This window comes from Zea mays, chromosome 1 (assembly GCF_902167145.1).
Source record: "Zea mays cultivar B73 chromosome 1, Zm-B73-REFERENCE-NAM-5.0, whole genome shotgun sequence".
NCBI lineage: Eukaryota > Viridiplantae > Streptophyta > Magnoliopsida > Poales > Poaceae > Zea > Zea mays.
This window is the reverse complement of record NC_050096.1, coordinates 191,413,377-191,485,465: the sequence shown is the minus strand read 5'-3', so window position 1 is coordinate 191,485,465 and position 72,089 is coordinate 191,413,377. Positions and strand designations below refer to the sequence as shown.

General features: G+C 48.8%; 1 protein-coding gene across 1 annotated transcript; it reads right to left on the bottom strand.

The window, feature by feature from the left end:
* Nucleotides 1-44,853: 44,853 nt before the first annotated feature.
* LOC103641945 (Zinc finger protein WIP2) lies at nt 44,854-47,818 on the bottom strand. The gene is made up of 2 exons (XM_008665248.4): nt 46,976-47,818; nt 44,854-45,747 (listed from the first exon to the last, which is right to left on the bottom strand). The coding sequence occupies exons 1-2, from the start codon at nt 47,747-47,749 to the stop codon at nt 45,250-45,252; spliced, it is 1,272 nt and encodes a 423-aa protein (XP_008663470.1). The 5' UTR covers nt 47,750-47,818; the 3' UTR covers nt 44,854-45,249.
* Between the last annotated feature and the right edge of the window lie 24,271 nt (nt 47,819-72,089).

Genomic DNA, 72,089 nt, shown 5'->3' with positions numbered 1-72,089 from the left:
TAGTATGCCAGGTCGAGTAGTTGCTTTATTTAATTAGGATCTCGGTAGAAGACGAGTGATTTTTCTAGCACTCGCGCGAGATCAGGAATTGGTTGTACCCACTTTCATACTATAATGATACTAGTTTGTGGACAACAATCCATGGGGATTGGTTGTCTACGAGATGGGAAATTGGAATAAGGATTAACGTGCGGATACCTGTGTCAAGCGTTTGAACGTACTAAACACATACCGAGAAATATGGTAAATCGGTAAGCCTAGTACTTGAGTGAACCTGCCCGCAGACTTTACCCCTCACGCGACCTGAGACGTGGTCTCCCATTCCGGTTATGGTGGGTACAAGTGCGGTCACTGCACGACGGCAGTCGGGGTCAGTGAGGCATTGTACACCAAGGCGGTGAGCCCTGATCTGTTGCCAGGGGATCGATGGGGACAGTTGATGTGTGTGGGGACGGAGTGCCTCGCCACGTCGTGTGTTTAGGTTTACCTTGCAAGGATAAAAACTCGATTCGAATCGTCTGCTTCTCGTAGCTAATGAGACTGCTTGATCCATTGTACTGCATTGAGTAACAAGTGGAAATATGATGAGTTGATATAAGATGTTGATTGCTAATAATGTTTGCTACTATGTATGAGTAGATAATACACATTTAGCCTTAAGAGAGTCACACTTAAATTGGCAAAGTTAAAACTTGACTTAGAAACTCAGCTAGTGCTTTTGGCAACCAAACCCCACAGCCAAACAGCTGCATGTCTAGAGGTAGAGGAGTAGACTCCTCACACCGAGTAAGTCTAGCTGAGTATTAGTATACTCAGCCCTGCTTGTGGCATAATTTTACAGGTTCTCTGGAGGACATGGTTGCTGGAGTGACTTGGCCGTCCATCTTGCCACCGGGTTGGACTGTCTAGTGGGACCCCACCTCGGCTGAGGAGGAGCATGAGGAGTGATGGGACAGGCTTCCCCTTCTCTCTGTTTATTTACCGTTAGTTTTTAATCCACTGCACTTCGAACAATGATGACTACTTTTGCAAAACTCCGATGGTGATGTAATAATTTTAATACTCATACATGCATGGTTTTATGCTTTATTGTATTTGCTCTATGACTCACCATCGAGTGAGATTGTGGTACTTGATCCTGTCAGTGGCCGTGTCGGACTAGATCCGAGGGATTGACGGGTTATTCCCATTTAAGTGTGGTCTAGCCTCTAGGGCGGGGCTTAGGCACTTAAGTTGGAATAATTCGGGCAGTTCCGCCACAGCTGGTATTGGAGCTTGTACCACCACAGAGGAATCAATAAATTATAAATACCATCCTTTTCCAAAGTAAAACTTGATAGAAACAATGTTGGATAGATGGTAGGACGAGCAGGATAGACCTAGGACGTGAAGCCTTAGGATGATAGAGGGGTAGTTAGGTGGCTAAGTGATTAGGCCCTACATGCCACTTTAAAGGATGGGAGTTCTTCCCTATTCCCTTTTACATTGTTGTGAGGTCGTTCAGGACGAGCATGCATGCATTCTTTAATCAAATGGAAAATTAGTAAGGACTTAAATTATGACCAACTAAGTTCCCCCGTACCATTTTGTTCTAATTAGAGAGAAGCTGAGTCTTATTTTTCTTATTCTTTTTATAATTATTTTCTTTTACTTACGCTTAACCGTACACAGATGACTTCCCACGGATCCTCAGACGACGGGAATGCACTGTCCCACACTGACGGGCTTGCACGAGAGGGCTTTCCCCGCATTTTGTGGGAGGTACTTCAGGGGGCCGGATACACGACGCCTCCTCAGTACGCGGTGCAGCAGTTCGAGAAGCACCGAGTGCCCCACTGTAGGGTGAGGATGACCCTGGAGCCTCATCCCCTACAGCCAGGCTGGCGTTCATTGGACTCTGAGTCCTTTGGATACCGGGCTGAGGACACGATCGAGGCGATCGCTCTGCACGGGTTGACCACTTTCTGCAGATTCCATCCTTTGGAGCTGTCTACCCACCCCATTGGCTTGTTCCCCGCCGAAAGGGAGGACGACCCAATGTGGAAGGATCGGGTGGAGCATGCCAAGGACATCTGGGCCATCTACCCAGGTCAGACTGCGCACTTGACTGTACGGTGCATGAATGCTCTGTACCGTCTGCAAGTGATGCGCGGTGAGGCGATGTCCCATCTGATGGCATTGTTGGAGGCGACAAAGATCACCTTGGACAACAGAGAGGAGCTCGTGGTTGATTTGTCCACTAAGATGGTGGAAAAGGACTTGCAGGTGGAGCAGCTATCCAATGAGATCCAAGAGCTGGAGGAATTAGTGGGTACCAGGGAGAACACCATCGAGGTTCTCGAGGATTAGCTTATTAACACTCAGCAGCAGCTTGCTGAGGCTAATGAGCACCTGGATATGCATCACCAGGAGATCCAGGACATGGAGGCCAACGAGGACGTCGACATTGAGGGAGGAGAGGAGCCTGCCTCCAGCGTGGACACTGCTGGCTCCGGGAGACCACCTTCCCCCGAGTCGAGTGTTGCCTCGTTCGCTCACTAGGTGTCAGGGATAGAGTTAGAAGTCGGTGATGGTAGGACTCCTCGCAGCTAGCTTAGCTTTTGCACCCTTGGGGTACTAGGCTAGATAGAGTTGAGTCTTTTTGGGACCATTGATGTAACCGTGATAAACTCTTTTGGAAGCATGGTTGATGATGTTGTTAGTTTTAAATTTGGAAGGAAAGTTTATGCCTTTTGAAATCCTTTTTAGTTTATGTCGGAATCTATCAATTTGCTTTTGACTCTTTCGCCGCGATTAAACCTTGAACTTGGAGATATGGTGTTAAGTATATATGTGATTTTTCAGATGGCCGGGAGACAGCGTCGTGGCCAGAATGAGCGCGTTCCTCCACCGCCGCCACCGCCTCCCACTCTGCAGGAGCTAATGGCTCAGCAGAATGAGATCTTGAGGCAGCTAGCTCAGCGTCAGCCACCACCTTAGCATAATGGTGGTGGAGACCATCAGCGTCACCCCGCGTCAGCTACCTACCAGGAGTTCCTCAGTACCCAGCCTCCCTTGTTCACAAGGGCAGAGGACCCACTTGATGCAGATGTGTGGTTAAGAGTAGTGGAATCCAAATTCCCGCTACTCCATGGAGCTTGTTCAGAGGTCACTAAAGTCAGGTTCGCCACCCAGCAGCTTCGCGGACCCGCAAGGACTTGGTGGGACCATTTTCTTGCCATGCAGCCAGAGGATCGAGAGGTGGAATGGAGAGAGTTCAAGGCAGCTTTCCGGGGACACCACATACCAGCCGGGATTATGGACCGAAAGCTCAATGAGTTTCTGGCACTCACTCAGGGCAACAAGACAGTGTTGCAGTATGCTCAGGCTTTTAATGACCTGTGCTAGTATGCTGGGTATCATGCAGATACGGACGAGAAGAAGAGAGACAGGTTCAGGAGGGGGCTCAGCACTAAGCTCCGTGACTGTCTCAACACCGTCAGGGCCAACAGTTACAATGAGTTGGTCAACATGGCTATCTCCCAGGAGGACTGCATTACAGCTCGACAGGCAGAAAAGAAGAGGAAGACCCCTGTGGCAGGACCCTCAGCTCAGCCACAGCGCTTCAGGATTGTGTCCGACACTCAGAACAGGGGACCCCAGCAGCAGCAAGGAAGATGGGTGATCCGACCACAGCAGCAGCAGCAGCAGGCACCCAACCGCACCCAGTTTCCAGCTCAGAGGAACAATCAGCAGCAACAGCAGTATCGCCAGGCAAATGACAACAGGTGTTTCACATGCGGCAACACCGGACACTATGCCAAGAATTGCCCCAGGAACCAGTAGAGGCAGGGGCAGAATGTTAATCAGAATCAAGGCAAGAGGCAGAAGGTGCAAGTGAGGCAGGGCAGGCTGAACTTCACCACCATGGCTGATATTCCAGAGGGAGCACCCGTCATGACTGGTATCTTTACAGTTTTGAATTATCCTGCTATTATTCTTTTTGATTCTGGTGCATCGCATAGTTTTATCAGTGCCAAATTTAGTGCCAAGTGTTAGTTGCCTTTTCACCACACCAATGGGGGTATAACAATTTCAACACCAGGGGGTTGCCACCTATCAAGTCAACAGACATGTGCCCATAAAATTTGGTAGTCTTGTAATTAAAACCACCCTCCTCATTTTGGGTTTGGATAGCGTGGATATTATATTGGGAACTGACTGGTTAACCAGGCACCAAGCAGTTATTGATATTGCAGCTAGGGCCATTGAGGTGCACTCACCAACTTGTGGTGAAACTACACTATTTTTGCCCGACCAGGGATGTACCCGTTCTTGTGCCTTCGTTATGATAGAGTCCCCAGTGGAAAAGATCCCAGTGGTCTGTGACTACCCAGATGTGTTTCCGGACGAATTGCCAGGGATGCCACCTGACCGAGACATTGAGTTCGCAATCAAGTTGCAACCCGGGACTGCTCCTATCTCCAGGAGACCCTATAGGATGCCTCCCGCGGAATTGGCAGAACTGAAAAAGCAATTGCAAGAGTTGCTGGACAAGGGGTTCATTCGCACCATGGGGATGCCCAGCTTTGTTCGTGAAGAAAAAGGATGAGAGTTTGAGAATGTGTGTTGATTACCGCCCTCTCAATGTGGTGACCATCAAGAACAAATACCCACTGCCCCGTATTGATGTTCTGTTTGATCAGTTAGTGGGAGCCAAAGTGTTCTCCAAGATAGATCTTCACTCAGGTTACCACCAGATCAAGATCCGAACCAGTGATATTCCCAAGACGGCCTTCTCGACCAGATATGGGCTTTATGAGTTTTTGGTGATGTCTTTTGGGCTGACCAATGCCCCGGCTTATTTCATGTACCTGGTGAACTCAGTATTCATGCCAGAGTTGGATAAATTCGTGGTCGTTTTCATTGATGATATTCTGGTTTATTCCAAGAATGAAGCCGAACATACCAAACATTTGCATACCGTACTTCAGAGACTGCGTGACCACCAGCTGTATGCCAAGTTGTCTAAATGTGAATTCTGGCTGAAGGAGATTAAATTCTTGGGTCACACAATTTCTCAGGATGGGATATCAGTTGATCCTGAGAAGGTAAAGAGGTGATGAATTGGAAACCCCCGACTACAGCGAAGCAAATTCGAAGTTTTCTGGGATTGGCAGGGTATTATTGGCGATTTATTCCGGATTTCTCCAGGATTGCCAAACCAATGACTGAACTGTTGAAGAAGGGAGTCAAGTATGATTGGAGCCAAAAGTGCGAAGATGCCTTTCATACTTTGAGGCAGCATTTGACAACAGCCCCAATGCTGGCTCAACCTGATAACACCAAGCCATTTGAGGTTTATTGTGATGCTTCTGGTACGGGATTGGGATGTGTCTTAATGCAAGATAACAGAGTCATCGCTTATGCTTCCCGAGCACTCAGACCCCATGAGCAGAACTACCCTACACATGATCTGGAATTGGCCGCTGTGGTTCATGCTCTTAAGATATGGAGACACTACTTGATGGGAGCTCACTGTAACATCTACACTGATCACAAGAGTCTCAAATACATCTTCACTCAGGCAGATCTGAACATGAGGCAGAGGAGATGGTTGGAGTTAATCAAGGACTATGATTTGGAAGTGCATTACCATCCGGGCAAGGCCAATGTTGTGGCAGATGCCTTGAGCAGAAAAGCTCAGTGCAATTGTATGAGCATGGATGCAAGAGTTACCACCCTGTGCGATGAGCTGTGCAAGCTGAACCTGGAAGTTGTTCCTTCAGGTGCCTTAAGTTATATCTCGGTGGAACCCACATTACAAGAGCAAATAGTCAGGGCACAGATTGAAGATAATGGTGTTCAGATGATCAAGGAAATGATCAAGCAAAAGGCAGAAAAATACAAGTGCTTCCGTCAGGACAGCAAGGGAATTCTATGGTTTGGAGATCGATTGGTTGTTCCCAAGGACCCTGAGCTCAGAAAGAAGATATTGGATGAAGCTCACCTTTCCAAATTCTCCATGCACCCTGGTAGCAACAAGATGTACCATGATCTCAGATCTTTATATTGGTGGACCAGAATGAAGAGAGAAATTGCCAAGTATATATCCGAGTGTGACACCTGCCAGAGAATTAAAGCCAGTCATTTGAAGGCAGCAGGCCCTTTGCAACCCCTTCCCATACCATTTTGGAAATGTGAGGACATTTGCATGGACTTCATAGTGGGATTGCCCAATACCTCCAGGCACCATGATTCCATTTGGGTTATTGTGGACAGGTTGACCAAGACTGCTCATTTCCTACCAGTGCATACCACCCACAAGATAGAGAAGTATGCAGAAATGTATGTTGATCAAATAGTGCGATTGCATGGTATTCCAAAGACCATTGTATCTGACAGAGGAGCACTGCTTGTGGCACGCTTTTGGGAGCAGCTGCAAGAATCACTTGGGACCCATGTCATACGAAGCTAAGCATACCATCCCTAAACCGATGGACAGACAGAAAGGGTAAACCAGATTTTGGAAGATATGTTAAGGGCATGTGTACTGCACTACGGAAAAGATTAGGACAAGTGTCTTTCCTTGGCTGAGTTTTCCTATAATAACAGCTATCAGTCCGGTCTAAAGATGGCACCTTTTGAAGCTTTATATGGGAGAAGATGCAGAACCCCGCTGAATTGGTCCCAAGCAGGAGAGAGAGAAATTTTTGGGCCAGATTTGGTGCTTGAGGCAGAGGAAAAGGTCAGGGTTATTACAAAGAACTTAGAAGCTGCTCAGGCCAGGCAAAAGAGCTATCATGACAAGAGGCGGAAGCCTCTACAGTTCGAGGTGGGGGATCATGTTTATCTTAAGGTATCACCCACCAAGGGTGTCCAGAGATTTGGGATCAAGGGCAAGTTAGCTCCTCGCTACATTGGACCCTATGAGATCAAAGCAAGTTGTGGACCTGTAGCCTACCAATTGGAATTGCCACCTCACATGTCAGCAGTTCACAATGTATTTCACGTATCTCAGCTGCGGAAATGTGTCCGCCTACCCACTGAAGCGCTACCTGAACCAGATCTTGAGATAGAACCAGACTTATCTTATCAGGAGTACCCAGCCAAGGTATTGGATCAGAAGGAGAGATCAACACGGGCAAGGTCGATCTGAATGTATAAGGTTCAGTGGAGTCACCATTCAGCAGAAGAAGCTACATGGGAGACTGAGGATTTTCTACGCTCTCGCTTCCCCGACTTTGTACCCAAAGGAGTCGGTACGTAACCCAAAACCCGCACCCTCACCTGCCCTTTGAATGAAATTATAAGAAAAACTTAGATAGCAAGGATAGTCTAAGTTGTGGAATTAACTTAAAAAGGGCTTCCTTCTGAAGTTGCAAAGAGAATGACATTCGAAGAGCAGTTAACAAGAGAAACTTAAGTATAAGAAAGAGTAGCACACCAGCGTGCCTCGTAGCACCCTCTACAGGACTCTGCCTAAAATCTCGGGACGAGATTCCTTTAAGGGGGGAGGGTTGTAACACCTCAGGTGTTACCATGGCTAGAGCACACCTTGGTACTAAGGACTGTGATCACATGTGGTAAAAACTTAAGGTGAACATAAGAACCTTGGAGACCATGTGTTAACCAAGATTTCTAATGACCTAAGAAGTATCACTCAAACCTTTGTGCACTTACTACCTTGGGCAAGAGGAGGGAGAAACCCTAGACCTCTCTTGAACCCTATCCCCCAAAGCCATGGTTAAGAGGGGAGAGAGAGTGAGAAAATGTGCAAACCATGAGTAATCCTTAACCAAACTTTAAGTAACCTTATAACCAGCAATTGTGGGAAGGAAATATTGCAAAAAGACCCCTGGAGAAACCCCAAATCCATTCCTTAAGTGGAGAGAGAGCTAGAGCTCTCTAATTCTCTCTAAGTTAAAAACTATACCTACACTAAAGATCAACCGTGTTCACCTCGAAGCTGGCACCAAAACCACCTAAGTTCTATACCAAAAATGTGGCATACCACCTAGGGCACCCACTAGAAAAAGCTGAGCCCGAGACCTTGACGTTTGACATGCCTTGGCATGGTTTTTGTCGCGAGGTGGGCAGAGTGACATACCAGATTTGGCGACCGAAGATCTCCCTACCTAGGCCATATCTGCCATGGCAACTCATGGATGAGAGACAGCCCTAGGTGCCAGGAAAAGACTCGCGCCGGATTTTTGCCAAGATTCGCACGTTTGCGACTTGGGTGAGCTGGGGAACACGGGCAGAAGAGAAGCTCCACGTGTTCGACGCGCTCTGTGTGCGCCAGAGCACGCCCGCGCGTGCCCCGCTTCGCGCCAACAGCCAGCCGACGCCATGGCCCGCGCCCGCGCCTATAAAGCCCACTCAGGCGTCGACCACACTCTTCCGCACACGCTCAAACCTCACCGGAGCTCATCTCACCGTCGTTTGCCCGTGCACGGCGTGTCCGCGGCCACCCGAGCCTCTGCCGCCGTAGACCGGCCAGCCCAGCCTTTCCCGACCCTGTCCAACCCTCGGAGACGAGTGAGCACACCTCAGTGAAGCTCCCCGAGCGAGGAATCGAAGCCTGCTTCGTCGGAGAGGCCAGTCCACGGTCGCCGGAGTTCACAACCCCACCGGAGTGCATGGACCGGGTAATCCACTGAACCAATTTTCGATTCCTTGTGCACACAGTCTCTATTTCACCCTGTGAAGCTCATCGTGCCCTTGGATTGAACCAGATCGCCGTGATTTGGCCGGCACACCCGCCGCCGACGAGGACACCCGCCTGCGCACGTGGGCCGAGCGATTCCGGCCATCCCTGCTGTCGAGTCGTACATCGCTGTGACCGCTAGAGCCTCCTCGAGCCAACCCCGCCCCTCGCCGGACCTATCTCGCCGCCGGTAAGCCGCGCCACCCTTTTCTATCTTGCGGGTACTGTTTAAACCTAGGGAGGGACCGCGGGGGAGAAGGAGAGAAGTCTGGGGGTTTTGTGAAATGTCAGTGACTCAAATGAATAATAGCGCAGGGGTATAACTGAGAGAGTTAGTTTGGTAATACCCCAGGGTCCTCGGTGTAAACTGCTTTTCCAGGAAACCTTTATTAAATCTGTTTTTAAATTTGAACAGAAACTTTAATAATTCATAACTTCTGTTTATTTCATCCAAATTTGGTCAAACCAATTTTGTCAGACTTTAAATAATGTAAACTGCTTAGGAAAAATATAAAACCCTTATGTACTATAGAAAACTATAAGGTTCTAATTTACTTTTTATTTTGACCAAAAGCTAAATAATAGGGATAAAAATAGTTGCACTATTTGACTAGGGTTAGAAAAATTTGGAGAAGTTTATATCCACCTACTGACCTGTTTAAAAATGCTAAACCTCTCTGTCGAACCCATTAAGTTAGTTTTTGCCATTTAATTTACAATATGCTTAAGGTTAAGAAAAATAGAAAAGGTGATTTAAATAATGAACCAGAGGGCACCTCTATTTTTGTTAGAGTACTTATTCAATGTAGTTTACTGGAAAAATCTATTATACCCTAGTTTAGTATGAAATAAGTAGGATCCCTTTTATTTTAAGAAAACAAGGAAAACTTAGAAAAACCCTACAAAAATAACCCCAAGGTGAAAACACCCCAACCCTTGGGATAATTAGTATTTTGTTATTAAGAGCTTAGGAAAAATATGAAATCTGCTGTTTGACATTTTTCAAATAACAATGTAGTAGAAAGTGCCTTTTTGGCATTTAACTTTAGAAAATCTCAACTAAATGACCGTCCCTTAACTTTCTGTGATTTTTGGCACAGAAGCCTATTATTACTGTTAGATGCCAACAAAAATAACCCTTAGGACAGAACTCACCTCTAATTAAGAGATGTAGTGCAAAGTGACCCATTTTACACAAACTTTTGCTATTTTTGTCTAAGGCATAGCCTTTTATTTTAAACCTCAAATTCCTAGAACAGGCTATAATGACCAATGGCAACCCACTGTAATTTTTATAAATTTTTTGGAAAATATTAAACCACTGTCGTAGTTCAAACCTACACTAGAAACCATGAGAAGAAAATAAAGAAAGGGAAAAATGAATAATAGGAAATTAGTGTCATCCTAAAACTCTTTATAACTTGTCCACTGAAATATAAAGGCAATACCAATTCCCTATGCCTATCCCTAGCAAAACCTAAACTTAGAAGTGATAAGCATAAACCATTAAAGGCCACGTATGACCCAGAAACCCTAAATTGCTCATTAACTTAGTTTTTCTTCTCTTAGCATAATGTTATTAAATCCTGCATAATCATAACATACATGTTCATTGCATTTTGATAGACTGTAACCTTGCTGACGGAGAGTACGTCCTCGTGCCGGAGCAAGGAGCTGCTCAGGAGGTAGCCCCGGGTCCAGCACCCGAGTCTGCGCCAGAGGATCTGCCTGCCACAGCTTTGGAAGGCAAGCCCCGGTTTTATGCATAACCATTATATATGCTATTTTACTGCACTTAATGTTTGTAGGCTTGTATTGTGCACTTAAGTGTAGGAGTTGACTGAAACCCTAGTTGCATGATCTCAGGAATCCTTTTGAGATGGATACTAGTATGCCAGGTCGAGTAGTTGCTTTATTTAATTAGGATCTCGGTAGAAGACGAGTGATTTTTCTAGCACTCACGCGAGATCAGGAATTGGTTGTACCCACTTTAATACTATCATGATACTAGTTTGTGGACAACAATCCATGGGGATTGGTTGTCTACGAGATGGGAAATTGGAATAAGGATTAACGTGCGGATACCTGTGTCAAGCGTTTGAACGTACTAAACACATACCGAGAAATATGGTAAATCAGTAAGCCTAATACTTGAATGAACCTGCCCACAGACTTTACCCCTCACGCGACCTGAGACGTGGTCTCCCATTCCGGTTATGGTGGGTACAAGTGCGGTCACTGCACGACGATGAGCCATTATACGCCAAGGCGGTGAGCCCTGATCTGTTGCCAGGGGATCGATGGGGACGGTTGATGTGTGTGGGGGACGGAGTGCCTCGCCACGTCGTGTGTTTAGGTTTACCTTGCAAGGATAAAAACTCGATTCGAATCGTCTGCTTCTCGCAGCTAATGAGACTGCTTGATCCATTGTACTGCATTGAGTAACAAGTGGAAATATGATGAGTTGATATAAGATGTTGATTGCTAATAATGTTTGCTACTATGTATGAGTAGATAGTACACATTTAGCCTTAAGAGAGTCACACTTAAATTGGCAAAGTTAAAACTTGACTTAGAAACTCAGCTAGTGCTTTTGGCAACCAAACCCCACAGCCAAACAGCTGCATGTCTAGAGGTAGAGGAGTAGACTCCTCACACCGGGTAAGTCTAGCTGAGTATTAGTATACTCAGCCTTGCTTGTGGCATAATTTTACAGGTTCTCTGGAGGACATGGTTGCTGGAGTGACTTGGCCGTCCATCTTGCCACCGGGTTGGACTGTCGAGTGGGACCCCACCTCGGCTGAGGAGGAGCATGAGGAGTGATGGGACAGGCTTCCCCATCTCTCTGTTTATTTACCGTTAGTTTTTAATCTGCTGCACTTCGAACAATGATGACTACTTTTGCAAAACTCCGATGGTGATGTAATAATTTTAATACTCTTACATGCATGGTTTTATGCTTTATTGTATTTGCTCTGTGACTCACTATCGAGTGAGATTGTGGTACTTGATCCTGTCAGTGGCCGTGTCGGACTAGATCCGAGGGATTGACGGGTTATTCCCATTTAAGTGTGGTCTAGCCTCTAGGGCGGGGCTTAGGCACTTAAGTTGGAATAATTCGGGCAGTTCCGCCATAGAGAGATCCTAGGTGATGTCTAGGATCGGGCAGACCGACCTAGACTCCTCTAATCGACGTAGAGTCGAAGAGAAGCAGAGAATTTAGGGATTGAGAGGCTAAACTAGAACTAGACTAGAACTACTCCTAATTGTACAGGAAATAAATGCGAGATAAAAGTGTTATTGATTCGATTGATGATTACAAATTGGTTGTATACCTCTGTATTTATAGAGGAGGGGGCTGGACCCGTTACAAACAAACTCCCCGAGCTAATCCCGCGAATTTCATCAACAAACACGGCAAGAAACTCGGAACCCTAATCTGTTCTGTGCGGGCGCGGACCGTCCGGTAGTCTCTTTTTGGTGCCCAACATATGCCCCTGCCTTTTGGTGGAGCTGAGCGAACCAAAAGCAACTAACTCGATGTATCACATCGGTTTTCTTAGGCATCTTGCCACTTACTAGGATTAGGGCTGGGCAAAAAACCTGTAACCCGAAACCCGAACCCGGAATACCCGAACCCGAAATACCCGAAACCCGAATTTTGTTCGGGAATTTCGGGTAGCAACTTGCAAAACCCGAATTTAGTTCGGGTAATTCGGGTATCACAATCGGGTACCCGAAATACCCGAATTACCCGAACTTTCATGTGTCATGTACTCATGTCATGCTTATTTATTAATTTATACATTTATAATTATGTGTGTGTGTGCATAACTTGTGATTGTAGATTGCTTGTGTTTTATATATACATGTATATCATTATTAAAACTATATTTTTATACTAATTTAATAGGGTGTATATGTTTTTTTGAAGCCAACACAATAGTTCGGGTAGTTCGGGAATACCCGAACCCGAAATTTCGGGTATCGATTCTCAAAACCCAATTTTTAAAAACCCGAATTACCCGACCCGAAATTTTCGGGTAACCCGAACGCCCACCCCTAACTAGGATGGTATGCAGTGGCCTTGGTCATGATGGTTGACTCAACGGACGTGACCCCTTTAGCTTTGATCGAACTGTCAGTCCCAACACCGCCGAGCGTCATACTGGTCCTGACCAATTCGCCACCTTGCTTTCCTAATTTTCTAAGTGTTCTGGTGTAGCTCCGTAGTCGACCAGGTCTTCTCCTTGCAGGTCGTCTTCCTCCATGGGCGTCGGTACATCGTTGGAGGTGTCTTGGTGTAGTGCGGATGGTTCGGCCTCAGGGGTCGGACGGTCTGTGTCCTGTGCAGATGATCCAGCCTTTATAGCCGGACAGTCTACCATACCTGCAGAGAGCTGCACAGTTGTCGTTTTATTTTCTATCTTTGTGGTCGTTTGATTTTTCTCAATAGCCTTTGGTCTACATCTCTTTTGTGGTGGCGGATACTGCGGATGCGTGTCATTGAATATTCTTTCCGCCTCCTTTTCCTGATTCTCCTTTGCTCTGAGGTGCTGTAATTTTCGCTTTTGCGACCGTGTCAATCCCGATGGGCACCATCGGGGCATGGAGTATTTTGGATCGGCTGTTTTGTTGACAGTCGTACCTTCTTTTTGTTTGTGTTGGCCGATTCACCAAAAATCATCGGCCCTTCGTTATTTTGTTGTACGACGACATCTGTCGTTCCTATTTTAATGATGTCTCCTTTTATCGTACTGTTGGAGGTTGTAGCTGTATGCCCCCTGCCGGATTAGTCAGCCTTTGGAGCCGAGTTGTTCGGCAATCTTGCTGGGCCTATGCTCGTGGACCAGATTGCGGGGCTCTCAATCGGTCTTGTACTGAAGGTGTCAACCTATTGAATATAGATGTCTAGGGTGCCCCCCACGCGGGGTACTGTGGCATCCCAAATGGGTATGGTGGCATGTCCCACATTTGATTTGGGACATATGGCAGAGGTATGTATGTGTATGGATACGACATAGGTGGATATGGGGGTGGAGGTGTCCATGCAGGTACGTTAGGTCTTAATTGACCATTATGACCTCCCATCTTTTCCGATTGGTGAGGTGGACCAATCAGCCTAAGCTGCTGTCGCTCCTGGGTGGGTAAGCGAGGTCGTTTTGGTGGCCAGTTGCTGGGGCCGGTCTTATTTTTCACATATTTAGACAATAATTGATCAAAGTTCAGGCTAGATTTTACCAACCGACCAGTTGCCTTGAACGTGTTAGTTTTCCACGTACCTATTTCTGGTCGTCGTGGTTTGAAGGTACATGGTCGCCGTGGCTCTTCGGCGTTGCCGGACTGTCCGCTGGAACGCTACGGACCGTCCGGTGATGTTACGGATCGTCTGCGCTTGGGAACCGGACTGTCTGCGATGCGTAGCATGGGTTCTCTTGCATGTCCCTTGTCTGCGCTTGCCCTCCAGTGCCGGAGTTTGTGATGGTCACCTTCAGTGTCTCCCCTCCATCAGGAGTCTTCTCGGCCACCACTTTCCTGCAAGAAATTTTGTTGTTTCCATCGGCCTCCCGTGCATTGCCGATGATGACTTCTTTGTCTTTGCCCTTATCGGCTGTGCTGGGCCGAATTAGGACCTTTTTGCCATTGAAGTCGATCACATTCATTGGGAAGGGCTCTGTGTCCTCCTGAAATTTCAATCGTCCCTCGTTAATGGCCGATTGGATTTGTCATCGAAACACATTACAATCCTTAGTGGCATGGGAAAATGAGTTGTGCCACTTGCAATATGCGCGACGCTTTAGTTCATCGGCGGGTGGGACGATATTTCGATCTTAATGTTACCATTTTTTAGTAATTCATCGAATATCTTATCACATTTGCCGACATTAAATGTAAACTTAATCTCCTCCTGTCATTTCTTTTGAACTGACTGCAAGGAGGAGCAAGCCGAAGATTCGGCCTGTTCGGGCCAAACTATTTCGACAGTGTAAACTTCCTTTGGTTCATCGTCCGAACTACTTTGATTGTGTTCTACTATATGGACATTATGATGAACCATTTTGACTAGTTCTTTGCTTCGGCTTTCACAAGCCAAAGCTTTCTGATGTAATTGTGCTAGCGTAAAGAACTGGATGCCTTCTAATTTCTCTTTTAAATAATAGCGCAATCCATCAAAGGCTATGCCCGCCAGTTGTTTATCTGTCAAATGAATTTGAAAACATCGGTTTCTCGTATCCCGGAATCTCCGGATGTAATCATTAACCGATTCAACCTTTTCTTGTTGTAGGGCCACTAAGTCTAGTAAATCTAGCTCGTAATCTCTAGAGAAGAAATGGTCATGAAATTTTTGTTCTAAGTCTCCCCATGACAAAATAAATTAGGAGGGAGCGTGGCATACCATGTGAATGCAGTCCCTATTAAAGATAATGAAAATAAATGCACATGGAATGCTTCGGTGTCGACCAATTCTCCTAATTGTGCTAAGAACCGGTATATATGCTCACGCGTGCTCTTTCCTTGGTCACCCAAAAACTTTGCGAATTCGGGTATTCTGGTCCCCTGTGGGTATGGGAGACGGTCAAAATGGCTACCGTAAGGTCTCCGATATGACTGCCCCCCGGGGACTATACTAACTCCGAGCTTATCTCGTAACGCCCCAGCTATTTCCTCTCTTACTATATCGATGGCAACCGGTGGGAGACCACCGGCTCTTTGATCAAATATGGGTGAGGTTGTTTGGATGTTGGTATGTTGTTTTCCTCCCCATTGGTTTGGGTTTTGCGGCGCGTTAATACATGCCCTATGAGGCTCATAGGACCGGCCATTCCTTTCTAGCCTTCTGGAGGTCGGAAAGTACTCACTCTCACAGATTTGGTAGGTTATATTATGGTGCTAGTGTGTTGCATGGTAATATGGGGAGTTTAGCTGGGACGAATGCGGAGTTGGATATCCATCCTCCTTAAAAAAACTCTGTGCCGGATCGTCCAGATAAATACACGGACCGTCCGGTTACGTGCGCGGACTGTCCGGCCATGTGGCTGGACCATCTGGCGTTATATTTAGACTGTCTGGTGTCATACGCGGACGGTCTGAATGGGTTATCTAGGGTTTGCACGGTATGTGGCGGCTTAGTGCAGGCCTCGGTAATTCGCTTCTAAAAATGGGATCGGTCGCCGCTGGCCTGGACGGTCCGCGCTCACGTGCAGACGGTCCGGACATGCGCAGATCGGCAAATTTATCGCCGATGTGCGTGGGAGGCTGTTGTTGCCCAGGGTACATGTCTATCGGTATCCCATAAAGGGGTTATGATTGGTCGTGACAACCTGTTGCCGATGAATCACGTGTGTATTCCCTCAGTTCAACCTCGTGCGAAGGAAGATTTGCAATAGTAGATGTCAGAGAGGAAATCTCCGGCCGGGTGGCGGAATGCACCCGCCCTAAATCCTTAGATGAGGAGGGGCCTAAGCGTTTTGCCTGTTAGGTGGAAACGGGAAGAACACAAGAACACACAAGGGTTTAGAGTGGTTCGGGCCGCCGGAGCGTAATACCCTACTCCACTATGTGATGTATTGAACTTGAGAGCTTGTATGAACTTGTGAGTGTCTAAGTGAGTATGTGTCTAGGTCAGTCTGTGTGAGACTAAGTCTAGGTCAATCTATGTGAGACTGAGTCTGTCTCGTAACGATGCATGCCTCCCCTTTTATAGCTAAGGGGGGCACGTACATGGGTACTGAGCCCGACATATGGGCCCAGGAACATAACAGATGTAATACTTGGAGCAACTAATGTTCGTTGCTGGTGCAATCTTCTTGCGCCCTGACATCCATGATCTGCGTAGTATTGGCGTGCAGGGGAAGCTTCCCTGGCTACGTATAAGTGATGATGGTCACAGTGCACCTCGCAACACGGGCGTACTGTTTGACAATGGACTGGACAGGCACGTCGCCTGTAGGATGGCCTGCACGCCGCCTGCCAGCGGAGTGGACATGACACATTAAATGCTGAAGGGGCACATCGCCTGTCAGCGGGGTGGGCAGGCGGCGCGTCTTCTCTGCAATAAATGCAGAGACAGCGCAGCCCAGAGGCCTTACGTCAGGCTCCGCTCGCTGGCTTACGTCACGGGAGCTAGGCCACGTGGCAGCATCGGGCCTCCGCCTGAGTGGGGAGTGGGAGCGCTCGCGGTACGGTCCGGACACGTGTCAGCACCGGACCCCCGCCTGGCCTTGATTAAGGCCTAGGTATTCTTTTCCTTGGAATCCCGGGACCCTACTGTGAGTAGTTCGGACCCCTCCTGAGGGGTCCGGGGCCCGTGCCAGGGGTCTGGTTTGTGTATCTAGGGGCCCGGCACCACCCGTATGGGTCCGAACCCACCGTTGATACCTTAGAGTAGATTGTCTCCTCTGGCCACGTGGCGGCCCTGGAGCCGTCCATGTGATAGGGTCAGGTACTGTTCGCCACGCGACTAAGGATAGCCGCATGGACAACGCACCTTCATACTGTAGTAACGGGTACCCCTTTTCCAGGGTACTAACAGTGGCCCCCGGGCCCGCCTCAGGGGAGGATATGAGCCTGTAGGTGGGGCCAAAGCTAGATTGTCGATTGACGCGCTGCTTCTGTGCGCTTGCTGACATAATTAATGCCAGCCTGCCCTCGGTCACGCCAACTCCTACGCCTGTCCCCGCGGCTGACTGACCCGTGACCTCCGCACTTGATGCTTTTGTTGGGCCTCGCGCGGGGTGCCTCGACACCGCTGCATCGGTTTTGAAATTTTTTTCATGTCTTCTGTGGAGGCCCTGAGGAGGCGCGGTACTGGCGCGAGCGGCGATTTGACTTCTCTGCACCCAGGAACCGGTGCCCATGGAGGATGACTCGTGGGCCCGGGCCCCCGTGCCAGAGACTGGGCTATTGGTTTCGGCGGAGGTGAAGAGGCGCACTACCACAGGCGGTAGCATGCTCTTCACGCAGTGGACTAGTCTGCTGCTTTCGGCGGAGACGAAGAGGTGCATTTACCACGGGCAGTGGCGTGCTCCTTACGCGGCGGTTTGCCTTCTCCGCACACGGAGGCCGTCGTCCGAAGAGTATGACTCATGGGCCCGGGCCCCCGTGCCAGAGGCTGGGCCACCCTAGCGTGCGTCGGGCGAAATCTTTAGCGGCGTCTCAGGGCGTAAGTGGGGGAATCCTTCTTTAAAAAGGGGTTCATCCCTTGAGTAGCAGCCATGCATTGCTTCTCTCCCACTCGTCGTGCCCTTTCGCCTCCGAGATCTCTGCGTCCCTTTGCCTTCAAGGTCTCTGCTTTGCATTGCCGTAGTTTGCCATGGTCTTGTAAGCTCATCCCGAGCGTGCCCAGACTGAGTGGGTGCTCGACATGGTGTGCCGCCTGCTTGGATGGGATGCGTCGGCGTTTGGCGGAAGGATTTGTGCCGACGCCATCCTCCTCGACGAACTTGCCGCCGGAGAGTTCGTGCTCTTTGTCTTCAACCTCCCCAGCGGGTTGGTGTTGCCGATCTTACCTTTCCTCTGCTGGAGGTGCACAGCCCCGTGGGGGCGGAGCTCTTCCACCGGTGCTTAGCTTCAAGGATGTTCATCAGCCTTGCGGTGGTGGAGAGCATGCTGGGCTGCGGCTCTGTCTTCCACGTGAGCTGGTGACCCGCCTCTTCCTCCAGCATTCAAAGGAAAGGATGATCACCAGCCTTGTGAAGGTTGGAGGCGAACTTTGGCTACGCGGCACCGGCCAGACCGCAAGCGCCGTCTGCCGCCATGCTTCCAACTCCTTGGCTTGGATGGTCTTGTCGTCACCCCCGTAGGAGGACGAGGGCGAGAGCCTCCTCGCCATGGTGCACACGCTGAGGTGGTCTCCACCGCCGGTAAGCTACTGGCAAGCCGCTCGGAGCTAGCTTTCAATGCGACCCTGCTGGTGCAGAGTAGTCCATACCTATAGAGTAGAGATGGAGCTAGGCCTCCGCTTAACACTTTGTAAGGTACTTTTGAGTACTATTTATCAAGCAGTATTAGCACTTATCTGTGTACCACTTGTCCTTGTTGTGTGTGGTGTTACTGACTCCTCCTTAGTACCTGGCCCCCGTGGGATGTAGGCTCGACGTGTCGAGACTGGATGCCAGCATACCTAAAAGAGTTGGGAACGGCCCCCAAGAGGCAGCTTCGGCTAGGGAGCGTTAGTAGTACACCCATAGGACCCATCGTCTGACATTAGCCATCCTTTGATACATGCACGGGACCTGGAAGTTTTAGTCTGGGAAGCCAAGTTGTGTGTCCGGACCCCCTAGACTGCGGTTCCAAATACTAGGACATTCGTCGCAGAGTGGTGAGCGTGCAGGCTCACGGTACGGGACCAGGCTGAGCGGCTTACACGGCTCCAGACCACCCCAGGAGACAAGTGTCCATTCTCTAGAGCCGAACCCCAGGTTGTCGGACTCACAAGACTATAGCTCCAAATACTAGGGTGCCCGTCATAGAGTGGTGGAGGTGCAGGCTTTTGGGTACGGAACCAGGCTAAGCGGCCACACTGCTCCGGACCACCCCATGGAACAAGCTCCTGTTCTTTAGAACCGGTCCCCAGGCTACCGGACCCCCTGCTTTCGTAGAGGGGTCCTAAACTGCAGGCCTGACTACTCAATACGGATGTCTTCATGCCAGGACAGATAGGAACTATACGGGTGGGTTAGATAAAAATAATATCCGGGAACTGCAGGATAGAACCATGGAGGCAGGAGGTAAGACTGTCATAGGAGCGCATTTGAGGGGGTAAATCTTCTCTTTATAACTCAACATGCATGGGTGCAGACCAATGTTGGAACTTGCTCTCCTGGGCAAGATGATCCAACGGGGGAGAGAAAGTAATGCAAACAAGGTTTTAACTCGAGATGGCGATTGCTCTGTTAATCCAGCCTCTCAAGGGCACTGTACGGGGGTATTTATAGGTGCCTGAGTGCCCAGCGTCTTGATGTAAGGAAGCATGTACCCTCAGGCACCTAGACTATACCCAGAATATTCCCATAAAGGAGGGTTACAGACTGTCATTACAGAAAAGCCATTACAAATCGGGCCCATAACACACTTCTCCGTGCGGGGCCTGTTACAATGTGTCGAATCCCACGTGGGCCTCCAGGTCGGGTGAGGACGTGGGATGGGGCAACGTCATCGTAGGCCTTCGTCTTGTAGTGTAGAGGCCGAAGGGTGGACCCCGCTGGTCGTTTTGCCTCTGTTGGTGCAGCGAGATTGACGAAGGCTGGAGCGAAGGGTAGCGTCTTCGCCTTCGCCCCAACATTTGCCCTCCGAGGGACCAGTTCGACTAAGTCATCTGGTGCCGGAGATGTCGCTAGATAGTGGAGACGTTGCCCTCGCTCGAAGTGGTTCCGCGGGGGTTTTTGATGTGACCGTCGACGAATGCGGTACTGTTGGACAGCGAGTTTCCTGAAGCGTCGCGTCCTGTGTATAAAAAGGGGTGGGGCGGCGCGGGTCAGGTTCGCTTTCTGTGCGCCGCAAAACCCTAGCCTCCTTTTGAAACCGTTCGCCCGCCCTCCTTGCTCTTGCTCGTCAGAGATCTGGCCCGCGTGAAGCAGACCGCTCGCCGCCGACGACGGTACGTAGCCATGTCGTCTTCTTCCTCGTCTGCTGCAAACACGCCGCCGACCGACGCATCGTCCGAGGATACCTTGAGCAACGTGGCGGCGGATACGGTGGAGCTACATCCGGGTGATACGGTGGAGTTCGGCATTTCGCGGATTTCCTCGGTCCGCGTTCAGGATATGCAGCAGCTTGGGTATTTTGGCGGCGGAGTGGGGCGTGTCCTCGGGGCGGAGGAGGTGCCCGAGCCCGAGGGCGAGTTGGTCGTGTTTGAGGCGTTTTTCACCGCTGGCCTTCGTCTGCCTGCACATCGCTTTGTGGCGGAGGTCCTGCAGAGATTTGATGTCCAGGTCCACCAGCTGACGCCAAATGCCGTGGTGGCCCTGGCGATGTCTGGGCGGCAACTTCGTATGGTTGTCAGCCTTCTGTGGAGGTCTTCGCCAAACATTACTGTCTGCATTGGCAGAAAAGGAAAATTGGACACAAGATTGCACAGTTTGGATCGTGCACATTTACGCCGAGGACCGGAAAGACTTCGATGGAAGTCGTGGAGTTAGTTCCCTGTGCCCGCAATAAGTGGGGCAACTGGTGGGATTTCTAGTTTTATGTTTCCAAAGGCGAAGTCGAAGGCCACCCAGGGCTCCCCGTGGCCGTGATGTGCTCACATTATTATGTGGCGTACCCGCAATTTGAGGTGGCAGAGGATGATGAAGACGAAGGAGCCCTTCGGTGCGCTGCCCGCATGAGTAGCGAGCGCGATTTGGTTGAGGAATTCATCGGGTATGGGGTATGGCCCTTGACACATGGCTGGGCGCTGGGCGAAGTATGCCCTCGCGAGATGTCCTCCCTGGGCGGGCAGCGGGTGCGAAGTCCAGCCTTCGCGTTGGATCTGCATGGCCGGGATCCCGCCGCATTCGTGCGTGAAGCGGAAGACGGTGCGACAAGGATTGTGGGGCGCTATGTGCCGAGGACAGAGGGTCTGTGGAGCTAGGATATCCGCGGGTCCAACGTTGGATTGAATCAGGTCTTCGAATTAAACTGCTTGCCATACGGTGGCTATCACGGGGATGACGCTGCCGACCGCCGCGGGAAGAAACTGGTGGACGTGACCGAGGAAGGGCCTTCGCAGGAGGCTGCCCCGGCCGCTAAGAAGAGAAAATTAGGTACTGCAGTGGGGGGTGGGGGTCTCTGATAGTTTTGTTGTGGATTTGATGGGGACGTGCGCAGCCCTCGGGCGAAGGATGTCTTCGCCCGAGCTCCGGGAGTCTTCGGTGCGAATGCTGGAGGTTACCGGGGGTCGATGGCCCAAGAATGTTCCGATCCCCCGCGCGGCTGGCAAAGACTTCTTTACGTCTCGCATGGCTCGCGACCTGAAGGTTTTTCCTTACGGGTGGAATATTGCTGCTGTTGTATCGGCAGTGATGGAGAGGGACCGTCAAGACGCTGCACAGAAACACCGGACGGTCGTCAGGATCGCGGATCCTATGCACGAGGCGAAAAAGGCGCAGGGGAGCGCGAAGGCTGCTGACTCTGGCGGTAGCAAACCGGTGTCGGCTGCGAAACCGGCCGCCCCCGGGCACGGCAAGGTGTCGGCGGGTGCGAAGTCTGCCGCCGCTGGCGGGAGCAAGCCACCCCCGGGCGGGCTCGTGAAAGGACGAAGGCCGCTTTCGCCGACGCGACGTATTGCCGACTTCGGCACGGATATCAATGTCGACGATTATCTTGTTGGTAAGTTAAAACTTTTTTTTATTTTTGCTCGACGAGGTATTTAACCAGTATCATGGTGCAGGTTCGGGTGAGGGGCAACTGACTGTTGTCCCACCTCCGGTGGTGACCACTTCGCCAACGGCGGTGGTGGGGGCGAAGGGTGCCGCGCGGGATCCGTGGGCCACTTTCTGCGCGAGCGGCGAGATTCTGTCGGCCGCTGCCACTAAGGACGTGGCGGGCTCCATGTCTCAGCGACTGAGGGAGGCATCGCAGCAGCTGTCACAGCAGCTGAAGCAAGTAAGTTGTGTTGGACTTCGATGTTTGTTGTTTTTATGAGGATTCGGGTCTCATGGGTTTATGTGTTAGGCGGCCGACTTCGCCAACCTCATCGCGTCGGGTGCCTTGACTGCGGACGTTGCTGCCGAGGTCGAGCGTCTCCGGGCACAGCATGCGGATGCTGTGCGAGAGAAGTCGGCTGTGGAAAGCAAAAACCGCAGGCTGTCGGAGAAGGTGGCCGCCATGGAGGCCGAGAAGACGGATCTCCGGCGCCAGCTGGCAGAGGAGAGGAGGGAGGCGAACAAGGCCATCGCTGATGCGCAGGCTACGCAGGCCGAAGCCAAAGTGGCATGGGCGGAGGGCAGTCTCACCCGCCAATGCGCCGAGGAGCTGGAGGCGAGGTTCAACGCCCTGCGCAGCCGCGCGACAAGGCCGAGTCCTCGACGCGCGTGGAGGTCGAGCGGACGCACGTGTAGTTCGTGGACGCGTACCGCGAGCTGGGTGCACGGATTGCTGACTTCGAAGTGCCCGGCCAAGAAGTGGGCCTTCGCTTCCTGGAATGGTTGCAGGAGAAGCTGCTGGTGCTCCCGGCCATTGTGACAGGTTTCATGTCCTTCGCCTCCCTCGTCACCTGCGAGGGGGCCATGAATGCTTTGTCCCGCGAGGGGTGCAGGCATTACGAGGTCTTCGACCAGGCAGACGAAAACTTTGAACGTGAAATCTTCAAGGTCGAAGACCCTATGGTGAAGCAGTCGGCGGGGGCACTCTTTGATAGGATGTGGAGTCCGCACGGCCGAGAGGCGGTCAGGGAGCGGTCCGATCGGGCAATAGAGCAGGTAAAGGCTGTTTTTTTTGTGGTTATATGTGTGGGTATGTGTGGTTTTTGCTGAATGAGTGTGTTGTTGCTGCAGATGGCGCATGCCGAAGACGTCGAGGACCTTGTTGGTCTAGACGACGCATTGCCCGAGGCCGCGGAGGTCGATCCGGTGCCGCCCTCGGATGCCGGTGAAGGCCCCTCAGCGACCCCTGCGCCCGCTGCGGCCGGCGAAGACCCCGCACCAGCCCCTGCGCCGACTGGCGAAGACGCTCTGAAGGTGGTGGCCGAGTCGGCCCTGAGCCGGCAGCCGAGGACCCCACAGCCGCGACCGGGCCTTTGTAGGTGGCTGAATAGGTGTTGAGGAGTTTGTAAATTTTGTTTGTGTGATACTGAACCTCGGTGGCTGCGCAGGTTCTTGGGTTTGGGCCTGCGCACGCAACCGCTACTGACAATGCTATTTTTGTGGCGGCTTCGACCGTGGCTGCTGATGACGATTCGTTTGGCTCTGTGTCTAAGTGTTTTGAGTCTGATGATTCTGGGAGTTCGATTGCGTGGATGGAGGAGTCTTCAGATGAGGACTTGGATTATTTTGCGGTGCTGGATATGGCTGTAGCGGAGCCTTCGCCGCGCGCGGAGGGTTCTGAGGAGCTCCCGGGCGCGAGTACTGGGCATAGGCGGCGAAAGGTGGTGGCGAAACGGAGAGTGAGTGAATTGTCGCGAAGAGGTAGGCGTTGTCATAGTGAGATGGAGAGTGGTCGTCTTCGCGTGGACGGGACTGGTAAGCGAGAATTGTTGTCCTCGCCGATTGGGGTGAGTGTAGGTGAAGGGGAGCTGCGAAATCTTTTTGAGGGTGAGGAATTGAGGATAATGTTGTTCAACTATAGGGAGATGGGTATCATCCCGAAGGTTGAGCTAATGTAATATATGATGCCCTCGCTGTGTGTATGTAAGCGCTATTTATATGATAAGGCTGCGCGCCTTCGTTGATCCGGCCGCGCCCGTGGGCGACTTCTGTACGGAGAGTCTTTTGGAAAAGACTTCGATTTTGTGTGCCTATTAATCCGGCTGCGCCCTTAGGCGACATTTGCATGGAGAGTCTTTTGGAAAAGACTTCGATTTTGCGCGCCTATTATTCCGGCTGTACCCTTAGGCGACTTTTGCATGGAGAGTCTTTTGGGAGAGACTTCGATTTTGCGCACTGGTTGTGCTATTCTGGCTGCACCCTTAGGCGACTTTTGCGCGGAGAATCTTGTGGGAAAGATTTCGATTTTGCGCACTTGTTGTGCTATTCCGGCTGCACCCTTAGGCGACTTTTGCATGGAGAGTCTTTTAAGAAAGACTTCGATTTTGCGCACTTGTTGTGCTACTTCCGGCTGCACCCTTAGGCGACTTTTGCGCGGAGAGTCTTTTGGGAAAGACTTCGATTTTGCGCACTTGTTGTGCTATTCCGGCTGCACCCTTAGGTGACTTTTGCGCGGAGTGTCGCACGCGAGGGTAGTCAGCGCTGCCCCTCGCGGTGACTTCGGTGTGGTCGAATGCCGAAGACCGTCGATGTGGTCTTGTTCGACATATTGTGTCTTAGTTTTTGCGGGGGATTTTTGCGGTTTTATTACATGGCTCCACCTCATTAAAAACCTCACCCCCGGGAGGAAAAGAGTGCGGGCCGGAATGATACTGTTTGGTGAATTACAAGGGCGTGTTAGCCCTGAGGATTCAAACAAAAAATTTGCGGAGATTATCGATATTCCAGGAATGCTCTAGGTCCTCGCCGGATGGTGTGGTTAGCCTGTACGCGCTGGGGGACACCTTCGTCTTGACGATGAAAGGACCCTCCCACTTTGGCTCCAGCATGCCCCGTGACTCTGTCCGAGTTGTCCGGACGAGTACGAGGTCCCCTTCGTCGAATTCTCTTAGGACGACTGCGTGGTCGCGCCAGGCCTTTGTTTGAGCTTGGTATTTGTTGAGAGCCTGCAGGGCGAAGACACGGTCTCCGTCGATGAGGTCATTGGAGGTTGGTTCGTCTACGTCGGGGATGGCTAAAGTGCTTGTCCGTGGTGACCCATGTTTGATTTCCTGCGGGGTCATGCCTCCGATCCATATAGCAGGCGAAAGGGAGTGAATCCAGTCGCCCAGCATTCGGTCGTGTTCAGTGCCCAGACTGCTTCAGGTAGCAGGTCGGCCCATTTACCCTTCTTGTCGTCGAGAAGCATTTTCTTGATGGCAGTGAAAATCTTGCCGTTGGCGCGCTCCACGACGCCGTTGGATTGTTGGTGATATACTGAGGCGAAGGCTAGCTTGGTGCCAATGGAGAAGCAAAAGTCCCTGAAGTCCTGGCTGTCAAACTGTTTGCCATTATCGACTGTGAGCTCAGACGGGACTCCGAATCGACAGATAATATTTTGCCAGAAAAATTTCTAGGCAGTCTTCGACGTTATTGTGGATACTGTCCTCGCCTCGATCCACTTGGTAAAATACTCGACGGCAATGAAGGTGAACTTGAGGTTCCCTTGAGCCGTGGGTAGTGGCCCGACAATGTCTAGCCCCCAGCGTTGAAGTGGCCATGTGTGGGCGATCAACTTTGTGAATTGCGAGGGGTTGCCCGAACGGGGAGAGAACTTCTGGCAGGCTTTGCATGACCTCTGACTCGATTTGCGGCGCAGATTATAGCGGGAGCGAGGGCCCTAGGCCCCAAGTGAGAGCCGCAAGTGCTGTTGTGGACTTCGCGCAGGATCTGGAGTCCTTCGGTCTCTGTGACGCATTTGAGCATGGGATGACTGATCCCTTTCTTGTATAGTTGGCCCTCAATAAGTGTGAAGTCCCGACTTTGGTGTTTGAGGCGCTTAGCCTCGTTGACATCACCTGGATGGTAATATCCTTGCAAGAATAGGGTTATTGGGGCCCGCCAGTCTTCGGCCATGATGAGGTTGACAATGCGATGGCCCTCGGTGTTGGTGGTTATTTGCATACCCTCTGGGCTGCGGACGGCTGGTGTGCCTATGACGTGGTAGAACACGTCGGAGGGCAGGGCTTCGCCTCTGGCTGCTGCTATGGCCAACGCGTCGGCTTCTTCGTTTCTAGCGCGGTCCACATGCTGCAAGGTGAAACCCTTGAATTGCTTCTCAAGACTGCGAACGGCCGTAAGATACTACAGAAGTGCAGGGTCTTTTGCTGAATAGTCTTTTTCGATCTAGCCAGCAACGACTTTGTAGTATATCTTGATTATGCAGGTGGTCACGCCGAGTGCTTTTAGCTTGCGAAGGCCCAGGATAATGGCTTCGTATTCTGCTATGTTATTCGTGCACCTGTCGGATTCCAGAGCGAAGCTGAGGCGTGCTGCGTATCTGTGCTTGACGCCGGTGGGTGATGTGATGATTGCAGCCATGCCTGCCCCCGCATGGCACCATGCGCCGTCACAGTGGATGGTCCACACCTTCTCTGAAGGCTCTTCTTGCTGCCGTGCCGGCCCTGTCCAGTCGACGATGAAATCTGCGAGGACTTGTGACTTAATTGTTGTCCTGGGCTCGAAGGTGATGTGGTATTCAGAGAGTTCGGCTGCACATTTGGCGATACAGACAGATGCCTCCGGATTTCTAAATAATTCGCCGAGTCCCCTGTCTGTGGTGACCCGCACTTTGAACGCTTCGAAGTAGTGGCGCAATTTGCGCGACGCCATGACGACTGCGTAAGCAATTTTTTCCAACTCCGTCATGTTGCATTTGGAAGTCGTGAGGACTTTGGAGACGTAATAAACTGGACACTGCCGAGTTGTGCCCTCTCTATACTGCTCTTGGACCAACGCTGCGCTGACTGCGTGCGGCGAAGCTGAGACGTAGAGCAACAGAGGTAGCGAGGGGTCGGGGCTTGTAAGGGTTGCCAACTCTGACAGGTGCTGCTTGAGTGATGCGAAGGCTGCCGCTTGCTCTAGTCCCCATTCAAAGTCTTTTGTGCCACGTAGCGTCTTGAGGAAAGGTAGGCTTCGCTCTGCGGACATGGAAATGAATTTGTTGAGGGAGGCCAATCTGCCTGTCAGGCGTTGGACGTCTCTGATTGACTACGGAGGCATCATGTTGATGATAGCCTGGATCTTGGTCGGGTTGGCCTCGATCCCATGGTGCGACACCAGGTAGCCCAGTATCTTCCCCTGGCGAATGCCGAAGACGCACTTCTCGGGGGTTTAGGCGAAGTCGTGCTTCCCGCATATTCGCGAATGTTTCTGCGAGGTCGGCCAGATGATCCTCTTTGTTTTTGCTGGCGACGATGATGTCGTCCACATACGTGAAAATCATCTGGCCTACTTGGCTCTCGAGCACCGTCTTGGTGAGGCGAGAGAAGGTGGACCCAACGTTCTTTAGTCCCTCCGGCATTTTGACAAAACAATACATGCCGAAGGGCGTGATGAAACTGGTACTGGCCTTGTCTTCCTCCTTCATATATATTTGGTGATAGCCAGAGAAGCAGTCAGGGAGTGACATGACTTTGCGTCCGACTGCACTATCAACAATCTTGTCGATCCGAGGCAGCGGGAAATTGTCCTTGGGGCAGGCCTTGTTGAGGCTAGTGAAATCGATGCACATCCGCCACTTGTCACTCTTCTTTTGCACCATGACTACATTAGCGAGCCACGTAGGGTAGGCGACTGGTTCGATGAAATTGGCCTCAAGCAGGCGGTGTACCTCGGCTTTAGCGGCTTCTGTTTTCTCATCAGACATTTTGCGCAGCCTCTGCTTCTTTGGCCGCACCGAAGGGTCGATGCCCAGACTGTGTTCGATGATAGTGCGACTGACTCCGACCAGGTCGAGGGCAGACCAGGCGAAGACGTCCTTATTTCTGGAAAGACAGGAGATGAGTCTCTCCTCGTCTTGCGAAGTCAGGTCTTCGCTTATGATGACCGTTTGCTTAGGCGTTGCCTGGTCAAGGGGAACTGTCTTCGTTCCATCGTTGCTCTGCAGCTGTGCCTTGTCATGCTCGTTAGCGGTTGGGCGGGTAGCCTCGGGGACCTCGCGCTGCGTTGTAAGGCAGTGTACGTTCCGCTGCCCTGGAACGAAGTCTCTTTCAATATTGCGCGCGGTCTGCTGGTTGCCATAGACTTTGACCATGCTTTGCGGACCCGAGATTTTCATGCACAAGTAAAGTCCGTGAATGGCTGCTTCAAACTTGTTGATGGAGCCCCGACCCATTATGGCGTTGTACGGGTACACCATGTCGACGATGTCGAAGGTGACCTGCTCACTTCGTGCATTGGGTGCTACACCGAAGGACAAGGGTAGCTCGATCTTGCCCATAGGAAAGGTGCCCTTGCCACCGAAGCCATATAGGGGGTTGTCCGAAGGCTTAAGTAAACTATGGCTGATGCCCATGCAGTCGAAGGAGTGGAGGAAAATGATGTCTGCCTGGTTGCAGTTGTCAACTAAAACTTTGTGCAGGTCCCAGCCTGCCACGCTGCAGTTGATTACCATGGCGTCAATGTGGGGTGCGCTGCGCAGGTCGACATCTCTGGCGTCGAAGGTCAGCGGCACGTAGGACCACTTCGTTTGCACGATTAGGCCGGTGACGGCGACGTGGTTGGTGCTTCGGTAGTGGTCCCTCTTCTGTCGCTTTGTGTCGAAGTCGACGCTGGACCCCCCAGTGATCATGTGGATGACTCCACGATACGGCTGATCAGCAAAGTATTCTTGTTTTGGCGCTTGGGGGTGGTTTGGGTGGTGGATGTTTGGCTGATGCGGGTGTGGAGGCAGGAGTGGAGGTGGTATGACTTGTACCTCCTGGTGGTGTTGGTATGCGTGGTTAGGTGGATGCCGGGCGGGGTCGTGGTTGTATGGTTGTGGGAGGTGGTGTTGATATGTGTGCGCGACAACTCTTGGGTTGTCGGCTGGTTGTGCCCAAGACATCCTGTCCCTGGTAGCCTTCGTTTCCGGGCAGTCCCTCGTTGGGTGCGCGCAGTCTTCGCCGTGAAACAGGAAGTAAAATCCGCGCGGCTGCTGCGCCCGTCCTCGGCCCCGACCACTTGTGCCATTGTCGTGGCCCTGGGGGGATAATCTTGACGGCGAGGGGCCTCACCAGCGGGGTGTTGGTTGGCAATGTTATGCACCTGCTGCTGACTGCGGCTATCCCGACCGGAGTCTGACTATGAAGGTCTTGTCCATGTTTGGCTGGACTGCGGAGGGTCCTTGGGTTTCCTCTGGGACTCGACCTTGCGCTGGTGGAGCTCTTCGGATCTGGCATATTTTTCAAACAGCTGATAGAGCTCTTGGAGGTTCTTGGGTGGGTCCCTGATGCAGTGACTGTAAAGGACGCCAGCCCAAAGGCCACTGATGGCGTAGTGAATGGCAATTTGGTCGTCGACCGAAGGCAGTTGTGACTTGAGAGTCAGGAACTTGCGGTAGTACTCCCGCAGGGTTTCTTTCTCCACCTGCTTGCAGAGTGACAGTTCGGCCAAGGCGTCGGTGTCTGGGAGGTACCCCTGGAAGTTGAGCAGAAATTTGTCCTGGAGACTTCTCCATGAGTCGATGGACAATGGGGGAAACCTGGTGTACCAGGTTAGGGCCGGACCCTCGAGGGCGATGATGAAGGACTTGGCCATCGTGGCGTCGTCCCCTCCGGATGATGCGACAGCGACTTGATAGCTCATGATGTATGTGCTGGGTCGGTGCTGCCGTTGTACTTGGGGTAGGTCCCTGCCCTGAAGTTGGTCGGCCATGGTGACACTTGCAGTTGCGGCGCCAGGGGACTCCGCTCATCAAGGTAGTTGACGCCTTGGAATGTTGCGGCGTGCGGGACGACGGGTCCGTGCTGAGGAATGAATAGGTCTTCGATTGGCACGCGTTGTTGGAGGGGCGGGCCGTGCTGCAGATCATGTTGGCCTTCGTGCTGTATGAGCGCAATCTCTTGCTCGAGTTCTTGAGCCCTCTGCTCCTCGTCTCGTATCATCTGGCGCACTTTGGCCTGCGCGGAAACACGTTGGCGCTTGGCCTCGAGGATTTCTTTCTGCTTCTAGAGGTTGCGGTTCTTGATGCGGAGGGCTCGCAGCTGTAGCTGTTCTTCTGCTGAAATGCCGATGACTTCGCCGTCCTCGCCCTCTAGCGGAGCGAAGCCTAAGGGTGGTTGCTGTGACTATCCTCTGGAGCTGCAGGTGCGGAGGCTGCCCTCGGGAGTAGGTTGGTCGTTGCGCTGTCTCTTGCTGACAGCGTCGTCTTCGCAGGCTTCTTGATGGGTGGTGTCTGCAAGGGCCTTGCCCTTTTTCTCGGCTAGCAGTGCCGCCTTCGCTGCTTTGTCAACGGATTTGGCTGCCTTCGAGCTAGCTCTCTTGGGTGCCATCGCGGGTGTTTTGTTCGTAGCACGAACGGTGGGCGCCAAATGTTGGAACTTGCTCTCCTGGGCAAGATGATCCAACGGGGGAGAGAAAGTAATGCAAACAAGGTTTTAACTCGAGATGGTGATTGCTCTGTTAATCCAGCCTCTCAAGGGCACTGTACGGGGGTATTTATAGGTGCTTGAGTGCCCAACGTCTCGATGTAAGGACGCATGTACCCTCAGGCACCTGGACTATACCCGGAATATTCCCATAAAGGAGGGTTATAGACTGTCATTACAGAAAAGCCATTACAAATCGGGCCCGTAACACACTTCTCCGTGTGGGGCCTATTACAATGGGCCGAATCCCACGTGGGCCTCCAGGTCGGGTGAGGATGTGGGACGGGGCGACGTTGTCGTAGACCTTCGTCTTGTAGTGTAGAGGCCGAAGGGTGGACCTCGCCGGTCGTTTTGCCTCCATTGGTGCAGCGAGATTGACCAAGGCTGGAGCGAAGGGTAGCGTCTTCGCCTTCGCCCCAACAGCCAACAGGCGGGGTTTATGAGGGCGGACCTCACTGGGCTGGCGTACACGTATGCTCAACCTAGTTACAAAAGGGAGAAAAACTAAACCCCATAGACTTGCTCCTATGGATAGAACTTACAGAGATGCTCTAGGGGTTAGGAAGAGGTGCTCTAGCTGTAGCAAGGTGGTTACCCCCGGGTCAGCACATTTCCGTCACCTTTAAGGGTTCCTCCCAGCTGGGGAGCGTTTATGGAAGCCTTCTTGGTTCAGTACTCGCCATAGGGCTAGGTCCCGACCCAGGGTTCCCTACTATGCACGAACCGTCAATAGCGCCTGGGCGCTTGGTTGCAACGTGCATTTCGGGTCGCTGCTTGCCCTCTGCGTTCGCCGATGGAGTCCACATCCTCATGCTCTGGCCGCTCCTGCACAGACTTATCAAAAGACTGGACCCGTGGAGAGTCCAGAAGGGTTTCCGGGGAAGGCAGGCTTTGGCCCCGTAGACCGGGGAGTACGGGGTCCCCTAGTGGTCCGTCTAGTTGTCGCCACCAGAGTAGGAGTCTCCGGTGATGACATCCTTCAGGACCCCCTCGGGTGACTGATACTCGAGGTCCCGTTCAGCCACGGCCACCTCGCCATCGTTGACCCTTTCCTTGCCAGGTCAGCGATGAGGTGGGGAGCCATCCTTGGAAGACTGCTCGCGCCACTCGCTGACGCGTTTCGCGAGGTCGATGATCTCGCGACACTCCATGGCGCTGTGGTGACTGTTGGCGTGTACATGGCATGAGCCGCTGTTACCCCTCTGCGGCCATGTGTGTTTGTTGCGGTCGCCCCGGCCCCCAGTCGCAGCTGCGACGACTAGAGCGGTGGACCGTGGCTTCTCGTAGCCGCGACCCTTCTTTTTCTTTTTACCGTCCCAGGGGACGGCACCCGAGCCACCCGTCTGGGCAACCCCGGTTTGTGGGGCCGAGTGACATGCCCGGCCATCGGCGGCTCTGGCGCACTTGTCGGCCAGAGCGAAGAGTGTGGAGACAGTCTCCACGTCGTGCGTGGCCAGCTTCTCCAACATTTTTTCATCACGTACTCCCTGACGGAAGGCCGTGATGATGAAAGCATCGAAAATGCGAGGTATAGTACCTCGCACCTTGGTGAAGCGGGAGATAAACGTCCAGAGAGTCTCCCCAGGTTCCTGCCTCACTGCGTGGAGGTGGGCCTCCACGCCATGCTGTTGGTAAGCGCTGGCGAAGTTCGCTGCAAACCGCGCGCAGAGCTCTTCCAGGAATAGATTGATCCTGGGGCAAGATTCATGAGCCAAGTCCGGGCAGGCCCAGACAAGGCGACATGAAAATATGTCGCTATCACAGCGGTGTTTCCACCTGCTGTTGTGATAGCGGTGACGTACACCTACAGAAACTCCGACGGATTTGATGTACCATCGTACTTTTCAGGCAGGTGTGGCCAGAACTTGGATGGCCAGGATGCCGCGCGGAGGTGATCCGCGAGGGCGGCGTAGCCCATGCCGGCCAAGGGGACACCCGCCTAGAACCGGGCGCCCACTGAGGTTTGCGGTGCTACCGCAACAAAGTCTTGATCGAGGTTGCGACCCTCGATGTTTTGCCGGTGCTCACGCGCCCTTTCCAGAGAGACTCGAGCGTCTTCGCGACCCTCGAAGTTTTGTCGGCGTTCCCGCGCCCTCTCCAGGAAGACACGGGCATCCTCTCCCGCACGCCTGCGGTTGAGCTCTGCCCGGAGGTCGTCGGTCTGCGCGCCCCTCACAGAGGGTGAGCGCACAGACGCCATTGCCTCATTTTGGCGCCGGGATGACCGTGGCCTCGATCTGGTCGAGGTAGAATGTGCCATGCCGAGCAGGCGGTCGATGTTGTCACGCCACTGCCTCATGGCCCCCGATGAGGCCGCAGAGCTTGGAGGGTGGCGCAGCAAATCTCTAGCCGCAGACAACGCCTCGGGCGCTGCCCTTGACGGAGTTCGGGATGCCTACGCGGGCGTGTGCTACCGCGCAGCGTGCACAGCAGCAGCCCCAGTCACAGGGCGGTTGGATACTCGTGGAACGGAGGATGCAGCTTCTTCCTCCACCACGAAATCCTCTGAAGTGTCGGCGCGGTGCTCAACGATTTGCACCATCATGCCGAGCAAGAAAACAGCAAAAACCTAAAGCCTAAGCCCCTACCTGGCGCGCCAAATGTCGAAGAGGGAATCTCCAGCCGGGTGGCGGAATGCACCCGCCCTAAATCCTTAGATGAGGAGGGGCCTAAGCATTTTTTCTGTTAGGTGGAAACGGGAAGAACACAAGAACACACAAGGGTTTAGAGTGGTTCGGGCCGCCGGAGCGTAATACCCTACTCCACTGTGTGATGTATTGAGCTTGAGAGCTTGTATGAACTTGTGAGTATCTAAGTGAGTCTGTGTCTAGGTCAGTCTGTGTGAGATTGAGTCTAGGTCAGTCTGTGTGAGATTGAGTCTGTCTTGTAACGATGCATGCCTCCCCTTTATAGCTAAGGGGGGCACGTACAAGGGTATTGAGCCCCGACATGTGGGCCCAGGAACATAACGGATGTAATACTTGGAGCAACTAATGTTCGTTGCTGGTGCAATCTTCTTGCGCCCTGACATCCGTGATCTGCGTAGTATTGGCGCGCAGGGGAAGCTTCCCTGACAATGTATAAGTGATGATGGTCACAGTGCACCTCGCAGCACGGGCGTACTGTTTGACAATGGACTGGACATGCACGCCGCCTGTAGGATGGCCTGCACGCCGCCTGCCAGCGGAGTGGACAGGACACATTAAATGCTGAAGGGGCACATCGCCTGTCAGCAGGGTGGACAGGCGGTGCGTCTTCTCTGCAATAAATGCAGAGACAGTGCGGCCCAGAGGCCTTACGTCAGGCTCTGTCCGCTGGTGTTGGGGACTTGTTCTCAAATGCTAAGAGTTAAGAACAAGGCAACATAAAAAGTGTTAAATGTTAAAGTCCTTCGTCCATCGAAGCATTATCTCCCTTCGGATATAATGAATTCCGGACGAAGGTTATGAAGGACAAACCTTCGTAAGCACGATAAATGATGAAGAAGGATTCATATGCAAGATATGAAAAATAACATAAACACTTTAAACATTATTATCAATTTATTTTTATTTGCGTTACTGTACCAACAATAACAAATTATAAATGTACCTTCGGCTCGAAGGAAAGTAGGGGTAAAAGTGTGACGCGAAAGCAAATGCCAAGTCAGCGTGAACAGTACGGGAATATTGTTCACCTATTTATAGGCACGGGTCGCAGCCCATGCAAAATTACATCCAGGCCCTTTGCTTTTGACAATAACTCTATAGTAATCTATCTGGGTCTAGATAGTCTTTTCCTCTTTAAGTCGGTTTCCTCTTTTCTGCCATCATGCCGAAGCTCCTTTGCGCACAGCTTCGGCTCTATTCCATCCTTCGTATTGTTTCCGTGCTTCTTCATACCGTGGGCTCTTGTTCGAAGATCCCTGTCCACACATTATACTCCAGAGGCATTGTTAAATCATGTTTTTGAGGACCTTCGAAAGCCGAATGCCCCCAACAGTAGCCCCTCGCAATATTAATTTGTTAGAATGATAAATTTAGATTGCGACATGGACGAAGGCCTTAAGCCGAAGGTCCGAAAAAACACCTTCCCTTTGGTAGAATTGCAACAGTCATTGACAAGCGGGACCCTCCAGTTTTCAACGTACTAGGCGTATAAATAAGAGCTCACCACGAGTTCATTTGGCACGCTTTCTTGCCATCTGCTCTTGCTTACTCAATTTTTAGCTCCTGCGCACCAACACTTGCTTGGCTTTTTTTTAAGCTTCGGCTTTGATAGCACTTTCTGAGCATTTTCAAAGATGTCTGAAGACAAGAAAACTGTCGCTGAGTCGAAGCTGAGCCTTTCCGAGGAGATGAATCTCGACTTTCTTGAATCAATAGCAAAGACAAATACAGAGAAGATTACTAAGGAGATTTTAGAGGGTTTATTTGAAGACACTGGTGATAGTGACAGTTATGATGTGGAAAGTGATGGTGAAGATTCCGAAGATCGACCCTGGAGACCAAGCCATGCAGTTTTTAGAAAATCAAGCATTAAACAAAGCCATCTTGTTAATATGAGGGGTAGATATTTTCGGGATTTATCCATTGTGAGGGCTGACGAAGGAGAGAAAACTTGTCCTACTCCCGAGGAAAATGAAGTCGTGATATTCCAAAGTTTCTTCAAGGCTGGACTTCGGTTTCCTTTGAGCAGCTTCGTGGTAGAAGTTTTGAAGATATTTGAAATCTGCCTTCATCAAATTACTCCCGAAGCAATCATAAGAATGGGAATCTTCGTATGGGCCGTGAAGAGCCAAGGTTTGGAGCCAAATGCAAAACGTTTCTGCAGTATGCATGAGTTATTATATGAGACGAAACCATGGGGTAAAGAGCAATATCATAACAATTTTGGCTGTTACAGCTTCGGTGCCCGCTCTGGGTCAAGCTGTCCCGTGCCAACTTTTTGGAAGAGATGGCCCGGGGACTAGATGAAGAAATGGTTCTATGTGAAAAACAACTTGAAGACACGAGAAGATATTAAAGATATCATTATGCGCCCTATCTGGCAACGCTTCGGCCTTCGAAAACCGAAGGTGGAAATTGACGAAGCAGCCGAAGAATGCCAAAGGGCCTTCGACGTGGTTTACTCTTTCATCGGGACAAGGGATTTGATTCAGGAACACATTGCCTTCAGAGTATGGCCACTTGTAGAAAAGTGGGAAATGCCAAAGGAAACCATCAGCAAGCCTGACGAAGGTGGACTAGTTAGGTTAAAATACACCTTCAGATATGGAGATAAGTTCGTCGAGTCAGATGATGACTGGCTGAAATGTATTGAGGCCACAAGCGATGAACTGCTTGGATCATACTCGAAGGCAGAAGATACTGCACTATCTGCGGCCTTCGGAGGCCGGAAGAAGAAAAGACTCAACCGAGTATTTGATGCCATTGGGTTCGTCTATCCTGACTACCGTTACCCAATACGGGGTCAAAAAAGAAAAGATCCGGCTTCTGTGAAGGAAGTTGCTTCAACCTCTCCTGGTGAGCCAGCGCCGAAGAGGAAAAAGATGAAGGTTCTTACGCATCGGCCACGGTATATTGAACTGGCCACAGTGCCTGAGTTTGTCGGTGAGACCTCTTCGGCCACCGAAGCCAAGGAGCCAACTCCCCTGCAGAATATTGAAGAGCCGGTCGTAATGCCAGAGATGGAAAAAATAGAAGAACCGAGGGCTGAAGAGACAAAGACATCGGAAATTTTAAGTCCTTCAGCAAGAGTTGAGGTGCCAATGCCGAGGGCACAAAAAGACCTTTCAACAACTCCCAAGAGGAAAAGAATGGTTAACGTGCTAGATGTGTTGGAAACGATAAAATCTTCAAGCTCTACTGCGAAGATAACTGTCGAAGCTCCAAAGACACAAATTGAGGCCGAAGCTGCCAAAAGTCAAGCGGAAACTGAAACTGGGCTTTCAGAGCCTACCAATAGGGACTTCTTGGAATTTGAAAAAGAAACGGAAAAAGAATCTGCAGAAGAAAATTTATCTGAGAAAATCGCCACACCTATTCCCGAAGCATCTTCTAAAGCTTCTGACTATGTCTTACGTCATGCTTCGGGTAAAAATCTGACCGAAAAAGAAAAGAGAGAAGCTCAATTTTATGCACAAAAATTGAAATATCCAAAAGGGGCGCTGATATTCAACGGCAGCGGAGAAGAAGACTTCTTGTATTGTCTCCCTGACAGCAAGGAGATTTCTGTCTGTCGGGAGATGAGCAAGAGCTTCGGATTCCCAACATTAGAGGACGGACTCTCGGTGTTGTCAAAAAACAAGCTGGCCGACAGCTTAGCTTACAATAGTTTAAAGGTGAAAAAATGAGATCTTTGTATTATTCCTTGAAACCAAAATTTTTCATTTGCTTAAACTTATTAACGCATTTTTTTACAGGGCCTTATACTTAGCAATGCCCTCAGGGCACAAAAAGATGCCGAAGACGAAGGGTGTACCATAGCCTTGAGCAACCTTCGTTCCGAAGTAATTGAACTAAGGAACGAAGGTCTCGAAAAAGATAAAATATTACATTCGTTGGTGAATAAAATAAAAGAAGACGAAGCTGCTTTCAAAGCTCAAGCTGAGGCTCAGAAGCGCGAAATTGAGGATCTTCGGAAACAGCTAGCCAGAGCTAAAGAAGAATGCACAGTTGAAGAAGCAAAACGAGAAATTAGTGAACAATGGGCAAATCATTTAGAAAAAAACGTTGAAGAGCTTCGTGCATCCAAGAAAAGGTGTTATGAAAAATCTTTAGAATGTGTTAAGAAAATAAAAACCAGCTTCGCCAGCGTTGGCGCGTTCTCAAGTGAAGAAAATTTCATAAGGGGCGACCCCGAGGGCCCAATTGGATGGGTCAGCCATGAAGCTGAAGCTTTTGAAGAAGTTTTGAATGGCCGCGAAGACATATGCGCCTTCTCGGGTGCTAGGGGGATTGCCACTGTTTTGGAGAAAAAAGGCTGTGATCACGTGAAATCCTTGGCACAAACCGAAGCTCACTTATCTTCTGAAGACATAAAAGACCCTTCGGCCGAAGCAAGTTTGGTTGGTGGAAAACTTTTCACCGACATCTGGGAAAATGGTGGCCGGGAGATGGCTGAAGAAATTATACGGAAAAGCGAGAAAGGTATTCATGATGCTAGAAAAGTAGCAGAGGCCGCTGAGAAAAGTGCGGATCTCGAGGGACGAATAGGTATTGACTACTAGTTTTTGGCTTTTTGTTGTAACTTTTTGATTTCGAACTTGTTTATACTTTGTAACACAGCCGCACTTTCTCCTCCCTCAGAGCCCGCCGAGCCATTAACGGACCCCAACGTAAAGGGGGATGACGAAATTAGAAAAATGGCCGAAGCTATCATGGACAAAGTTGTTGATCAACTACTCAACGAAGCTGCAGAAGTAGTTTTAAGGGAAGACTAGATGTTGTTGTAAAAACATTTGGAATGTAATATTTGTTGGACAATATGTGTAACTTTGAATGTAATATATAAGCTATTTATGATTCAATTCTTTACGATGCATGAAACTTTACGTACATACCGTTTTTGAGCCTTCGGCGAAAAAACACCTTCCCTTCTTTTCATGCTTCGTAAATAATATCCATATTTCATAAAAACATCCAATCTTCGTAAAATCAGTGACCAATAGATCTTTTCATTTCAGAGTTTGACGAAGGTATGCTTCTTCAATTATTTTTGTGCCTTGGCACTGTTTCTTCGCAACAATCTCTGAATATCAACATTGAACCCCCTTCTTGCGTCATTGATGCAATATGATGTATGATGTTATGCTATGCAAATGATATGATGATGTGATGTTATGCAAAATGATATTTGCCGAAGATCGGCGTTTATTTTTCACTGTAAGCCTCCCTTAGGAGCTTCTTCGCCTTTTACTTCAGTGGAATCAGCGTTTATTTTTCGCTGTAAGCCTCCCTTAGGAGCTTCTTCGCCTTTTACTTCAGCGGAATCAGCGTTTATTTTTTGCTGTAAGCTCTGCATTCCCTTTGGAACGACTTTTGAGCAGAAAACTTACGTTGCGCTCCCTTAGGAATGACTTTTTGTTATTTCGGAGGTTCTCCCTGTAACCATAAGTTCTTATGCTTCGGCAACTTTTCGGACTCCGTTATTCTGTGGAGAAAGTATATTTGTACTATGGCAAATGCGAAGTTATTACAAGAAATTGAAAACGACAAAAAACACTTAGGCTTTCAATAATTGTTCCTTATTAAAAAGAAAATGATACTGAATGCAAAAACTGCTGCCGAGGTAGGATATTTGTTAGTAAATGTGCTTCGATTCTGGCACAGTACTATTGACTGTGCGAGCTTCGGACTCCTCTCTGAAGTCTCGTTGGTGTTGAGTATGCTGACTCCCTTCTGGCAGCTGGCCTCGTTGTATTGGTGGTGGAGGTGGAGGTTGTTGCCAAGATGCCTGAGATTGACTTGCCGAAGCAACAGAAGCTGCAGGGTGGTTGCCCACATACTCTGGGATATAAGGCGAGTGGTACGAAGCAGTATGCATAACTTGCTTCAGCTGGGTCTGTTGGGCTGCAGCTTCTGCTATTTCCTTTTGTTTCTGGATGGTGACATGGCACATCCTAGTGGTGTGGCCCTTGTCCTCACCACAGAATAGGCAATAAATTTTCCTAGGCTGATCCCCAAACCTTCCTCCGAAGCCCCTGGCACCTCTGCCCCTTGGAGCTGGAGGCCGAGGATAGCTCTGCTGCTGCCCCGAAGCCTGGGAGGAATATTGCGGCCTCTGCTGCTGGCTTCCCCTGTCATCATTCTGAGTGGAATGAATCGATCTAACATGTCTAGGATGAATCCTCCCTCCGAAGCCCCTGGCTATTTTGGAGAACCTGTAAGCTTCCTCCCTTCTCTGTCGAAAGTCATTGTCAGCGCGGATATATTCATCCATCTTCTGAAGCAGTTTCTCCAGAGTCTGTGGGGCTTTCCTGGCAAAGTATTGGGCTGAAGGCCCCGGCCGAAGCCCCTTAATCATGGCCTCAATGACAATTTCATTGGGCACTGTTGGCGCTTGTGCCCTTAGGCGTAAGAATCTTCGGACATACGCCTGAAGATATTCCTCGTGATCTTGGGTGCACTGGAATAAAGATTGAGCGGTGACCGGCTTCGTTTGAAACCCTTGGAAACTGGTGATCAGCATATCCTTCAGCTTCTGTCATGATGTGATTGTTCCTGGCTGAAGAGAAGAGTACCAGGTTTGTGCAACATTCTTGACAACCATAACGAAAGACTTCGCCATGACTGCAGTATTGCCACCATAGGAAGATATTGTTGCTTCGTAGCTCATCAGAAACTGCTTCGGATCTGAATGTCCGTCGTACATGGGGAGTTGAGGTGGCTTGTAAGACGGAGGCCAAGGTGTAGCCTGCAGTTCTGCTGACAGAGAAGAAGCATCATCAAAAGCAAAATTTCCATGATGGAAATTCTCATACCAGTCATCCTCGTTGAAGAAGCCCTCCTGATGAAGCTCTCTGTGCTGAGGCCTTCGGTTCTGCTCATCTTGAGTAAGATGGCGAACTTCTTCAGAGGCTTCGTCTATCTGCCTCTGCAAGTCAGCTAGCCTAGCCATCTTTTCCTTCTTCCTTTGGACCTGCTGATGGAGCATCTCCATATTTCTAATCTCTTGATCCAAGTCGTCCTCCTGAGGCGTTGGACTGGTGGCCTTCCTCTTCTGGCTTCGGGCCTCCCGAAGAGAGAGGGTCTCCTGGTTGGGGTCCAGCGGCTGCAGAGCGGTAGCCCCTGTTGCTGAAGCTTTCTTTGGCGGCATGACGAAGGTCTATGCTTGCCGAAGGTGTTCGAAACTCAAAAAGTGGAAGTGAGTTCACCGGAGGTGGGCGCCAATGTTGGGGACTTGTTCTCAAATGCTAAGAGTTAAGAACAAGGCAACATAAAAAGTGTTAAATGTTAAAGTCCTTCGTCCATCGAAGCATTATCTCCCTTCGGATATAATGAATTCCGGACGAAGGTTATGAAGGACAAACCTTCGTAAGCACGATAAATGATGAAGAAGGATTCATATGCAAGATATGAAAAATAACATAAACACTTTAAACATTATTATCAATTTATTTTTATTTGCGTTACTGTACCAACAATAACAAATTATAAATGTACCTTCGGCTCGAAGGAAAGTAGGGTACAAGCGTGACGCGAAAGCAAATGCCAAGTCAGCGAGAACAGTACGGGAATACTGTTCACCTATTTATAGGCACGAGTCGCAGCCCATGCAAAATTACATCCAGGCCCTTTGCTTTTGACTATAACTCTATAGTAATCTATCTGGGTCTAGATAGTCTTTTCCTCTTTAAGTCAGTTTCCTCTTTTCTGCCATCATGCCGAAGCTCCTTTGCGCACAGCTTCGGCTCTATTCCATCCTTCGTATTGTTTCCGTGCTTCTTCATACCGTGGGCTCTTGTTCGAAGATCCCTGTCCACACATTATACTCCAGAGGCATTGTTAAATCATGTTTTTGAGGACCTTCGAAAGCCGAAGGCCCCCAACAGCTGGCTTACGTCACGGGAGCTAGGCCACGTGGCAGCATCGGGCCTCCGCCTGAGTGGGGAGTGGGAGCGCTCGCGGTACGGTCCAGACACGTGTCAGCACCGGACCCCCGCCTGACCTTGATTAAGGCCTGGGTATTCTTTTCCTTGGAATCCTGGGACCCTACTGTGAGTAGTCCTGACCCCTCCTGAGGGGTCCGGGACTCGTGCCAGGGGTCTGGTTTGTGTATCTAGGGGTCCGGCACCTCCCGTAGGGGGCCGAACCCACCGTTGATACCTTAGAGTAGATTGTCTCCTCTGGCCACATGGCGGCCCCGGAGCCATCCACGTGATGGGGTCAGGTACTGTTCGCCACACGACTAAGGATAGTCGCATGGACAGCGCACCTTCATACTGTAGTAACGGGTACCCCTTTTCCAGGGTACTGACAGTAGACTTATCAAGCACACGCACTAGCCTTTTATGATCGTTTTGTATATCCCCTATGATACGTTGCATCTACTCTCGTTGTTCGTCTATGTAAGCTTTAAGAGATTGGAGCTCATTGGTGCTACTTACATTAGGGGTATTCGTAGTAGGTCGGAGCGAAGCCAGATCTGTCGCCCGTTGCCGAACGACTTTGTTGTTCCTGTCCATCTTGAAGTCGGCCAGGAATCTCGCCTTTGCTTCCTGGATCAGCTGCTCCTGGCGCTCCTCGAATAGGAGTTGTTCTTCAGCCGGCAAGGTTTCCCAAGTCGGCTCTATAATATTGCTTGTGGAGATATCAGAGCTATCCCTTGAACCGGCCATTGAGGGCCTATTTGATGAGTCTATATATGTTGTCCCCAACAGAGTCGCCAAAAAGTATGTTGACACCTTTTTAGGGCGCCAATCACTCAACACGAACTCGCGGCGGTGCTCTCTGCACAGGGACGGACGGTTCGCGGCCTGGCGCGAGGCTAGGGTTCCCTGCCTGACGGCCGGACGGTCGGCGCCCTAGGGCCGGACGGTCCGCGCGTGCGCAGGGGCGGTGGAAGATCACTGGCGGCACCTGGATCTCGCTCCCGGGAGGGACCCCGTCGGGGAGGAGAGATCCTAGGTGATGTCTAGGCTCGGGCAGACCGACCTAGACTCCTCTAATCGACGTAGAGTCGAAGAGAAGTGGAGAATTTGGGGATTGAGAGGCTAAACTAGAACTAGATTAGAACTACTCCTAATTGTACAGAAAATAAATGCGAGATAAAAGTGTTATTGATTCGATTGATGATTACAAAACGGTCGTATACCTCTGTATTTATAGAGGAGGGGGGGCTGGACCCGTTACAAACAAACTCCTCGAGCTAATCCCGCGAATTTCGTCAACAAACACGGCAAAAAACTCGGAACCCTAATCTATTCTGCGCGCGCGGACCGTCTGACCCACAGGCGCGGAACGTCTGGACCGTGGACCGTCCGGCCCTAGGGCCGGACCGTCCGGTAGTCTCTTTTTTGTGCCCAACAACGGGTCCATACGAAGAAACGACGATGGGGTTGGAGGTATATTTTGTACAGACAGTGTCTAGATGATGTGGCAGTCTAGAAACTGTTCATAGAAACTGTGGAAGCGAATTTTTACCTTAGCTAGCATTTAGCCTATATTGTTTTTAAATTTTAATTGCTCTAAGTAGAAGCGAATTGAACATGCTGTGCGCTGCCGATCGGGGTGAAGACACTATTCCTGCGCAGCTGGACCGGCCCGGGTCCCGGCCGGGACCGAGCGCGTTGCCAACTTTATTCCTCCTGGTCTCCCGGGTGCATGGTTGTTAGCTAGCGTACTAAGGATTACTTATACGTATAATTATGGCCACTTAATCTACGCACACAAGATCAGAACGACGACGGGACGTGTGCTCGTAGGATGACTATGAGCATGGCCACTTAATCTACGCACACAAGATCAGAACGACGACGGGACGTGTGCTCGTAGGATGACTATGAGCATGGTATATATGGCGACGCGCGCGCGTGCACCTCGGCATGCGTATAGTACGTGCACCTCGCAATTTCGAGGCATCTGCTGCTGAAGCCGCTGCAGGTGAGTGTGTAATCTCAGCCAGTTTCGATCGAGGTGATCACCTGCATGCATGCACAGCACACGCACACGTGTATATGTAGCTAGCTAGCCGTGTAACTTATTTATATTTATTTGACGGAGTTTTACTGAAAAGGGCACCAAATGTTGACTATTATGACACCAGACCAGATGAACAAACCCTAAAAATATAACTTATTATTATGGTGTGTCTAACTATACTGAGTTGGCTTTGTAAATCTTAGCATCCTTTCTTATAGGTCTAATCAGATTCTAAAAAAGAGGCAGCCTTAAATTAAACAAGGCTACAATAAAATTGGTTATTTACTAGATATATGGCACTACTGTACTAGCGCAGCCGCAGCTAGTAGTAAGACTATTCTGAATGACAGAGAAAGGGCTAGTCCTTGGCGCTTGCAGACCCGCTTTAATCAAATTATTAGTCTAGTTTAATCTTTCTAAGAAATAATCAAAGAAAAAAAAAAGCTGCGGTGCGGTGATCTCGCTGTGCCTGTGCATCCCTAATTCCCTATATCCTTTGTTTGTTTTTTCTATCCCCGGCCGGGCGATGCGAGGAAAAAAGCTCATCATTTGGCACGAACTTCTCATGGTATTGGTATATATGCACGAGACGTTCCATCCATCGCGAGCTAGCTTTGGCTGTGCCTGTGCATGCTTTGGTCGGCCATGCCCATGCCCATGCCCACAATCTCTCGAGTGCGCCCAAAAAGCTGATCCTCTCGCGCGCGGAAAGCAGCAGTTTGCAAAACGACCACAGCCGCGATCGATCGGGAGCAGCACCACCTGAATACTTACTACTACTTCTTTTTCACCATTGTTTTCAGGGCCCTTGTCATCAGCTTACTTATTTAATATATATCTGTTTAAAGATCTATCAAATAATATTAATTGTATATTATAAATACTGGTGTTTAATATATAATACGTTTGATTAGAACTAAAAAAATGGCTGACTTTTTGATAAATATTAAAGTGTCAGCTATTTTAGAATAGGGAGAGTATCCTATTCCTATCCCTTCATCAGCTGATGAGTCCCTGTCTGTCATTGCCTTTTCTGCTTTCTCCTTAGTCCTTGCAGGGCATACAGACCTGGAACGTGGAGAAAGTGTGTGTGTCCTACTGCTAGCAGCTACTGCAGGGACCTGGAGTCAGGCTACAACAGCAAACATGTTTAGGTAAAGGTTGGTCTGTGTGTTTGCACAGAAAAGGGCATGGAGATCCATAGTAGGAACTTGACTGGGACAGTGCGTGGAGAGACGACGATCGGTTGGTTTTTTCCACATGCGGCGACGAGCTAGCTAGCTAGCTAGCTTGCGGTGTGACGTCAATGGCGACGACGACGACCCTTCTGGCTGGATGCGTGCGTGTTGCCATTGCCGAGGGAGATGGAGGTCCCAGTAGTGGTCGCTGTCCATCATTTAGTACTACTGTGTGCACCGTTATACATGACGAAGCTAGCTGATGAGTAGAGGTTAGCTGACCGGGGAAATTTTCCCGTTCTGGTTCGCAACGAACAGCATCCATCCATACTCGAAGTCATTCATTCATTCATGCATCGATCCCCAGCCACTGACACTATGTACTATAGCAGCAGCAGCAGTTAACTGTGGCTAGAGCTAGCTAAGAGCAGAGAAATTTTAGTAGCAATTACTAATTAATAACATATGATTCGAACTCGAGAGAAACTGCGCGCGGCTTAAGAAACGCCAAAACATGAAATCATATTGAGGCAGGAAGCTGTTTCTTTTCTCCATCGAGATATATAACCATGCGCACCCAATAACGACAGCATTCTTCTTCTACTACCTGCAGCTATGCTAATAATAAGAGTGGAGTCCTCTCCTCTCGATGGATCGGCACGAATAACAGAGTAAAAGACACAAACTAATAACGTACCTTCAGGTAGCTAGCTTAGAGATGGATATAAATCATCAGGACGACCTCCACAACCCTAATTAGAGCAAAAGCAAACAACGACAGGCCGGGGCCGGGCCGGCCGCAACACGTAATACAGCCCGGCCGCCGCAAACTAACAATGCATGCGAGAGAACAAGAAATTAACACCGCCGGTCAGCCGGGTATATATAGCACTACTAGAGCAAGCAAGCTACTAGCTAGCTAGTGTGGCACTGGCACCCACCACGTACAGATCGATGCACGATCGATCACCGCGCGGCGGCGCAGTAGTCGTGCTCGATCTCGGAGACGGCGCCGTCGTCGTCGTCGTCGTCGAGGCCGTTGGCGCCGCCGCCAGCACCGCCGTCGCCGTCGCCGTCGCCGTCGAGGTTGTTGCAGCCGAAGGCGCCGTGGCCGTGGCCGAAGGCGCGCGCGTGGTCCTTGAGCGAGCGCTTGTGCTTGAACTCGGAGCCGCACAGGCAGTACCAGAGCCTGCCGCAGTTCTTCTCGTGCGTGCGCCAGTCGCCCTTGACGGCGAACGCCTTGCCGCACTTGCGGCACAGGAACGGCTTCAGCCCGTGCTTGCGCTTGTAGTGCGTCTGCAGCGTCCGGAAGTCCTTGAGCGGCCGCGCCCGCGGGTGGTCGATGTTGTTGCGGCACCCCGGCGCGCAGCAGTAGCACGGCAGCCGGAGCATCGCCGTCGGCTGCACGCCGCGGAGGGACTCCGGGCCCTTGCGGTACTGCGAACCGTGGCCCCACATGTGCATCTGCCGTCGTTGTCATGCATATATACAGATTTGCTCGTTACAAATTAAACGAATGGATGGATTAACGCAACATCTAGTAATGATTTTCTAGCTGTCGCTGCAGTTTCTATCTTGCTAACAAGTTCATCTGAGCATGCATATATACAGATCGTGAGTTTGGGAACATATATACAGAAGATCTATCGATGACATTGATGTGGAAATGTGTGGGAAGGAAAATTAAATAGCTATCATATCACATGCTGATTTGTTTTCGTTTATTACATACATGGGCAGTGTTAACTTGGTGGTGGCGTAATAATCATGCATGTGAATAATCTGTTGAAACCAGAGAAGGTGCATGTGTGAGAATAATAGGTGTGGCGATCTTTTGCGAGTCTCTGGCAACTCCAAGCCTTTTGCTTGTGTGTGTGTTTTGTGCGTGTTGGTGTTGCTCCTTTAAGGGAGTAGCCAGAGTGAGACTGTGGCTGTCTACAGGAAGAACACTGCATCTCTTTGTGTTGTGTCCTTGGGAGAAGTGAAGGTGCAGCAGGAGGCTGCCATGCCCGCAGGCCAGGGTCATGATGCCACACAATCTTATGCTTTCCAAACCATGCATGAAAGCCTGCCCGGCCTGAACCAACAGCCTGTGTATCTGCTGGCTAAATCTCATGAGCCATGACTCGTGAGTGATCGTCTGATCGATCAGCAGAGGTGCACCTAGTGGCCAGATGGATAATACTATACTCCTACTCTACTCCAGAAAGAAAAGAAAACAAAAAAAAAAGATGATGGATCTTCGTCAGGAGTAAGATAGAGAGAGAAGCAGAGGCGAAATCTTCCCTGGGATCTCCACTGCTCCCACACCACACTGGCTCCTATGAATCTTCAAAAGGCAAGCACTCACCCTCACCCAAGGAAAGCATAAAGATGCACGGTTGCATGCATGGCTGCCATGCCACTGGCACGCCAGTCTAGTTCAATCACGCAAAAGCTAAGGCAGCATCTCTGGGCTTGAGTCTGTTTCATGGCATGCAACTAGCTCGCTCCAAAGCTAGCCACCTTGCCGGCCGGCAAGAGAACATGCATGATTGGTGTTGGCGACCTATCGATAATCCAAAGATAGCTAGCAGCTCAAGGAAGAACAAGATAGAAATAAGCAGCAAAGGCAAGAAAGAAGAAGAAACAAAAACTAGGTTTTGTTAATTATGTACTATGGGTGCGCATGGCCATGGCACACTGATCTGACCTGCATGTTGTTGTATCGGTTGAAGGTCTTGTAGCAGACGGGGCACGAGAATTGCGTAGGCCCGATCAGGATCTGCGCCGGCGTCGGGATCCAGTACTGCCCCTTGTTGAGGCTCCCGATGGGCGTCGACGCGAACCCTAACGGCACCACCTCGTCCCCGTCGCCCACCTTGCACTCGTCCTCGTCCTCCTCGGCCTCCATGCCACCACAGCCCGCCCTTCCGGACAGCCCGGACAGGAGGTCAGCCTCCGGGGCACCGCAGCCGTTGGCGGGAGCAGGTGGCAGGCCGATGCGCAGCGCGACCGCGGGCTCCAGGTCCATCGGGTCGCCGCCGCCGTCGTCGTCGCAGCAGGAGGGCACGCGGTTGAGGTCGGCGAAGAGCGGCGCGCGCGTCGATGCCGAGGGGGTCACGGAGCTGCCGACGGCGGCCTCCCTTAGCAGGAAGTCGTCGGCGTCGTCGTCGGAGTCGGAGTCCACCGCCACGTGCGGGTGCGGCCGGGCCCGGGAGGCGGCGCGAGTAGGCGACTGGGACAGGAGGGGCAGAGCCTCCCGTAGCGGCGGTGACGGCGGGCTGTCGTTGAGAGGCGGCGGCAGCGTCGGCGCTGGCGGCTGGAAGAAGCAGGCAGGGTGGTGGTACTGAGGCGCGGCGGCTGGGTAGAGGGTGGTGTACGGTGGGATGGGAGGAGGGAGGCGGTGGGGAGCTGGGGCAGCGGGGTAGGAGGAGGCGTAGTAGTAGTAGCTGTTCTTGAAGAAGCTCGTGTAGGGGTCTTCCATGGATGGATGGGGTTGTAGGATCGATACTAGCTTGCAGCTTTGCTTCGGTTTCTTGGCTACTGCTTGCTTTGGGGCGAGGGTGCCGTGGTTGGCAAGGGGTAGTTATAGTGCGAGAGGGAGACAGCAGGCAGAAGAGCACGGGTTAAATTATGGGAAAAAAATTTGTTGCAGCCCGGCAGTTTGCAGCCCCTCACAAAAAGGTGGATAGGCCCCACCTGCAGGTCCACCAGATAACGTTTTAGTTGTATTATTTACCTGCGGGTGGGACCTATCCTCCTTTTTGTGACGGTTGTATTATTTACCTGCGGATAGGCCCCACCTGCAGGTCCACCAGATAACAGCCTGGTTTGCAGCCGGGCTGCAACAAATTTTTTTCCAAATTATGCGGAGTAGCAGTGTTCTTCTGATTCTGACGGTTGTATTAATTCTGCCAGGGGATGAGGGGAGCCAAACCGAGAGGGCTTGATTAGCTGCAAATTTTGCACTAGCCATTCTTCACCTCTCATGAGTCAGGACGAAGCGAAAATGGAAAGCAAGCAAAAAAAATAAAGTTTATTAAAAACACTTTGAAAAATGCTCTGTTATATTCGACACACAGTATTTGTGAGTTACACATGCTTAGAAGAGATGAGAAAGCGCTCTCAGTGCAGTTTTAATTTTCAGAAGGAACCGGACACGTGCACTAAATATGTGGTGGGCTCGTACATGATGCATAATCTTTAGCTGACCACTGTGGAGTCGAGTCCAGTGTCTACCGAATATGTCATTGGATGTGTCCTATGATGCATTGGATGACCTAGCGAAATGGGCACTCAAAGAGCATGTAAATCATTATGCACTTCATCTCTATAGTGCACTAGACTTGTTCCATGTTGCACGAGTACCATATTGAATAGAACACTCAAAGACCATGCTATTTATACACTTCGACACAACATGAATCAAATATGTCTAGTAGTGCTGTGTCCGATGAGTGCATTCGATACTTGAGAAATGTTAAAAACTATTTTATGGATATTGGGATTATAGCTGTTGAAAAGGCACTAAATGTATCAAGTGTAGGAACCGAGGGTGCACTCGTGCCCTGTGCCCCCCAACTTTAGGCCACCAAGAGGTTACGATTGAATTTCAACTCGGCGCTAAAAATAAACCCATCGACCGACCTTGGTTGCTATCTCTTCACTCCTCACACTTGAGAACACCGCTTGAGTCCGAAGAATCACACTTGACACACCTGTATCTTATAGATCATCATTTGTGTGAGATAAGGGAGCTTCTAATTCATTGCATATAGTTGTTGCATCTTGTGGCACTAGTTCATTGTATTGGGATGATTCTACTCTTATTACTATTTGTGATTGTCATTACCTATACGTCCTAGAGTTTGTGGGATTGTTGAGCGGCTATTGGAGATTGTTGTCGGCTCCGATAATTGTTGTAAGGGACTCTTGTCCTCATTCTTCATGAAAGATTCGTGAAGAGGAACTCTAGTAGAATAGTGGCATGTTCAATCGTCTCTTTAGTGTGGTTCTTATGAAGCCATTGTTGTGGGCTTGGAGTGTGATGCAAATTAGCACGTGAACCACCTAGCTTGAACTCATGACAACGAGGACTTAGGTTACTGGCAAGCAACCGAACCAGAAAGATATATCTTGTGTTATTGCTTGCTTCGAGTGGTTTGTACTCTGTACTTACTCTTGTAGTTACATTTATCTATTTGTTAAACAATATTTGTTCAACTAATATTGTGTACATTATATTTAGTGATATTTTTTGGTTAATATCTCTTGCTAGTAAGTATATTTGCTTTGTTATATGAAATCTTATTTACCAAGCTACTAGACCTTGTTAGGATCTTACATAGAGTAAACTAGAGCTAAAGAAAGTATACACTTTCGTGACATCTTTATACTATTCAACTTTGCTCTAGTGATAATTGTGAGTTTGTAGAATACTTCTATGGGCTACTCACCCCTCTCTAGCCATCTAGATTCTATGACCAAGTAAACAAGCATCAATCAAATTTTGAAACAAGTACACTACTTGATGGCCTCCTAAAATGTCCTAAGCACCTTCTAATATTTTTATTCTTTGATTCTTCCTCCTGGATTTTGGCGGTTCAACGACTACTTGTTGGGGGGGGAAGTAGTGGATATATGAGCATGTAAGGCTAATGTGCCCATGATCATATCTTTTTGCTTTTGGTAGTTGAGATGGCAACACAAGCCTAGAACTAAACATGTGTTTGAAATGTCGCAATAGGTCCTAAGAATGCAATGTTACTTTTTTATCAAGGTCCAAGTTGAAATACTGAAGAAGCAATGAAGATTCCTCACTAGAGCATGCACCAGATAACTTTATTAGGCCCGCTAGTTCGTACAGTGGAGTCTAGTAAGTTGGCTAGGAAAGTACTGCTCGCTGGATGATATGCCAAAGTGGTGGAGTCTAGTAAGTTGGTTAGGAAAGTACTGCCCGCCGGATGATATGCCAAATAAAATAATCACTTGATGCTTGATGGATCATTTTATGCATATCAGAGATCTAGCATAGTTGAAAACCTAGACCATCAATATCACCAATTGATATAGTGCACCATAGGAGCAACTTGATGCATGGATCATTCAATGAAGGTAAAAGTGGTGGCAATGGTCAAGACCAACAATTAGATACAGTATCGAGGACCACCCAACAAATAATATGTTAGTATGCATAAAATCGATCAAACCTTTTTCCAATGGTTTTAAGGGTGAAGACTATACATTTCTTAACTTGCTTGAGTGTTTAAAGTACTCAAAGGTTGTTACAGGTTTTGGTAAGTTTTTATACACTAAACTTATCTTATGAAGAGATTCAAGATCACATCAAAGGCTATGATGGATACTAAAGTGTGTTCATATGACAGTTAGGTTTTAGAGATCTATAGTTTTGAGTGTTGGAATATCGTGTTCATTTATTTTGGTAAACTAGAGTGCTTGAGATCTTTGTGACCCTATAGTGAAAGTGTGGCTTCTTCAAGGCAACAACCATCTATTCTTGTTGTGGAGAAACATTGTATTAATATGTAGGGGAAAAGAGATCCCTACCTTCTGTGGAGAAACTCAATAGTGTACATGACGTCAAGGTGTTTAGAAGAGTTGGTGGTAGTGGTGAGGCTATGTTACTCGCATACTAACATTTGGTTGGTGGAAGCATTATGTGGAAAGACAGCACTATGACTAGAGGAGTCTTGCTAACCAAGACATATCTCCATAGAGCTACAACATGGTCAAGGGTTATGATAAATCATCGCATCAACATGAGTTTTGCCTCTTTATTTTTAGCTCTTTACTTAGCATATTTATTGATTGCTCCCATACATTGCTTATGTGACATTTACCTTCCTATGTTAGCTTTAGAATAGTTGATAATATTGTCTCTAAGTTGCAAAACTCTTTGTCAGCTAAAGCACAAGTTAGACCACAATAGTAAAAATCTTAAGTGCACCTCTTACTAGACTAGTTTATGTTTATAATGGTGTTTTAAATTGAGTCCTAGGTTTGAATTTTTTTAACCATACACCCAATTCAACCCCATCTTGGATGCTCATGGGACCATACAAGGCATAAATGCACAATTGACAGAGCAAGTGAAGGAGACTATAGAGTCTTATTGGTAGAATAGCTAGCAAACCCAAGGATGAGATTCACATAGAAAAGTCTAAAGTGAAGGCTATACAAGAACAAAACCTCTATCGAAATCAAGCTTAGAGGCCCCACTTTCTTAATAGGATTGACGCGAGTATAAAATAGATCCATAGTTTCCCCAAGTTTCTATTTCCTTTATAACCAGTGGGTGTGAAAATTTGAGAGACATAACAGAGAAATATCTAAACCCTAAAAATTGCAATCACAATTGGCAAAGCAAGGCTTTGTGTGGGTTTATACAACTAAAACTATATAAAAAAGAAAGCAATCCTATACTTGCTATAAGGAATTGGCATAGACTAGTTTTGGAACTATGTGAAAATGCACAATGGATCCCACTATTGCTTTTGTTCCTCTTGCTGAGACAAAAAAACATATACGAAACGCCAAATTTGTAGCCTGGATGAAGAAACCATGTTTGTAGAAAGTTTTGCCTTGCAAAAATGAGCTTGGAACAATTTTGATATGATTCGAACTGGTTGAGAAATTTTTTTTGCACGGTAAAATTTCTCAATAATGTGTTTTTTCATTCAAAGTGTAAACTTGATATTCTTTACCTGATGGCAAGTCTTGGATTGCTTTTTTCGCATTTTTTGGTCGTTAGACAGAATCGGGAGTATAAAGATCCTATGCAATACTGTCTTTTATGGACTAGTTGGTCGTACTCCTTCTATCCCTAAACAAATGAACGGGTATATAGTCATTAAATCTTACTTTTAAGTTTAACTAATTTTATATAAAAAGTAATAACATATATGAGAACCAAAAAGAAAGGTATATAATATGAAAACATGTTGCATCACTACCGGAATCAATAGCTTCGCCGAGTGCCGGAAGCACTCGGCGAAGCCTTAAAAACACTCGGCAAAGGCTTTGCCGAGTGTAACACTCGGCAAAGAAGGCTCGACAAACAGTGCATCGGCAAAGACTTCTTTGCCGAGTACTTTTTCTCGGGCACTCGGCAAATATCTTTGCCGAGTGTCAGGAAGCACTCGGCAAAGAAAAGCGACCGTTACGGCGCCGGTTGACGGAGACGGCGGCTTCGCCGAGTGTCAACGGTGACACTCGGCAACGAAGATATCTTTGCCGAGTGTCCTCCTGGCAGCACTCGGCAAAGAGCCCGCCAGGGAGGGTCCCATGTCAGGCTCTTTGTCGAGTGTCCCAATTGGCACTCGGCAAAGCCGACCTCTTTGCCGAGTGCCAGCGACATAACACTCGGCAAAGAACCTAAGCCGGTGCCCAGGTCTCCATGTCTTTCTGCCACTTGGCGGCTTCATCTCTAGTTTTGGTCTATCACATAACGCTGCCAGATCCACTCTTGCCTTCACATTATCCTTTGACTTATTAGGAATGTCCATAATTGTTGCCCATAGTGCCTCGGCAACATTTTTTTCAGTGTGCATCACGTCAATGTTGTGTGGAAGGAGCAGGTCGTCATAATAGGGGAGCCGAGTCAAGCCAGACTTATGTGTCCACATATGCTGCTCACCATATCCCACAAAACCACCTTCTGTATTGGCCACGAGCCCATCTATCTGTTGACGAATTTTGGCACCAGTCATCGTTGCAGGTGGGCGGTCTGTCACTACGACACCTTTCGTAAAGTTCTTGATGTCTAGGCGGAATGGATGGTCAGCAGGAAGAAATTGTCGATGTTTATCGAAGGACGAATATTTGCCACCCTTTTTCAACCAAATGAACCTAAGAGCTTCCTTGCAAACTGGGCATGGGAACTTACCGTGAACACACCAGGCACAGAATAGCCCATACGCCGGTAAGTCATGCATGGAGTACTGGTACCAAACATGCATTCTGAAGTTTGTCTTCGTAGCTCGGTCATACGTCCATACCCCTTCCTCCCAGGCACGTACCAATTCATCGATCAAAGGCTCCATGTACACGCCCATTTTGTTGCCCGGGTGTCCTGGAATTATCAACGACGCGAATATATTCTGCCTTTGAAAGCACACACCAGGGGGGAGATTGATTGGGATAACAAACACGGGCCAACATGTGTACGGGGCAGCGCTCATTCCATAGGGATTGAACCCATCTGTGGCCAACGCAACACGTACATTACGAGCCTCTTCGGCTTTCTCACGGTGAATGTCATCAAAGTGTTTCCATGCTTCACCATCTGATGCGTGCACCATCTTGTCAGGATTGTATCGTTTTCCATTTTTGTGCCATGTCATCTGTTTCGCGGATTCCTCTGTCATGTAAAGACGCTGGATCCTCGGTATGAACGGAAGGTGTCGTAGGATTGTCAAGGGGATGTCGAGCTGCCTCTTCTGTCCATCACCAGAGTCTACCTCCATAAACCTAGACGAATTACACTTGGGACAGTACTTTGCCTCTGCGTATTCTTTCCTAAATAGCACGCAGCCCTTCGGACAAGCATGAATCTGCTCATACATCATCTTGAGTGCACGAAGTAGTTTTTGTGCCTCGTACATGCTCTTTGGCATAACGTGATCATCCGGAAGCAGACTCCCAATAACCGTCAACAAGCCATCGAATGCGTCTCTACTCATGTTGTACTGCGACTTGAATGCCATTACACGCCCAATGGCATCCAGTTGAGAAACCTTTGTCTGGCCGTGAAGGGGTTTCTGTGCCGCGTCGAACATGTCGTAGAACGCCTTTGCAGTCGGCTCTGGCTCGTCATCCATACATCCTCCCGTGTATTGTGCCTCCTGATAGTCGTTCAACATATCTGCTACCCCGCATCCGCGTCATAATCCTCGACACGTTGTCTCAACACCTCCTCTCTCGTACGATGCGCTTCACCATGAAATATCCACCGAGTATAGCCCGGCGTAAATCCATTCTTCCAAATATGTTCTACCATGACCTTCTTTGGTTTTCTTTTCCGATTGTCACATTTGCCGCACGGGCATGGGACTAGCTTCGCCCCTTTAGCAGCTTCGCCATATGCCCGTTCCACGAAATCATCGGTCTTTCTAATCCATTCAGTGGTGACATCGTTCCTTCCTCTACGACCCGTGTACATCCACTCACGGTCCTCCATCCTCTAACAGAAGCCTAGCAACAGAAAATTTCGGCAGCACCTCCCCTGCACGGGGAGGTTTCAAAATCCTGCAAATAAAACTATCAGCACGATGGCTGACATCCACACATAATTCAACGGCACGATGGCCGGCAATCCACAATACTACATATTAACCTAATCATGCACGTATATAACTAACTTAATATTAAAACTAATCATTTCATATAAATCATACACGTATAACATAAATCAAGTAATCACCTTAGAGGTTTCGGCACGGGCGAGGCGACGGGGCGCGGGCGAGACGAAGGGGCGCGGGCGAGACGACGGGTCACGGGCGAGGCGTCGGGTCGCGGGCGAGGCGCCTGGCGGGCGAGGGCACGGCGGGGTCACGACGAGGAGTGCGGCAGGGGCACGGGCGGGGGCGGTGGGCGGGGCCGCGGCGGGGGCACGGGCGAGGGCGAGGGGTTAGGCGAGGGGCACGACGACGGGCGAGGGCGCGACACGACGAGGGGCACGGCACGGCGAGCGCGAGGGCGAGCGCGGGCACAACACGACGAGCGCGGACACGGCACGGCGAACGTAGGCACGGCACGGCGAGCGCGGGCAACGGCACGGCGAGCGCGGGCGCGCGGCGGCGGCACGGGAGCGCGCGCGGGCGAGGGCGCGCGGCGGCGGCGGGCACGGGAGCGCGCTCGGGCGAGGGCGCGCGGAGGCGGCGCGGGAGCGCGCACGGGCGCGCGGCGGCGGCGAGGGAGCGCGCACGGGCGCGCGGCGGCGGCGCGGGCGAGGGGGCACGGCGGCGGCGCGGCGCGGGCGCGAGGAACGGCACGGCGGCGGCGGCGATGGCGCGGCGACGGTGAGGGCGCGGCGGCGGCGGCGTTTGAGTGAGTGAGTGAGAGAGTGAGGAAGAAGCATTCGGCCGTTGTATGTAGGGCGCTTTGCCTTGTGCCCGTGATCTGGCACTCGGCAAAGTTTTTTTTTAATTTTAAAATAAGCTTTGCCGAGTGCCAGATCGCGGGCACTCGGCAAAGCAGTCTTTGCCGAGTGTCCCTTGGGTGACACTCGGCAAAGACTATTTCCCTATTCTTTGCCGAGTGCCACGCAGCTGGCACTCGGCAAAGCATACTTTGCCGAGTGTCTTCTCTAGACACTCGGCAAAGTATATTTTTATTTGTAGTCCTCTTAGGTTTCTACACATAGTGTCTCACAACTTTCTTCAAATACTCTAAAATTTTTATCACAGCCTATACATATGATATCATGACACGGGGACAAGTTTCATGATTTTCTGACTTTGTTTGTGTTTTATACAATTTTTAAACACGTGGATGCCAAGTTCACGGCCATGTTTAGTGAGCATGTTGCTCGGAGTTTCCGGTACGCTTCTGAAATCGGTCGTAACTTATGCTAAGTACCATGAATATCATTTTTTCATGCACGGTTTTCCAAGTTTCGAGTGACCTGCAGTTCAAATTTGAATTTTCCGAAGAAATTCAAATAAACGAACTAAATCTACTAACGATTGAATCTCTGTTATAATTGTCCACAAATGATACATGTAGGTCTACATAGTGTAGGAACATACCACAAAAAGTTTGGGAGACAAAATCAAAAAAATAAAAATATACTTTGCCGAGTGTCTAGAGAAGACACTCGGCAAAGAGGTCTTTGCCGAGTGCTAGATGTGTGACACTCGGCAAAGAATCCTCTTTGCCGAGTGCCAGCCGCTGGCTCTCGGCAAAGACTGACGGCCGTCAGCTTTGGGACGGCCGTTGACGGCCCTTTGCCGAGAGCCCCCTTTGTCGAGTGTTTGACACTCGGCAAACTAGTCTTTGCCGAGTGTCGTCCTGTGCCGAGTGTCCAGCACTCGGTAAAGAGCCTCGTTGCCGAGAGTCTAGCTTTACCGAGTGCGGCACTCGGCAAAGCCTTCTTTGCCGAGTGCCCGACAAAAGGCACTCGGCAAAGATTGCAACACTCGGCAAAGCCTTGGATTCCGGTAGTGCATGTTATATCTAACTATGTTAATCTTGTGACATAGTAAATATTATTTTTTATATGTATAAAAAGTCAATTAAACGTTAGAAAAAAAGGTAACTTAAGACAACTTCATAAGTTGACCTATATATTAGAGACCTGGAAAGTATTCCGGCAATCCCTTGTGGGCGTTGGCTAGTACTAGCTAGCTAGCTGGTGCCAAACAAGAGTAACTCCCCTGCATGCATGGCTGCATGCGCGTGCCCACACGTGCTTGGTTGCCGAGGCCACGGGCCGCGAAGCAGCCCAGAAACGGCTGAAAGCAAGTGACAACAGGCGGCAAGCGCGCATGCAAAACGGGAACGGAGCTGCCGACTGCCTGCTGCCGAGCCAAGGCAACACACGCACGCACGCATGCAGCACTAAACAAATGACAAAATCCACAGCCTTTTGCCATCCAGAGATTACATGGTTGATCCATCGACCTGCTCCGGAATCCGTATCTTACCCCAATACCCCCCGCATGCGCGCCGCGTTTGTTTCGTGTGTGCGATCTGCTTCGTGCGCCGCGCGCGGCGACAAGCCGGAGGCGCAGGCCGGGGCTTGCGCCGGCACCCGCCTCGGGACGAGCGGCGCCCGGTCGGGCCCTGCTCCCCCGGCCGCCCGCCGGGGTCTCCCCCCCATCCCGAAGGCAGCGAGGCTCGATCGTGTCGCGGGGACGTACGGTACGCGCGCGCACGCAGATGCAGCGACGAGACGGCGAACAACATGGCCGGCGCACGCGCGTGCGCGGAGACGACGCCTGTTCTGCTCTGCCCCGTCGCGCGCGGCAGCCGGCAGGCAAGGGGCTTCCGCTCCTTCCTCTGGTTCGTTCTAGGAATTTGCCTGCCCGCGTGCCTCGTAGTTTGCTGCTAAAAGGCGGGCGGCCCGCTTTTCACACCAGCAGGCTCTCATCGTCCGCGGCGGTGCTTGTTCGTTCGTTCGGGAGGTGGTGGTGGGAAGGAATGCTGCGTTGGAAGCGGTGCCGCCCGTGCGCTTGCTTGCTTGCTTTGCATCGGGCTTCCTTGGGATTAGGAGCAGTGGTCCTGCTCTCCGAGTCAAAGTGTCGGGTAAACCTCCACTTACTCGTTTTGGTTACGGTAAAATACCATCTACTCCAGCTAGGGGCAGGCTCTAAAAATACCGTGGAGCACTAGTACAAATAAGTTCAAAGCCTGCGGCACGTTGAACTTTTCACTGGCGGTTTCCGTTATCAAACGCCAGTGAAAGAAACAGGTGGGCCCGGCTTTAAAAACCGCCAGTGGAAACCTATTTCCACTGGCGGTTATCTTAACACAACCGCCAGTGGAAATAGGATGTTTCCACTGGCGGTTGTGTAACACAAACCGCCAGTGAAAATTGATTTCCACTGGCGGTTATCTTAACTTAACCGCCAGTGGAAACATCCTATTTCCACTGGCGGTTGTGTTAAGATAACCGCCAGTGGAAATCAATTTTCACTGGCGGTTTTTAAAGACAACCGCCAGTGAAGTGTCTGTTATAAATACCCCTCTTCCCCCGACGAACTGTATGCTCGCAGCCAACTTCCATTGGAGGCGATTTTGGAGGTCCAGAATTCACAAAATACATGGGGAGAGGTTTTGATCTTCATTTTTTGGAAGAAGATTGCTAAGAAAGGTTGGTTTATGTTGCTAATGTCAATTTTTATTCATTTTTGCTCAATTTTAGCCACATTTTGGATCTAGGGTTTCACCATTGGAGAGAGAGTGTATCCTCTCTCAATTTTAGCCACATTTTAGCCACATTTTTGCTCTATTCGCTCAAATAAAGTTGTTTAATATGGTTAGATTTTGTCTATCCTCTCTCCTTTTTCATGTTTAGTTCTAAAATCAGTTTATCCATGACATATTAAGTTGTTTAATGAATGGTTCATGTGTTGTGTGGAGAGAGAAGAAGATAGGTTTGATAATTAAGATTGTTTTTATTAGTTGCTATGAAAGTTGGTTTAATTATGTTTTAATTGCCAATTATTGTTTATCTTTGCTCAATTTTGGAACTAGGCCTTCACCATGTGTTAAAGAGAAGAGTATGGCTAGGAAAGTTTAGTTTTATGTTCCTCTTGCCAATTTTTGTTCATTTTCCTTAAATTTAGCCACATTTTGGATATAGGGTTTCACCCCTTCATCCTTCCCAACAGGTGGTGATGGAGAGGACATCCTGGATGTATAACTTATCAAGGCTAGATCCATCATACATATCCGAGGTCCATAAGTTTATTGATGTCGCTACGAACCATGCTTGGAGAACAAAGACAAAACACATATATTGTCCATGCATGGACTGCAAAAATGCTGCTGTATTTAATGACACAGAACAAATCATATCTCATCTGGTATGCCGAGGATTTATGAAGGATTACACAATTTGGACAAAGCATGGAGAGGGTAGCTCTTCGCCTTATACGACTGGAAACCCTGAGAACATCGACGACAGATTTCAGTTCGTTCACGAGACACACCAACCTCTTCCACAGAGCGAACATGTAGTGCAAAATGTTACTGATCATGGTTACGCTCGAGGAAATGAACATGATAGACCTTATGTTCTGCCAAGTGTTATGGATGAGGAAGATGCAGAGTTGCTAGAGGCAATGTTGCGTCGTCATACAGATCAATCGATGTTCTTAATGAAAGGTATGGAGTCCCTGAAGAAGGCAGCAGAAGAGCCTTTATACGACGAGTCTAAGGGTTGTACCAAAGAGTTCACGACGCTCCGGTCTGTGCTAAAGCTGTTGATGTTAAAAGCTAAATATGGTGTGTCTGATGCTGGCTTCGATGCGTTCTTGAGTATTATCGCAGACATGCTTCCAAAGGAGAACAATGTGCCTGCTAACACGTACTATGCAAAGAAACTAATCAGTCCGCTCACTATGGGTGTGGAGAAGATCCACGCGTGTAGAAATCACTGTATCCTTTATCGAGGTGATGATTATAAAGACTTGGAGAGCTGCCCAAAGTGCGGTGCAAGTAGGTACAAGACGAATAAAGACTATCGAGAGGACGAAGAGTGTGTTGCATCCGTGTCTAAAGGGAAGAAGCGAAAGAAAGCCCAAAAAAATACTTCAAAATCCACGAGCAAAGAAAAAGAAGTAGACTATTATGCGCTCAAAAAGATTCCTGCTTTGGTGATGTGGTACCTCCCCGTCGTCGATCGATTGAGGTGTTTGTTCGCTAATCCTGAGGATGCCAGACTTATGAGCTGGCATGCTTCTGATGAGCACAAAAACGATGGGAAGCTTCGACATCCAGCCGATGGGAAGCAGTGGCAAGATTTCAATGACAACCACCGAGACTTTGCCGATGAACCGAGAAATGTTAGGTTCGCACTGAGTACTGATGGAATGAACCCATTTGCTGAGAGGAGCAGCAAGCATAGCACATGGCCGGTGATCCTCACCATAAACAACCTTCCTCCATGGTTGATGCAGAAACGGAAGTACATTTTGCTAACCATCCTTATTTCTGGACCTACACAACCTGGAGTTGACATGGATGTATTTTTGGAGCCCTTAATGGAGGATATGAAAATATTGTGGGAAACAGGTGTTCAAATGTTGGATGAGTATCGTAAAGGTTCATTCACGCTGAGAGCAATTCTTTTTGTTACGATCAACGATTACCCTGCTCTCTTCACATTATCAGGCCAGTTTAAGGGAAAGGTTGGTTGCACAGTATGCATTGATGGAACTGCTTACGTATCCCTTGCTGCATCTAGGAAGATAGTTTACATGAGGCACAGACGCTTTTTATTGGAAGGACACAGGTACCGCATGCGAAAGATGGATAAGTACTTCGACAATAATGGTGAACTACATTCTACTGCTCCATCGGGTAACAATAGAGGTCATAGAGTTTTTGAAATAGTCAGGAATATCAAGTTTGTTTTCGGGAAGAAGACAAAAGACGGAAAAACAAGGAAGGATGTCAAACCAGCTTCGGGGGCTATATTCAAGAAGAAGTCTATTTTCTTCGAGTACTTGCCTTACTGGAAAGAGTTAGATGTGCGGCATGCGATCGATGGTATGCACGTTCAGAAGAACGTGTTTGAAAGCATAATGGGCACCTTGCTAGACATAAAGGGCAAAACAAAAGAAGGGCTCAATTCACGCATGGACTTGGTAGATTTAGGCATAAAAAAGGAACTACATCCCGTTCTTCAAGAAAATGGGAAGTACCATCTCCCAGCAGCAAGCTACAATCTCAATGTAGATGAGAAACATGCGATGTGTGTTTGGCTTAAGAATTTGAAAGTCCCATCCGGATTCTGCTCTAGCATACGGAGTATTGTGTCAATGAAAGACCTGACAATCACCAACTACAACTCACATGATTGCCATGTCATGCTGACTACATTCCTACCTATTGCCATCAGGGCTATAAATCCTTTGTTTTTAAAGATGGCAATCACACGGTTGTGCTACTTTTTCAACAGGATTTCACAAAAGGTAATTGGCCGTGATGAGTTGGCATCTCTTCAGGAATTCGCAGTGGAGACAATATCACAGTTTGAGATGTGTTTCCCTCCATCGTTCTTTGATATTATGGTGCACCTTGTGGTGCACTTGGTGCCACAAATAGAGGCATTGGGTCCTATGTACTTGCATGAAATGTGGACGTATGAGCGTTTCATGTCAATACTGAATGGCTATGTATCAACCCGTGCTCATCCTGAGGCATCCATGATAGAGGGGTACTGTACCGAAGAGGCCATTGAGTCCGGAGGTCCATTCTGCAATAGTATCCTAAAAGACCAGGTTGCAATAGGTCTGCCTCCGTCACGACACGAGGGTAGACTGTATGGAAGCGGGAGGATGGGACGGAAATCTTTCATCCCACCGGATTACGATATAGTACTTGAGGCACATCAGAGCATCCTACATCAGCTAACGATAATGGAGCCATTTATCCAACAACACATCAATGAGCTTCGCGAGCAAAATCCTGGGCATACGGATGATTGGGTAATGAAGCAACATAAGCAGCGATTCAACACATGGCTAATGGTGAAGGACATTCCACGTGGAGAAACAATAGAAGAACAAACCATCAAGGGCTTGGCATCTGGACCATCACGCCAGGTCACAACATGGCAAACCTATGACATTAGTGGATTCACATTTTGTACCAAGTCCAAGGACAAAAAGAGCATGTCACAAAACAGTGGTGTTCGATGCGAGGCCATAGATGATGAAACTGGTGAGATTATAACATATTTTGGCTTTATTGAGGACATATGGGAACTAGACTATGGTACATTTCAGATCTCGGTTTTCCGATGTCAATGGGTTGAAGACAAACATGTCACGGTAGACAACTATGGGGTCAGAGTTCTTGATCTAAGTAAGGTAGGTTACAAAGATGACCCATGGATCCTTGCTAATCGTGCTGCACAGGTCTTCTATGCTGAACAGATCATTTCTAACAATGAGAAGAAAAGCACCGACAAACCGAAGCATGTAGTTTTTCCTGGAAAACAACAAGCTATAGGAGTTGATGGTGTATCTGATTTAGAGAATTTTAACCAGTTCAACGACATGTCTCTTTTCATAGACCATCCAACCAAGATAAGGAACGTTGAGCGAAGCATCCCACGCAATTCGTTGCCCTGGGTACGCCACGATGGACAAGGCAGAACAATAGCTTCCTAGATTATATACTTGTCATGTAATTGATTATTGTTAGGAACTTGTCATGTAATTGATTATTGTTAGCGACAAACCGAAGCATGTAATTGTCTTCATTCAATTTTCGTGGCTACCATTTACAATTTTACATGACTTTCTATTGACTTTATAGAGAGAGAGGAGAGGGAGAGAGAGAGGAGAGAGAGGAGAGGGAGAGGAGAGAGAGGATGGAGAGAGAGGAGAGAGATAGGATGGAGAGAGAGGAGAGAGAGAGGGGATGGAGAGAGAGGATGGAGAGGGAGAGGGGAGAGAGAGGTAAATAAAAGCAGAGAAGATTATTCGACTAATATATATCAGGCAGTAAGAAACAACCATCTCCAACGGTGACGAGAGACGCAAAGCCAAGAGACAACATAGGATTTAATTCATACAGTGGGAGTGAAGACGAAGATACGCGAAGCAAGGAGACTACATAGGATTTAAACACTGCAATTGAATGCTCTCACTGAGTGGAGGAGCCGAGGAGGCCGCGCAGGCCTGCCCGTCAGCCGTTTCCGACGTCTCACTGAGACGTCTCGACCTCGGATCGGGGTCCACGTGAACCCACCGGCACCTTCGGCGGTTTCTGCTTCCTAGCCCTAGGATTGGAGCCTTCTCTAGTTCTCTTGAGTTGAGCCTCGACTACTCCGGCGGGGGAAAGTGTACTGCTGCAGCAGCACTGGAGCGCAGAAGTCGAAGTCTTCTTTGATCAATCGAGTCAATCAAAGAAGTTGCATTTTGTTGTCGTCTCACCAGGCAGGCTATCTGATCGGCGACATGTCTGAATGTCGTATCAGGCTTTATCGATCATCTCCACAGGTATTATATACTCTACTTCTCATTGAACTCTAGAGGTGCCCACAGCATTTTGTGATAAAGAGGAGAGAGAGAGAGAGGAGAGATAGAGGAGAGAGAGAGAGGGAAGAGATAGAGGAGAGAGAGGAGAGATAGAGGAGAGATAGAGGAGAGAGAGAGATAGAGGAGAGAGAGGAGAGATAGAGGAGAGATAGAGGAGAGAGTATACTTAATATATAAAAACTATACTAATTAAATATATAAAAAGTATACTAAACAATATATAAAAAACTATGTTAAATAATAACAAAAAACAATTTCTACTGGCGGTTTTCATATAGAACCGCCAGTAGAAATGGCTTCTACAGTCTGTGGAAGCCATTTCTACTGGCGGTTCTCTATGACAACCGCCAGTAGAAATGGTTTCTACTGGCGGTTCTCGTTGTCAACCGCCAGTAGAAATGGCTTCTACAGTCTGTGGAAACCATTTCTACTGGCGGTTCTCGTTATCAACCGCCAGTAGAAATGGCGCCTATATAAAGGTGGCGCGCGGGAGCCGAAAATTTTACAAGTCCCTGGCGCCCTTTCACTTGAAGACGACGCCGTCAGGCTGCTGGATTTCGACCCCGAGGGTTTTCGCCGGCGATCGTCCCCGCGCCCGTCCCCACGCCGCCATTCCCGCCCCCGCACCGCCGTCTCTAGGTTTTTTCTCTTTCCCCTAATCTGTACCGCCGCCGTCTACTACCGCGCCGGGCCGCCGCCGCCGCCGCGTTTTATTAGTAAAACCTAGGGCACGCGCCGCCGCCGAGAGGGAGGAAGAGAGATGAAGGAGAGGGAGAGGGAAGAGAGAGGAGGGAGAGGGAGAGGGAGGAGAGAGGAGGGCGCACGCGCCGCCCGCCGCCGAGAGGGAGGAAGAGAGAGGAAGAGAGAGGGAGAGAGATAGAGGGAGGGAGAGGAGGGTGAGAGAGAGAGAGGAATTTTATACATTGTAATTTTATGTGTTCAAATGTATGTTGAATTCATATGTGTTCAAATGTATGTTGAAATGTATGTTGAAATGTATGGTGAGAGAGATAGAGGGAGGGAGAGGAGGGTGAGAGAGGGAGAGGAGGGTGAGAGAGGAATTTTATACATTGTAATTTTATGTGTTCAAATGTATGTTGAATTCATATGTGTTCAAATGTATGTTGAATATATACATTGTAATTTTATCCGTCACAACTCGATAATATACGTATCCGATCCGATCCGAATTCGATCTGAACTCGATAATTTCCGTACGACTCTCCCTCTCTCCCTCTCTATACGTCCTATGCGACTCTCCCTCTCTCCCTCTCCTCGTCCTATACGACTCTCCCTCTCTCTATACGTCCTATGCGACTCTCTCCCCGTCCTACACGATACTATACGACTATACGATACTATATGGTTAGGGTTTAGGGTTATGGTTAGGGTTAAGGTTAGGGTTAAGGGTTATAGTTAGGGTTAGGGTTAGGGTTAAGGGTTAGGGTTAGGGTTAGGGTTAGGGTTAAGGGTTCGGGTTTTGGGTTAAGGGTTCGGGTTTTGGGTTAGGGTTAGGGTTTAGGGTTAGGGTTAGGGTTAGGGTTTTGGGTCAGGGTGTTAGGGTTAGGGTTAGGGTTAGGGTTAAGGGTTCGGGTTTTGGGTTAAGGGTTCGGGTTTTGGGTTAGGGTTAGGGTTAAGGGTTTAGGGTTAGGGTTAGGGTTTTGGGTCAGGGTTAGAGTTAGGGTTAGGGTTAGGGTTAGGGTTAAGGGTTCGGGTTTTGGGTTAAGGGTTCGGGTTTTGGGTTAGGGTTAGGGTTAGGGTTAGGGTTAGGGTTAGGGTTGTGGGTCAGGGTTAGAGTTAGGGTTAGGGTTAGGGTTAGGGTTAAGGGTTCGGGTTTTGGGTTAGGGTTAGGGTTAGGGTTAGGGTTAGGGTTTTGGGTTAGGGTTAGGGTTAAGGGTTTAGTGCCCGCGAGGATGTTTTTAATTATACTATTTGTTAAGATGAATTTAATTATTGCTTACGTTAATATGTGTTAATATGTATTTAATTATTGCTTATGTATTTGTATATATATAGCTCAATGAGTTCTCCGATCAAGGACCAAGGATTAGTGCCCGAGCACATGGACAAGAGTGTTGCTCAAGAACAATCTAGCAGTGAAGGATATGAAACGCCTAGCGACCCTTTTCCTACCACTAGCATAGATAGGGCCGCTCTCCGTGAGTTGCAACGTGACTCTACTTATGATCCACGAGAAGCTGAGGTAAAAGTACGCATCTTTAGCTTCGTATGTGTACCCTACTGATTTCACATGCATGATCTCTTGTGCATTTTATTACATGAATAGGAGGTCGTGTCTGAATTTCGTGCGATACTCGAAGAAGCCGTGGCACGATACGAAGACGTACCAGAGCCGACCCAAGACGCACCGGAACAGACCAAGACAACAACCGAGACATCAAGGAAAAGGAAGCAGAGCGATCGAAAAAGAGGTGACAGGGGGCTGAACAAATTTCCCGACAAAACATACAAAATCTCAGACGTGAGCCCGAAAGGTCAGCCCCTAGCTCCAGAAGAGGCACTACCTAAGTTTCGGAATGCACTTGGGTTTTTAGTTAGAGATAATCTTGACATAACAATACGACAGTGGAGAGATGTGTCAGATGATGTCAAGAATCAAATATGGAATAAGCTATTAATGAGGTTCGTTCTGCCTCGGGGTTCAGAAGAACTCGTGAAGGAATACACGATGAAGCAGCTTGCAATAAATTTCCGAAACTGGAGGTCTGAGATGAACACAGTTTGCAAAGAAAGGTCTGGACCCGACCAAAAAATATAAAATCTCAGCAGGTCAGTGGGCAGTATTTCTAGAGCAGAGGAGCAGCCCTGATTTCATATCTCTAAGTGAGGCAAATTCAGAACTATCAAAGAAGAACAAGTACCGCCACCACCTAGGCACAGGTGGTTACAAGCGTCAGGTTCCTAAATGGACACAAGAAGACGCCGAGAAGAAGGCTGCAGGGTTGCCGACGCTGTCCGAGCAACTTGGTGAAAGGGCGGCAAATTGGCTCCGTGCTAGAAAACCAAGGGAAACCGAGACCGGTGTATCTTTTGATGATCCCATTGTCGAAGAAGCGGCAAAAAACATATATACAATGGCAGCTAAGCAGAGCGAAGGAACTTTTAAGCCACAAAGGGAAAGAGACATCCTAACGGCTGGTCTCGGTAACCCTGAGCATCCTGGTCGTGTACGAGGAATCTCGTCTAAGGAAGGATGGAAGGAAGGATTCGGACCACAGTGGGAAGGTCTGTACAAGAAACGTGATCGATACAAGGAAGAGATCGCAGATTATTTTAAGGAGGAGGCCAAGAAAGAGTTCAAAGCCATGATGTCTCAAATGCTATCGAATCCTCCTCCAGAATTGATGCAACAGTTGGCGAGTGCGATGTCTGTTCAACAGATGACCACTCCACAGATACAAATAATTCCAGCAGCTCAACCGCCGGCTTCCACAGATTGTACGACATTACCAAGCTCTGTTGCTTCAACGGGAAATAAGGACCGTTATCCAGTTGATGACATCACAAGGCCTGTGGCGTGCACACTGGTTATAAGATATGGTATTAACAATAAACGTACAAAGATAGTAGCCACAGGCCTTGCGATCCCAAGACGCAAGTACCATGGAAACGATATTCCAGATGATTATTGCAAAGTAGAAGTGACGACGGTCGTCCAAGGATACGAGGACGACATGCTAGACATCCCTGGGCCCGAAGATATCGAGAAACTTGGACAAGCTATTAAGAATTTTATCCTTTGGCCTCGAAGGGATGTCGAATTGCTTGATTTGTCGAATTCGTCGCAGGCGTCGCAGGCCCAACCGTCTCCGCCTTCTCAAATTGCTGTTCCTATTGTACATCCATCCTCACCTCCTCAAACTTCACATGCCGCTCCTCATCCTTTTTCTGACCCACCGTCTCCGCCACAAGCATCACCATTCAGGGCTCCACCACCTTCTCCTCCCCATCCTCTTGGTGACCCACTGTCTACGCCACCATCAAGGGATCCACCTTCTCCACAGCCATCAAACGATCCACGGCCATCAAAGAAATCTAAACTTCCTATACCAAAATTGGTGTCCCCGTATCAGAAAAAGAAGAGTAAAGCTACTACTGCTGGCACAGTTAGGTTTTTGAAAGGGATTGGACGGAGCCTCACGTCACAAACTGTTGATTTGGCCGAGCACGAGGAGTCTGCAAAAAAGGCTGAGGCAACGGCCGCAAAGATAAAGAAGCCAACTAAGGCAGATTACAAAAACGTGCCTAAAAAATATGTGCCGGGCAGACCTCTGCTACCTCTTGACAAACTAAGAAAGGTCCCGGCTGGTGTTAAAAGGTTGCATGACTGGTACATGCGGGCATCATCGGTTGGCATCGACACCATCAGTGTGCATATACCAGACCATGCTTTTATTGGTTCGAACCAAAAGGCCGTTGTTACATTCGAGGACATGTGGTTAATGATGAACCTTCAGAGACTCGACGTGCAACTTGTAACGATGTTTGCATTGTAAGTGTCGCTCATACTTCCACATATGTGTGTTATTATTAGTGAGCTGTATAAAATTTCAATATCTGACATGCACGTGTGACTTGCAGAATGCAACATGATCAGCAGGAGATTCTTTACGGTACCAAGCCCAATGCTAGTGCCAGTAAAAGGGTTGGGTATCTCAACCCAATACTTATATCCGAGGAAAGCCACACTTTTAGAATCGGGAAAGACAACGATGAAATAAGGGGAAAGACGGACGAAGAAGTTGAGAAGCGTATAAAGGAAATGAAGAAGGATTTTGAAGCTCGATACGCCACATACATAGGACATGCAATGCTTCAATTTCAAGACAGGGAAGCCATAATGGCCCCGTACAACTTTAAGTAAGTGTGATTTTGCATAAATAAAATTAATAATTTCAATACACATGCATCACAAATTTGATTCGTACAGGGACCACTGGATATGCTTCCTCATTTATCCTAAGGTTGGAAAGGTGCTGGTGCTCGACTCCTTGAACTTCGACCCTTCGACATATGCAACATTCCTCAGCATCTTAGAGCTGTAAGCCTTTTCTATGCATGCATACTTTTATCGATTAAAATTTGAGAATAACATGGTGATTCTATTTGAGATCACAGTGCTTATAGATTCTATAAGATGAGAGGTGGAAAGTACGACCTGTCGAAAAAACTCGTGCCACTAGACATCCATCATCACTGGCCGGTAAGTATGTGATTTTATGAATACATATCATACACAATGTTGCAACTAAATAACCAATCTCCCGTTATGTAGTGCCACAAGCAACCACAAGGATCGGTCCTATGTGGATTCTATGCGTGCGAGTTCATGAGAGTGAACGGACGATACATCACGAACCCTGACAAGGTATTATTAGTAATAGTTAAGTATGTATTTATGTCATTAAAGATGCAAATGTGTTATTATTGAGTATAAATAGATGATGTTTATAAAATTCCTTTACAGCAATTTCAACGAGGAAACCCGGAGAACTTGACCGAAGCTGCATTGTATGGCATAGTCGAGGACCTCTGCACATTCATATTGAAAGAGGTCATTCCCGCAGAAGGAAAATATCACGATGCTTCCGGGACATTAGCTTTGCCAGAGTTCAGAATACTAACAGAAATTAGTAGATTATCTCTTAGCCGAGATAGTTATTAGAGCTTAGGTGAAAACTTTTGATGTATAGAATGCATGAAGCATATATGGTTGTAAACAGAATACTTTGATGTATATAAATGTATGATAGAATTTAATTCCATGTTGCTTTCAATATCAATATATATATATATATGTTTGTGTGTGTGTAAATAAATATATCTATAATTCAGTATTGTTTGAAATTTTGAAAAAAGGCGGGAAAACATTTTCACTGGCGGTTCCTTAAGAAAACCGCCAGTGAAAATGCACTTTTCACTGGCGGTTCCTTAAGAGAACCGCCAGTGAAAATGCACTTTTCACTGGCGGTTCCTTAAGAAAACCGCCAGTGAAAATGCCCTTTTCACTGGCGGTTCCAAAATAACCGCCAGTGGAAATGCTGATTTCCACTGGCCCCTAGCACTGGCGGAACTGAGAAACGCCACTATAAATACGTTTTCAACCGCCACTACAGAGCTTCTGTGTACTAGTGGAGCTTAGATCCATGGTGCTACTAAAAAAGATAAATCCACCTCCATGTTGCATGAGCATGAGCTCTACGAAGAGTTTGCTCACAATCTTCAATTAAGGCCCCGTTTGGTTTAGGGTGACTAAAATTTAGTGACTAAAGTTTAGTCACTTTTAGTCTCTAAAGAAGTAATCATGGTGACTAAATTGGGGTGACTAAACTTTAGTTCTTTAGTCACCAAAGGGGTGACTAAAAGGGACTAAAGTAGTATTTTTACCTTATTTGCCCTCTCCACTTTCTTCTTATAGCAAACATCCATTAATTAATAGGGGGTAAAACAGTCATTATTCACAGCAATTAATGTTCTTTAGTCCGGTTTAGTCACTGGAACCAAACGGGTTACTTTAGCGACTAAACTTTAGTCACTAAAATTTAGGCCCTGTTTGGTTCATTTAGTCACTAGACTAAATTTTAGTGACTAAATTTAGTCGCTAAAGTATCATGTTTGGTTCCCGTGACTAAACCGGACTAAAGAGCATTAATTGCTGTGAATAATGACTGTTTTACCCTTATTGATTAATGGATGTTTGCTATAAGAAGAAAGTTAGAGGGCAAATAAGGTAAAAATACTACTTTAGTCCCTTTTAGTCACCCCTTGGTGACTAAAGAACTAAATTTTAGTCACTCCATTTTAGTCATCATGTTTGCTTCTTTAGGGACTAAAAGTGACTAAAATTTAGTCACTAAACTTTAGTCACCTCTAACCAAACGGGGCCTTAGTCTAGTGACTAAAGAAACCAAACAGGGCCTAATTAAGTAGTGCTCGACGGAGTTGCCACTCCAAGAAAAGAAATCTCTAAATGGCGGCAACTACCAAGAGTAATACGGATCCAACAACAACATGATCCTCTAGCGGCACTAGATGCTAGTATCTTTCAATAAAAACACACCAAATAATCACTCGAATATCATATATTTGGTCTTTCAATTAGAGCTGGTTACGTCTTACATACTCAAGGTTACTTTTTATGTTGACATTAATGACCAAAAGTGTAGAGGAACTAGGGTGTCGTTTGGTTTACATATTGGTAACGTAATGGGTAACCAATAACGTTAGATAATGTTTGTTTAAGTCGAACCGTAATCGATACCACACTACAAATGGATACATCCTTATTCAAATTTGTTACCGCCGGTATTCGAGTGTGAATCGTTACTATTACCATTTACGTTACATTTCGTGAACCAAACGACACCGATATATATCTATGGTAAATCTGACCATTCTACTTCCCTTGTCTTGTACTTCGTTTTTATGTCCGTCAATTCATCATCTTCAGCCTTCTCATGTTGGTCATGCATGTGCACTTCATATGGTCCTTGCAACTTCCATGTAGCTCAACCGTGCTTGTGGACTAATATATATGTATTTATCCTTTCATATCCATATGCAGTAGCTCACTAATATTGTAATTCAACTACCTGAACTCAAACAGATCTTTCAATTGCACAAAGAGAGCAAGGCGTTCAAATGCTTGGCCTGTTTCTGCATGAACAGCATGCATGCATGCAGAAGCATGTCATCAATTTGGCAAACTCCGTCGTGGGTTAGTTAGGTACTTAATTAGTAGTACGGATATAGCGTCGTCTGACCGGAGGCTCTAACCGTGGTTAACATGGGCTCTCCCAATTAAGGGCCAGATTAAGGAGACACTACCGGAATCCGAGGCTTTGCCGAGTGTTGTATTCTTTGCCGAGTGCCTTTTGTCGGTCACTCGGCAAAGAAGGCTTTGCCGAGTGCCGCACTCGGTAAAGTTAGGCTCTCGGTAAAGAGCCCCTTTACCGAGTGCTGAACACTCGGCACAGGGCGGCACTCGGCAAAGACAAGTTTGCCGAGTGTCAAACACTCGGCAAAGGGGGCTCTCGGCAAAGGGCCGTCCCAGAGCTGACGACCGTCAGTCTTTGCCGAGAGCCAACGGCTGGCACTCGGCAAAGAGGCTTCTTTGCCGAGTGCCACATAGTAGACACTCAGCAAAGCATTATTTGCCGAGTGTCATCTCTAGACACTCGACAAAGTATATTTTCATTTTTTTAATTTTGTCTCCCAAACTTTTTGTGGTATGTTCCTACACTATGTAGACCTACATGTATCATTTGTGGACAATTATAACATAGTTTCCATAGTTAGTAGATTTAGTTCGTTTATTTGAATTTCTTCGGAAAATTCAAATTTGAACTGCATGTCACTCGAAACTTGGAAAACCGTGCATGAAAAATGATATTCATGTTACTTAGCATAAGTTACGACCGATTTCAGAAGCGTACCGGAAACTTCGAGCAACATGCTCACTAAACATGGCCGTGAACTTGACAACCATATGTTTAAAAATTGTATAAAACACAAACAAAGTCAGAAAATCATGAAACTTGTCCACGTGTCATGATATCATATGTACAGGCTGTGATAAAAATTTTAGAATGTTTGGAGAAAGTTGTGAGACACTATGTGTAGAAACCTAGAGGACTACACATGAAATCAAAGAGTTTCAATGTGGATATAGTTTCAATGTTTGGAGAAATTTGAACTGCAGGACTACACATGAAATCAAAGAGTTGCGATGCTGGATACGAGGCTAGGGCGGATGTGGTGGCCACCACGAGCTGTAAGAAGCTCGTTGTGGACATGCACTATGAGGCCCGCATCCAGGCCATCATCACCTACCACGGCTCCGTCCTTGGGGAGAAGGTGACCAAACCTCAAGCCCGAACCATGTCGTTGTCCAGGGAGCAGTACCTACAGGTAAAGTCATGCATGTTTGGTACCAGTACTCAATGCATGAATTTTATTTTATCTTCTGATATGCACTTTATGTGTTTACTTTGCAGGTGATTCCACATTGGTGCGCCGCACATCCTCTGTGCTGGGAGCAGATGGTGGATAGGTGGTGTTCGGCTG

Bases quoted from the DNA above. Each gene is read 5' to 3' on its own strand.
- LOC103641945 (XM_008665248.4), bottom strand. From the start codon at position 47,749: ATGGAAGACCCCTACACGAGCTTCTTCAAGAACAGCTACTACTACTAC. The intron at 45,748-46,975 runs GTCAGATCAGTG...CAACGACGGCAG, and splicing joins ACCGATACAACAACATGCAG to ATGCACATGTGGGGCCACGG.